At 39.2% G+C, this 51,290-nt stretch overlaps 1 protein-coding gene across 1 annotated transcript; it reads right to left on the bottom strand.

Moving 5' to 3' along the window:
• Positions 1-1,254: 1,254 nt before the first annotated feature.
• On the bottom strand, positions 1,255-34,581 carry kcnk10a (potassium channel, subfamily K, member 10a). The gene is made up of 7 exons (XM_062436968.1): positions 34,527-34,581; positions 29,004-29,389; positions 8,095-8,212; positions 7,624-7,784; positions 6,102-6,294; positions 3,407-3,549; positions 1,255-1,932 (listed from the first exon to the last, which is right to left on the bottom strand). The coding sequence occupies exons 1-7, from the start codon at positions 34,579-34,581 to the stop codon at positions 1,255-1,257; spliced, it is 1,734 nt and encodes a 577-aa protein (XP_062292952.1).
• Positions 34,582-51,290: the final 16,709 nt, after the last annotated feature.

Below are 51,290 nucleotides of genomic sequence, written 5' to 3'. Positions count from 1 at the left end.
TTTTAAGATAGTCTGACATCATCTGAAAGAAACCTGTTGCCTCGCCGCTTTGTCATGCTCCTGTTTGCATCCCAAAGTGCAAATATTTTGTCTGTAAATTTAGCAAAACTGCTAATATGAATGAGTTATTCATCTGGCAGTTGTCAAACAGCTTCAGGTGCATTACCACCACCATTCTGAGATGCATATATGTGGCTAAGTGTAAACAAAAGTGTATTAAAGATTGTATTCAGATAGAAATGTATACCTGAAATCATGGTGTAAATGGGGCCTTGAACATGAACAGCAGACAAACACGCAGCTCTGCTGATACTACATTGTTCATAAATGTTTATCAGCACGTACATTTTGGGCTACATTTAAACAGTACCCGCAGACTCTCACGGACAGTGTTACATGATCTTAGGTCATGCAGATTCTACTGGCAATGCTGACCTGGAGAGTATATGTGCTAAATTTAAGAATAGCAGTCACACTGGCAGGTTGATCAAGTAATACATGGGTGACTCATTGGATAGTGTGATTCAAGCAGACACTCTCTTACTTGTGAATCACAGGTAAGTTCATGGAGTGCAGAGAATACAGAGCTGACCCAAAACTTTAGAGAGGGTTCGTGAGCCACCCACAACTGTTATGTTCATGGTACCTTGACATGTATGCTAACATGAAGCAGGAGGTGTTCAGTGAATGCTACACATCCAGTATGGTTCAGGACTGGTCTTACTGAGTACTGGGTGAGTATTGATTATTAATTATTGAAGCAACAAAGTGGCTTTCAGCAGTTGGAGAGATCTAATGATGTGCCTGCTCCATTACACTTTATTTAGGTTGATAAATATACATGTTTTTGTATATTTGGCGAGAAATAACTCATGTAGATTATGTGTTGCAAGTGCTTTGGTTGAGTACAATGTTATCATAACTCATAGAAACAATGGCTAAAGCTACAAAAACAGACCCATGCTGTCATCCTTCAACCACTTATTAGAAGACAACTTTATTTTAATGTGACTATCATTTGGCATAGCAGAATCACACCCTAACAGGTCTTGCATCCATACAGTGGACAATGATGAAGCCAACACAATGTGAGCCCATCAGATCCATAGGGCACAGTGAATACTATATGTGATCATTACAGTATATAGCACAGAGGGACAGGTGTTGCCCCAGCTTAAGCACACACAGGAAAAAGGGAGACCTAAGGCACTAATGGTGTTTTTTAAAAGCTCCTGCTTTAGGAGCATGGTCTGTCTATGGGCCCATCTCGGTTTGCTGCTCTTTTGTTTCATGTGTTTTCTCGCTCTCATTCTCTTTGGTTTTCTCTGGAATGAACCCATTTTGTTGCTTGCAAGCTTCTACGAACAATGGAAAATCAGACAAGCTAGTGTTGCACTCCTTGTCCTCATTCTCATCTTCTCCATCATCCTTACTCTTCCCTTCATCCATAATGGGTATGCTACAGTCAAAAGTGGGTGTGCTGCAGCCGTAGGCCTCACTGTGAGGCCGCCGAGACTCGTCCGGGATATTCTTCTTCAGGTCCCGATTCCTGTTGCGCTTAGCCAGCTTGGTGACGGAGCCTAGGCGGTTGAAAATGTTGTCCTCGGACGTGGTTTGGTGGTTTGAGTGACGCTCGCACTGTTCGGCCCCCCGCACTCGAAGGTTGTTCAGCTTTGTGTCGATGCTCTCCTGGGAGGAGTTTTTGTAGCTGTTGGTGTCCAGGCTGTTGAACATGGCACGGCGTTCTGGGGAAAGCATATCTAGAGACACGGCACGCTGGTCCAGGCCCAGCTGGCGTCTTTCCATGCTGCGGATGGTGGCAGCTCGCTGCAGCTTGTCATGGACCTCCACACTCATACGCCGACGCGTCTCCCGGAATTCTGCTCGTACGTTAGCTTTCCACTCTGCAGCATGAGCCTTGATCTCTCCAACCTTGGCAAAACACAGTTATTACTTTAATCAGTGTGTGTAAAATACTGCTTCAGCACAAAGATATGGTCCATTTCAAGATATGATGGAGGAACACTGAGTCATCTATAAAGTCACTGTACAACTGATAATAAATTCAAATTTATAAAAAAAGGTGGCTTTCATAATGGTAAAGTGCCTCACACAGTTAGTGCTGAGGCTATCTGCAGATACAAAGACATGTTGTTACTACTTGGATTATTAAGCCACTGGTCAGAACAGGAGAGCATTTCCAAATCAACACACAGCATTTCTGTATCCTAACTGGTTGTGTATCTACGTTACATTATTTCAGTATCAACCCAGGAAGTATGTCTTCAGCCCAGTTCGTAAGGACACATTAATGTTCTCTTAGACCCCATCTCCATCAACATTCAATTTATATTTAGTTTTGTTATCTGGATAAAAATATCTGATTCTAGGCCTTTGCATTTACTCCTACAATTAATACACATTGTCATTATTATCACTCTGCCTGCATTATAATTGGATTGGCAGACTGGTCAACAAACATGGCACATCTCAGGTCAACAGAAGCGATGTGAGATAGTCTCCATGGGTGCTACTACATTCAACATGAGGGTCATGTGACAGAGATAATTGAGGACATTAGTAACTAACAGTAACTAACTACTACTTGCTAACTAACCAATGAGAGCCAGTGGAGAAGCTTGCTAAGATAGGTAGTTTGGCTACACCTGTCAGTCACTCGATCTCCAACACTTTGTAGTGGTCCTTCCAAACTCTTCCGAAGAGATGCTGCTGTATGGGCTCTACTCACTGGACTACTAGGCTCACAGCAGGAAAGTAAGCATGTCTGCTCTTCAAAGAGCTTTGTCTACTGTACAGTCTGTATGGTAATATGGCAAAATACTTATAACACCAGGGATAAATGGTTAAATGTAAAAAAAAAAATTGCTGGGAACTTTGGGGGTTTGATAGTAATCGGGGATTTTGACATATACTTGCTAAATAATTAATCAGCTCACACAAGGGTTTTCTTAGTGACATCTCTGTAAATAGTGCTCTCCCTGTCTAGCCAACGGAATCCAGATGCAAGAAAATCTAAAGAGTTGATGAATAAAATTAATATCTGATTATTACCATGTGCCCTCAGAGAGAAATGTAAGAAACAGCAGCAAGTCCACAGCTAACATTAGGCTGATTATCTGTTACCAAGGTAACAGCAGGTTATGTGTTCTGCTGTAAAACACTTTTGCTGCTTCCACCATTGCTATTTAATGTTGAGAAGCTACAGCCAGGTGTTTTCCGGACAGATTTGCTCATTCATGGGATAAAAATGTTGTACTAAATGATAAGATGTTTTTTGATACTCAACAGTGTCAAAGCACTTCTGTCGGTGTCATTAAAGTATCAAAGTTTGATACAGAGTATATCTAATGAGCAGTCACCCTCCTCTATGCATACAGGAGCATACCTCTTCTTTGGTCTTTTTCGACAGAACCCTCAACCAGTCGCCAATCATGTTCAGCACTGCAGCAAAGTATGCCAGACCCCCCAGGATCCAGAACCACACAAGTGGTCTGTACCACTGACGGTAGTCAATCCTCCGATCTCCCCCTGATTGGAAAACAAGACACCATTGAATAAATGAAAGAAATGTACATCACTTGTATTGCTGCTGGCATCTCCGCCTCAACATTTAAAAGAATGAAGTTGGAGAGAATACACTGCGAGATGAGAGATTGTTTTTTGCTCTGCAGTTGCAGTCAGAAATCATCTTCAATGTGAAGATGCTGTCAGAAAGTTATGGGATAAACAAAGCATGCTTTTCACATTAACTGAATGTCACAACACTATCATCTATCACACATAAACCTGTCCTCCATGGAGACATCATCTAATGAGGATGAAAGAGAATATACACCAGGCCTAAGATCAGCTGGTTTACATAATATAAGCATTGCTATTATGTTGTTATTTAAGCATGAGCTTTGGAATAAACATTGGGCCAAATCTACAAAATAATTGGGGTTTTTGCGGCCATTAAACCGGTTCAAAAAGGACGAAAAAAATAGTGTGTAATTCACAAAGTGTCCACGAAGAGTGAAATTCAACCTGCACTGCCAAGCAATTAGTGTCATGGTGCGCCTCTGCCATGTGCATGTATGTAAATGAGATCAAATTGGCCACTTTCTATGCAAATGAGCATTGTTGCAAAGACCAGCACTAACTGCTACATGCAGTACATGCACTACATGCACTCACTCACTCACTCACTCACTCACTCACTCACTCACTCACTCACTCACTCACTCACTCACTCACTCACTCACTCACTCACTCACTCACTCACTCACTATTCTATTGAATTTGCAACATATGTTCATAGTCATCTGAGGATGAATCTTAAGGCTTTACAACATTCTGATTGCCTATGTCAGGTTTCATTTTTTTCATTAAAACAGAGTATATGAAGTTTTGTGTTAGTTCAGGAAGACACATCACTCATCAGTCAAACCCATTCAAGCTCGATGAGTGGGCAACATGGGCAAAATCCTACATCATTCTTACATCATTACTTTTTATAACTTTTTTTGACTAATCCAGCAAATTGAAAACCTACAAATAAAAAGCTTCACTACACTGATGCAAAAATCTAATGTTACCATAAATCAGTCCTGCTCATTCATTTGTAAACCCACAATGGTCTAATGTAACCAGCGATATTAAAATGGATGGATACCACATTATAAACACTATGGGAAAATCTCTGAGGCAAGCGAATTTATGGAGGCTCACAGTACAGATAATCACATTGCAAAATCCTAATGCTCAGCATCACTGGCTTATTGTGCATCACCTGATACCTAGGTACCTATAAACATATAAATCACACTCATACAATGTGCTGGACAGCCTTTATAAACTGCTTTCATTGTTACTCTGCTGGTCCCTTACACCTACTCCATCCTTTCAGCTAACCCTATCACACCACAACTTCATCACCCCAGGACTTTAGCCCCAGCTAAATTTGTTGCACTGCCCCTTAAAAATAGATGGTGTTGGCAACTTGGTGACGTATTATCTACTTGGACTCTTATTTAGTGTTTGTACTATTCACTCTTATCTCACTGCTGCAGACCGTGTCACTTTAATGCCATGGTTTATACTTAGGAAGAGCAGGGTTATATAGTGGATGGTGTAAAGGCTAATATGAGAGATTTTTGGTCACACTTTAAACTCACATATCTAGCATCTAGCATAAAAGTAAACATATAGAAACATTTAATAAACATTGTTTTGTTCTTTTTTTATATGGACTATTCTAAAAGTGTACTGTACAGTATAAATCAACAACTGCAACTTCTATGAAGATATATTTAATATTATTAAAACAGTGTTAGAGTAAATTGTGGCGGCTGTGGCTCCGGCATTAGAGCGGTCGTCCACCAATTGGAAGATTGGCAGTTCGATTCACGGCTCCTCCAGTCCACATGTCGATGTGTCCTCGGGCAAGATACCCAAAATTGCTCCTGTTGCTGTGCCTACGGTGTACAGATGTGTGTGAATGGTTAGTTTTGTCCTGATGAGGAGGTTGGTACCCTGCGTCGTAGCCCCTGCCATCAGTGTATGAATGTGTGTGAATGGGTGAATGAGACATCTAATGCAAAAGCGCTTTGAGAGGTCATAACGACTAGAATAGCTCTATATAAGTACAGTTCATTTACCATTCACCATTTAAATTGTCATTCCTTATCTGTTCATAAGCATCCAGTTGTGTTACAGTGGTTGACACATACTGTACACATGAATACACTTATATTTTCTACTACATTATAACTAAATTATAAACTCAATCAAAAAGTCAAGTATTACTAACTTTTTTGTATTCCCTTAATAGCAGCACTTTACAGCTTATAATGGGTTCATCAAAAGTTCACCAAACTTCATCTCTGCCGGTGAAGCCACTGATCATAATTCCATTAAAACTGAACTGAAAATGTAATATCTCATTCAGTCCAACACTTTCATATTATTGGGGAAAAAAAGTTTTTTATGTATTTATGTTTTTAGGCTTTATTTATTAGTAAATAATGTGTTAGAAACCAATCTAATCAGTCATTTCTGTTTATTGTTGAATAGTTTTACTATGGAAGATTACTTCTCACCTGCCACATAGTCGCCTATTCCAACAGTTGTCAGAGTAATGACGACAAAATACGTTGACTCCAAAGCCGTCCAGCCTTCAATGTGTTTGAAGATCACAGCTGGAATGGTGACAAACAGGATGCAGCCAGCCAGGATGAAGAGGAGGGTGGAGGCCACACGGATTTTAGTTTGACTGATCTGGTTGTGTTTATTCTGTGAGAGGAAGTTACACACACACACACACACACACACACACACACACACAGCGTTAGCCGTAATTCCTGGTGGTTTGAGCAGAATGCTGATTGTGTTTGGAGTCGTTGGCAGCAACCCACAGAGTGTGAGAGGAGTTTGATGACTCAGTCATAGAGGGGTTATTATCCCATCAGCATGACCACTAATTGTGATGAGCAAAGAATAATCATTTCACTATATGTGGCCATAAAGAGAGAGTAAAGTTGACCTGGAAGTTCATTAGTTCAACAGGGTGCAGTCCCCCCTGCCTTCTGTTGGTACCCCAGACGAAAAAATACTGTGTTCTCTGCTCAGATTGTTTGTGTTTTGAAATATAATAATAATAGCTACTGATTTGGCACTAGTATCAAAATGGATTTATTGGTAGAGGCAGGTGTGAGATGGATTCTCACAGTAGTGTTAATTTTTTTTTGTTAGGGTCAATGACTTTTTTTTGTGTCCATTTTGTCAGAGTCAAAAGTCAAATTTAAAGGGTTAAAATTTGAGAATAAACATATGAATAACTTTCACACATTCTTTTTTTTGTGGACCCAGCATAACATTTCTGCTTTTAATCCATTTTGAGAGAATATATCAGAGGATTGTGGCAAAAATGTCTAAGTGATGTAACCATAAAAACGTTGTACCAAATAATTCAACTTTTAATTCTCAATAAAACACCATATCAACTAGTTTGGCATGATCTTGCATTCTAACTTTTTATATTAAATAAAGGTAATGGAATACACTTGTTCTAAATATTAAAATGAATCTGGGGAATCATGTCAATTTAGGAACCATCACATTTTTAAATGAAGTAATTATTTGTATAAGTCCACTTAAATACACTGTAGGTGGATAAAATATTGAATATGTATTATTCTTTTGTGGTTACACCATTTGACATTTTCAGGAGCATTCAGTCTTACTTTTGGTAAGAAAAATGGTGCAAATTCACTTCAAATGATATAAAACCAACAAAAATACAAAATGTATATTTTTAACAAACCTGATGCTGCTTTTAAAACTATTTCTTTAAGATATTTTGAATTGCTCATTTTGCCAACCCTTATTTGTCACTGACCTGTGAACAACTAAACTAATATGATGTCAGCTCTGCAGGATCACCTAAATAATACACATATTTCACATTTGTGTCTCAGTTTATTGATTATTAATGGGGAATCTGATCTTGTTGTCTATTACTGTCCCTGTATTTTAACATTATTTCCAAAAACAATTATTCATAGAGATACAAAAATATTAACTTGAAAATTAAATTTAAAAATTCATAACTTCGTGACTCACCCGAAACATCTTCTCCACCTTGGCAATGCTTTTGACAAAAATGGTACCAAGCTGGTCCCCAACACCTGCTAGGAGGAATCCAAACAGCGGGATGCCAAATATTGCATACAGGATGCAGAAAATCTTCCCTCCTTCAGTGCTCGGGGCGATGTTACCGTATCCTGGAGGAGATAAAAAGAGACAAAAAGAATATTCTAAAGGTTACTTGAAGCAAACAAAGGCAGATTTAGTTATGCAATGTAATGGGTAAAGAAAATACATATCAGACATTGTTTTTCATTCTGAGCAATGAAATGTCTGTTCCTCCATCAATTCTCATAAGATAACATGCTGTGATGTTATCCTGCTCTTATTTTGAAGTGTGTTTTCTTAACATGTGGCATAACTTCTTTTTTTCAGAAACAGATCAATATGCACTCTTTTAAATGTTATTTACCTGCTCGGTGTTCACTCATGAAATAATCACAGTACCTATGGTTGTGATGACTGTTCCAGCAAAGAAGAAGGCACTTCCCAGATCCCAGTGGCTGGAGTTATAGGAGGTATCACCAACGGGATTCACACCAGCATTCACAGCCTCCACAGAGTGCTGAGCAGAGAAGTAGAGAGAGAGTTATGTGAGAAAATATTGTCTCCAGCATGCTATCACCAACTCTCCCGAGTCGAGGAGCTACTTTACTCTCCTATCTGCCATCTGTTTGCTGATGATGATGTGATGTTCATACCGCTGTAGTTGTTATGGGTGCCACCTTTGTGTGGGTGTGCACAAACAGTGTTAACTGCTATGTACATGATCTGTGATCACACGTACGATGCCAGACTGTAGACTGTATATAACGATAGGAGAAGTGCCATCTTTCCCATTTAGAGCCAGGGCCTTCCAAATAAGGAGTACAGGTTGTTGCATTTTAGAAACATACCCCACTACCTTGAACCCAAGGTAACGTAAGATACTTTAGCTACATTTTGCTAACAGAGCAGGTATCATAATCAAGTGACATCAAATTTAGTGGAATATTGCAATAATAGCCTGTCTTAGTAGGAGTCCCGGTGCCAGGGAGATCAGCAGGTGAACCAAATGTCAATCAACATCCCAAAATGACCACCAGCACACTTATTGACGAGCCCAAACTTAAAGATTGAAATTTTAATAACTGATAGACTTCATATAAGATCTTCTACTAGATAGAAGTTGAGTTTTTTGGAATGGGAGTCATTTGAAGCATCTCGCAGTTGTTGCTGGCACTTTAAGGTACTTCCTCATATGATTCAGCCTCAAGTTATGGTTGTCGCTGCTTGTGCCAGACACATTAGTCACTGCAGCTACACATGGGGGTCAAAACACAACCTTTCATACAGTTTAGCTCAAAGATTTGTAGTCACTGACCTAGTTGCTCTTTTTTTCTAAGGTGTGTGCTTCTGACTGTCTTAAGTGCAGTTGTATATTCAATCCGCTGGGAATACACAGCTGTTCGTAACAGGATTGTTTCTGTAGCTTTTGCAGTCTTGTGTATATAACAGCTGAGCTGACAATAGTTTTTGCCATCAAATAATTAGTAAGTACAAAAGCAATAAAAAACAATAATAGTAAAAAAAATATAGTAAAAAAGTAACATAGTACAAGAGTAATAAGTAAGTTACGTCATGTTGCTTTGAACACTTGAAGCTGCTTATTGCAACCTTCATGTTCAACCACTACCTTTAATGTCACTGTAGCATGACTTTACATGAAGTCAGTTTACTCAGAATGAAATGAAATGTGCTGTGCGGTCATCAGACATGCAACTGTTCAATAATGCATGTTATGGCTTTGAACAGTTTCTACACTAACCGTGACTCACAGTTCCTCGTTCTATAGTTAAACAACCAGCAACCTCAAAGCGTCTTCAAGCTAAAATAATCCTGGCCTGTACTCTTATTATGACGCCTCTCCGCTGTGCCATAAAAATAAACTTGCAAATATATTGATTGTTGCACTGTGTAAGAGGGGTCTAATAACATAATTTGGTTCCATTCTGTGTCAGACTGTATAATACTATGGGGCATATGATATTGTGCAATCTGAAATGTTGTCAGTTTGCATCAGCCATCAGTCATGTGCACTGTCCTTGTGTTTTGACAATGCTGGTACTTCTGTGCAATGAAAAACCTCAAAAGAAGCACAGAAACAGTCTGAATATGTACTTACACCTTCAGGATGGAGGTATGCATGCCCAGGATGTGGACAAGAAGAGGCATCACATCCTTTGTTCCATGCAACATTCAGCTGCTTAACAAGCTTTGATTTCACGGTCTGAGTTTGGCCCTTTCTTGAACTTGCACTTCTTTCATCAATTTCCCCAAACTATGCTTTATGTGATGTTTTTACGATACATTTTATGTAGTATTATGTGCTGAGATCTATGATTGTTGGTGATTTTTTTGGATATTCTTTCATGCTCTGTGCAAAGTTAATTTCCCTAGGGACAATAAAGGTTTCATTCATTCATGAATAAGAAAGCGGCATGGCCCTGGGAAACCAGGGAATGACATGAAATGCCGATTCTGCAAAGTGACTTTTGAGGTAAAATGTTTTACAGCAGAAACATTATGCTAAATCAGGGGTTTTCAAAGTCTGAGACTGTGGGGCCTCCCCTCAGACAACCTGTTTCACTCAATTCCTGGATGCCTATGTTATCATGACTATGTTATTTGATCCCATAGACACTCAACAATTGATCTAAGACTGATATTGTTGTTTGACCTAACTTAAGACTAGAACAAATACATAAGGTCTATCTGAAGACTCTAGGAAAGTGGGAAAAGGGTAACATTCCCCAAAACTACTGTATCTCTGAACTACCTCTAACCAAATCACACATATTCAGGCTATTCTATGTGATCTCCTTCTGCTAACTTCATCAAGCCTCCCCTCAAACTGTTTGGAGCCCCCCTGGGGAGGCCTGCCTCTCTGCTAAATCATTATTCTGCATCATTTCATGATGTGTTCCGACTGGTTGATTTATAGACGTGACACTTGTCTCAGTATGTTCTATCTATACCAAAGATTTCAGCATCTCTAGTTTCTCAATTTTCCTCTGTGAGAGACCCACTGTTCAGGGGCTTAAAGATCAGCTTACCCAAAAGATTGCTGAATTTAACTCCATCATATCTTCCTACACCTGCTCGCCATAAATCAGGCTTCAAAGAAAGTGACACAAACACATGTACCAATATTTCACTCTGAATGAAATACTAGTATTATCTGTGCCAGGCATAAACCTGCAGGGGGACATGTGTTTAGTTATGTGTGTCAGAGGAGTAGTAGTAGGAGGACTCAAATATAGGACAAAAGCAGCCAGTATAATCTGAAAAATGTCTGTTTAATAAAGTCAGGTGTGCAGGCACAGCAAAACGGAACATAGAACAAAACAAGACTGAACAAACAGAACAGAGGTTCCAACAAAACTCCACTGAAACCCAGGACTGAAACCGGATGCAGGTGGAACAAGAGAACACAAAACATTTATGACTGTATACTCAAGGACTTCTTGTGGTTGTGATGATTAAAGATTTTACTGTCTACAACTGATCCAAAACGCTGCTGCCCGGTTATTAGCAAGGTCCAAGAAACGAGACCACATCACCCCCATCCTTGCGTCCTTACACTGGCTTCGTGTTCATTCAGAATTCTCCTGATTGTCTATAAATTTCCCTCCATGGTCTCGCCCCCACATATATTTCAGAACTTCTCACCCCTTACACCAACAGACCCCTCATATCCAGCATGTTGGCAGTGCCCTGTTCATGGAATAAAAAGGCTGGGAGCCTTTTCTATAGCGGACCCTTGGCTCTGGAACAGTCTCCCAGAGGCCATCAGACAGGGTGTAAATACTTTTAAGGTGCATCTAAAGATTCTCTGGATTTTAACTGTGTTTAATCTGGTTTATGTGTTATCTGATTTTTTTGGGTTTTAACTAATTTCATGCCTGCCTTTGGGAAGCACTTTGGTGCCAAATCTGTTTTAAAAGTGCTTTATAAATAAAATAAACTTGGAACCTGAAACTTAATCATTTTTGAACACCTGTTTGACGCTGCAATTTGTTATGAGCCTGTTGTAAAGCTTAGATTTTGGTCTTTTCAACAGTCCTCGCCATTTTACAATATGGAAAATGGTAAATGAACTGTACTTATATAGTTTTTCTAGTCTTCTTGACCACTCAAAGCGCTTTTACACCACATGTCACATTCATCCATTCACACACATCCATACACTGATGACATGGGTTACCACAGAGGGGGTCAAGCTGCTCTTCAGGAGGGAAACTAACCATTCACACACATTCACACACCATTGTCACATCCATAGAGAGACATTTGGGGTTAAGTATCTTGCCCAAGGACACATTGACATGTGAACTGGAGGAGCCAGGGATCGAACCACTGACAACCACTCTACTCCTGAGCCACAGCCGCCATGTTATATGCGTTACTATATAACAAAAGGCATTTCCAGAAAATGGCAAAGCCAGAAACAAGGATTAATAGTCTGTTGGCTTGCTTGACTCAAAAGCTGACACACATAGTAAAGTTTGGTCTCATCTTGAACCAGAGCATCTGCTGAATAATTTTATATGCAATATGTTTTGATCTATAAGATGAATAAATCCCTGTTTCTGTTATCTTCGCCACCGTCTTGACTGTACCAGTGTTTCCCTTATATTCATTCTGCAGTGGTGCTGCTGCAGTATTATGAGCGTTGGTGCTAAAACTTCACACAATCAATATCAATGAGCTTCTAATGATGACTATATGCACTATAGCACCGTGTGTTACAATGTTAAGTAGTGCATCAAACCCCAAGATCCTTCTCCTCATTCTTCAAAGGACATCAATATGAAAGGTACTATTCTAAAAGTAGTGTAGCTCCTTCAGGCTGCAAGTAATGTGTGTGTAGTGAGTGTGTGCTTGAGCTAGTGGATTGCATGAGTGGCAGAAGAAAAAGAAAAAGATGAAAAAGGTTAGAAGTAAGTTGTCAATCTGGCAGTAGAAGCTACAGTCTGTCAGTTATTAAATGCTGCTGCTTCTCAAGACCAGGAACTCCCCCTCCCCCCCATATAGACCTGGCAGAGATCTGCACTCCTCTAGTTGCATATGTGATTAGGAAATCTGAATACACTGCATATTAGCTAAACAGCTGTGTCATCATCACTTTGCCAGGTCTGTAACACACTCTCACATCTCAAAGACTAAATACCTCAGACTTCTGTAATCTATCACCCTGTGTTTTCTGTTACATAACACTGTGGCTGATTCTCTGCAGTGTGTGCCTCCTTACAGTGGATGAGTTTGGCTGAGGTGCAGGGTAAGGGCACGGAGACCGGGCAGGCATCACACTCAGCGCCAGTCTGCTCTGCAAGAGCCTATCCTGGCAGATGGAGTCTGAGTGTAATAAGCCACACTCGGGGTGTGACAGATAGCTGTGTGGACGGCTGAAGGGCAAAGACACAAGGACTGATCCGCCTCATCCACAGAGAGTACAACTCCAATGGAAAGTTAAAGTTTGTCACATACTTCAGTCAGTAATGTGAAACTTTTTCAGAGTAAATGTCCTAAAATAGCACTGTTAGAAATGATCTGATTATGGTACATTTCACTGCTGGAACAGTAAATTATGACATTATACTGAAATCAAACAAACTTCCTCTTGACTGCATAGAAAGTAACAATGAAAGTTACTATAGAAACCTCTGTTACAAACTGAGAGTGCAGAGATTGTAAGATGCAGGTGTTTACCACACTATGAAGGTCTAATATACTGTATGATAGTAATGTGTTGCATCATAAAAAATCAATATGTACATATTCCTAATTCATTAAATACAGCAGTTGGGTCAGTGGTCTGACACTTCAAACTATGATAAAAATAGACAAGAGAGAGGTAGAATAATATTAAAATGAAATATACATTTTGAAATCTATTCATAGAATGGAATAGTAAAGTAAGTTTTAAAAATGTGATATAAAACTCAAAATGATATATTAACTGTACAAAGGAATTATGGACTGTGCTATGGACACAGAAATAAAGTGTATGAACATATGAAGGTGACACGAGCAACAATTAGGGATTCAATTCAGGGATTTAATGAGGGGTATAAAATGTAAAGTGTAGTTTGATAGCCCCATTCATCCTGTTTATATGGCCATGGTGCATGACAGAGTAAAAGTCTTCTCTTCTGTTTCACAACAGCAACATTCATCCAGTCTTGCTTCTATCTTTAAGTGAACTTCTCCTCTAACTTCAATTAAAATCTGTGACACAGATAGAGATATGAACTTCTTCAATAAACACAGCCTTTCTGTCTTTCTGAATTAAATATTATATCAGCTGATGACATTAGTTCCTTCTGTATTGGACAGTGTGCTGATCATATGTTTTCATGTATTGTTTGACATGAATGAACATCTGTGTAACCACCAGTGGCAAACAACTGTACATCACTGACATTTGGTATGGACCAATACAATGAAAAGTGCATTTTAATGCTTTTAAACTTTTTTTTGTAATCTTAACATGGCTTCAAGGCGATGTCTGTTATCCACAAACAGCAGGAACTATCATTATTCACTGCTCTGTATCCGTAGCAATTTGTCTGGGCTTGATGACCCAGCTGTTTGTTGGCTTTCCCTCAAGTCAAACTCACTCAACATTTTTTTTTTATTCTTAGCTGTGCAAGTGATGTGTTTTTGGATGGATTGTCATGAAATTGCACACAAACATTCATATTCCCCACAGGATGATCCCCTGATGTTTCATCTAGCGCCATCATCTGGTCCAATTTTTTGTTTGTCCAATACCATTTGTTTATATGTTTCTGGCCACATACCTGCAAAACCCCATCAGCCTCTGCTAAACTTTGTGTCAATGCCAATTTGTTAATTAGTTAACATGTCACCAAATGTTAATAAGCTGAACTATGAGGTTGTTGATATCAAATATTATTCTTTCTCCATATCAGCATGTTATCATTATGAGCACAACAACTACCACACCAGCTTTGGGCTCTTTGTGGAGGTGCAATAACCAGCAGAAGCAGCACTTGGACAGTTTGGTATTTTCCTGATCTTGAAACTGGTTCAGCTCGTCTCTGTGTTATTTTGGTGCAAAGTGGCAAAGTGCATTTTTAGAATAAGTTGTGCTTATTGCTTCAAATGCATTACAGCGAAAATTCTGCGGTATCACTTCAGTTATGATATGATGTAACTGATTACAGTATGACGACATGATTTCCCCAAGAAGCGTCTTCATCTGTTGAGCCGTTCACTGTTTCAGTACTACGAGACAAATGATGTGACTGGCTGAGAGAGTATTTAACAATCACTACCATCCTCTGATCAATATTCACCTTCACCAAGCCTTTCTGCTCTTTGCACTGCAGTACATACATGGCAGTTATTCCATTAGCACCCCTTGAAAACCCTCAAAAGGGACAGACTGCACCAAAACATATGTTACTGTTTCCCCATGAGCTGTGCAGATCAAGAGAGTGATTTGGAGGCAAAACCTCAGCACAGAGTTTGGCGCGTCATCTCTTCTCACAAATAGATCAAAAGAAAGCGAGGCCTGGAAATGTCACCAGATGAAGCTGTCACCTGCTTCCTCCAGGAACAGACAGAGAGGCCTTAGGTGATGCTCATCTGGTCGTGGATCTTTGACTGTGGCAGTGGCCTACCTGTCTTATGGCTAAACCTCTGGGCTGAGATGATGGAGCAGCTGGTTCTTTTCTGAGCTGTGCTTATCAGCTGTCCTTTTTTCCCCCCTGCTACCATGAAATCACTTTCATGTTCCATCTGAGCACGATTCTGCAGTTCTCTGGGTAAAAAGGTAGAGAGTACACAGCTTAGGCTCCTGCAGTGTTGGACGCTACTAGTAACATCTCTGTGTAGAAGCTGCAGATATTCCATATTTACATGTTTGTGTACAGTATGTTTTTATAGTGTGACATTTCCTGCCAAAAGAAAAACTCCTTTTGGGTTAAGAACCATTTTTCCACCATAGAGCCCGACCAATATATCAGTCAGCCAATACTGGCCAACAGGTATCGGCGTATATGTTGTCAGATATGTGCTTCCTTTTCCTTAATTCAATTGAAATATATATCCACATATGGTATTTTTAGTTATTTAGTTAGTTTTAGTTATTTATCATTATTAAATTACCAGTGTAGTTTACTGTTTCAGTGCACTGATTTCATTTTATACAATTAGGTTTATTGTCAAACTGTAAAATGTCATACCTTCATTACATATCTTTGTCACAAGGGTTTGACAACTACATTTAAGGGATCAATGCAAAATATTTATGTTTATGTATATATTTTTATATATAAACTTATCGGTTGACATATCAGTATCAGACGTTTTTTACTGCTTAATATCATTAACGGTATTGGCTCTAAAAGTCCAGTATTGGTCGGGCCCTAGTCCACAAGCAGGGCATAATTTTTTTCTGAATGAAGAATCCATTTACAATAACATTACTGAAAAAAAAAATTGTAATGCACAAAAGTCTAAAAAGTGTAGTCATTGTACCTTTTAATGATCTTTTTTCCATCAAGGAAGCAGATATTTTAACCCTTTTTGTTCTAAAAGTTATGATTTTGAATGGTTTTGTCAAATATGTTTCAGAGGAAATGTAATTCCTGCCTGGATATGTTCACTAGCTACTCTTGTACACAATTCTACTCTTCAGAAAGTCCACACAGAAGTTGTAGCAAGATGATGGATGGTGGATTACAAAGAGCTTCCTTCCTGCCCACTGCAATGCAGTCTAAGCAGCTTCAGTCTCCAGCCTGGGATTCATATTATTAGTCATATCATAGTATGCAGACTCCATATTTTTGGTTTCTTACAGTACAGGTGGAATCTTTCCCAAACTAATCCCCTGAACTCTCACAACCAACACCCACTGTGTATGAAGTTACAGGTGCAGCTGTGTGGGGTGTTAATGAAGGTGTAGATCAGTGGTCTGCAACCCTGCTCCTGGAGAGCTACTGCGGTTCATGTTTTAGGTATCTTCCCACTCCAGCACACCTGATTGCAATAATGAACTCATTATCAAGCCTTGTGACAAGCTTCGGCTGCTTGATAACGAGTTCATTATTAGAATCAGATGTGTTAGAGTGGGGAGATACCTGTAGGGCAGAAGCTCTCCAGGAGCAGGGTTGGAGATCACTGATGTAGATAAAGCGCTACATTAATGAGACACTCAACACTTTACACCTCGAGAAGGAAACTGTGCTGTAAATATCAACTGTGTTGTGTGTTAGGTGTTTTTAACGTTGAGTTGAGGAAATCATGTTGTCTGGATGAAGCTTACTACAATAAACTTCAGAGGTGGACAAAATAATGAGATCTTAAATATTTAACAGCAAAATCCTAGGTGCCTAGGTGTCATTACAGCCCTGTTTCTTCCCTTAATGACAGAAAAAGTTTCCAAAGTAAAAGTACTCATTGCGCACAACACCACAGCTGCCAGTAGGCTACCTCCAACTCCACCTTCTACAACTAGGATTAAGACTCAAACCATACACCACTCACTCACTCACTGTTAAAAAAGACTGATGCTGCACATGTACAACAGTATGCATGAGTGCATACTATACTATGATTTACTATGTAAATCCCAGGAGCATTGCACATTGCAATTTTCTGCATATTGCATGTTTATTTTTTATCTGTATGAGGTTATATGCTACTTTTTTTATTGTATTGCTGTGTCAATTTGAGTTTCTTGCAAGGGGGATCAATAAAGCCACATCTTATCTTATATGCATGGTCCCATTTAGTTTTATATTCATCATATTGTTGGAATATTAACACTGAGTAACTGATGTCTGTTATCTACATTGTTGCCTTGTACTCCATGTACCCAAAGAAAGGGCAATGCTAGCAGATCTGGTACTGACAGGTTCTCTGACACACCAGGAATAGACCCAAATGCATGACTCACAGATCCTTCAGTTCTTCGAAAAATCAGAGTCTTGAAAATCTGAGTAGGCAGGTTCGGTACACAGACAGTCAGGGGAGGCAAACAGAACATAAAGGGTGAGGCAAAGGTCGAATCAAAAATCAGACAAGGAGGCTATCACTGAGAATACAAAGGCTAGAACACTTGCAACAAAGGGCTAAGATGAAGTGACACAGGGAGCAGAGAGCACACTAAAGGGACACGCATTAGGGGATAATGACAGTGACTGTAATGGCAAAGACAAGAGCAGGAAGTGGATCTGAAATGAGACACCACAGTAAAACAGGAAATGCTGAACTAAATAATGGGTAAAAACAATAATGTGCGAGAAATCCCCAACCAAGTAGTTTCCGTTTCCATTAAGGTGAAATTTAGGAGACTGGAACCTCCTCTCACTCAATCCTCTCAGCCATTGCAGAGTAGGACCTTGATAGGAGCCACCGGACTATGTAATCATTCTGCAACAGTTTCAATCGTTGTGTAATTGTTGTGCGGCAGTTTTGACCGTGATGTCACCAATGCGACAAACCAAAAGCATAACAACTCAACTAAGAAAACAACAACTAGGAGGTCAATATGGAAGGAGCTGAGATGGTTGCTGCATTTCTGTTTGCTGTGTTCGTGTACATGGGTTATTTTGGTGATTTCTGTTGACGTCACATCCCGCTTTGAGTATACCCAATCAGAACTGAGTCAACCTCAACCCCCTCCAGGCACAGTGTACATACCCTGAGGCAGGGACCTCATTTTGCCCCCGTAAAAGTTCCAGGAGATTGTCTTTCAGGGGAGGTTCCTGCTATGGAGACACGCGCCAATGGTCATGGCCCCATAAAATTACCTTTAAGTTCCTGCAGTGGAAGCAACCCTATAGAGTCAAACATGATGGACTGGAAGTGCACAAAGTGATAGACAACCTTCCCTCAAGACCCACAGATTGCGGCAATTATTAAACTATAATCTTGAAAACACATAAATATGTTTTGGGCTTCTTACAAGCTCTTTTCCTCTAAGTCATGCAGGATCCTCATCCCCTGTAAACACCATCCCTCACAAAACACCATTCTAAATCCATGAAATCCATGTTTTGGTAAGAATTAATGGTAGCACCATCTCCACACACCTCCCTCGTGCATTTTTCTACTCCAATGCTCTACAACATTTAGCATATTTATATCCAAACACCAGTGCCTACAGTGCTTGGAGTGAATATCGTTCAGGATAGAAATCCTAGAATAGAAAAGCATTCGATTTAGAAACCTTGTGTAACAACAGCTCACATTGTGTTACGCAGGAACACACACAGCATTCCACTTGTGTCTCTCTGTTGTTATTGCCTGCAGCGTGAAAGCAGCTAATAGTCACCACAACAGTGAGTCAGAAGGATTTGGCTGGAGGTTGCATCACATCAGCATCTATTGTAAACCTTTGTAATAAAGGCTGATAAGCAGGTCTCAAGAGAATATAACCTGAATTAATTCATCAACTTCATTACTTGGAACTTTTATGGACTCAGAGGAAAATGGACTGTGACCCTTTTTTTAAAGTCCATTAGCCCTTTCCAACCACAGGAACCTTTCCAGTAACATTTTATGAACTCAAGAACTTCCATGCATAGTGGTCCATCATTAATTAAACAAATAGTTTCTTCATATAAATACCTGGGTGATAGAAGCCACCCTATCATGGACTCATAATGGAGAATTTATTTGTTAGAAGATAAAGCAGCACTTTAGTTTCTCAGCTGTTTTGGAGCCAGATTATGCTCTAGTTCAGCAGTTTATCTTTGAAATGTATAACTAAAAAATCTAATCCAAATTTGTTTGAGGATTATTGTCCAACCTGTGGCACACTCCTCTTTAAGTAGCTCACAATACGAGCAGCTCAGACTGGCTAATAGTGTCTCTTCTGACTCTCATGTTTTAAACAGAGAATACCAACTTGAGGGGCCTCAAACAGGCGATTTTGTGGAGTTTGCGTATTCTCCTCGTGCCTGTGTGGGTTCTCCAGCTTCCAAAAACATGAAGCTTAGGTTAATTGGTGACTATAAATTTCCCGTGGGTGTGAATGTGAGAGTGAATGGTTGTCTGTCTACTATATGTTAGACCTGTGATGGGAACCTGTCCAGGTGTGTACAGCTGGGATTGGCTCCAGTCCCCTCTCAACCCTCTGTAGTCGTATGGAAAATGAATTAATTTAAATGCACCAGGATGAAGAATTATTTTACACATCAGTCTATCCTGTTGCTTAACCAAGTGAGGGTGCTGCTGATTGAAATCTAAATCCAGATTTGATGTGTCAAGTATGAATATTATGACTGTTTAATGTGAGATGTACATCTATGAAAAATGTCATAATTGTAACTGTGTGATTAATATGTCCGCTTAATCAACCTCTTAAAAGGAGCTGCCCAATGACCAGTACCAGGACGTGGTGGGTTTCTAATAGTTCAGTAATATCATTACAATATAAATAAATAATGACAAAATACTTTAGTAAAGCTGTTTGATCCTTAATCTGATGTTATTGCAGTCATAATTTTGATGTATCATGTTGTAAATGGTCCCAACATACCGTAAAATAAGACACAACAGGGTTTGCACTGAATGCATCTCATGAATAAAAAATGAAATGCCAGTTTTGATTAGAAATAGAATGGTTGCACAGGATCAATAAGGCCCAGTTATTAGTCATTTCCCACATAAACAGTCAGGATACAGAGTCTGATGTGTGTAGAAGTGTGTGTGATTTATACAAGGTAAACACAGTAGACAGCTGTGCATGATGGCACGGAGACCCACTCAAATCGGAGGCTGATTTATCGAAATATTTGTCCTGCTACCTTACATACTGCAGGGATTTAACCCTTTGCACTCAAGGGAGGCAGGTTACATCAAAATATGTACCCTTTAATCTCAATATCATTACGTTCTTAAACCAGAACCCCAAAAACATACTGTGACAGTCAGCAGAAGCTATAGATCTGTTATGGATCAGAATCAGTAAATCCACTTTTAACAACACAAAGGGCTTTTTTCTACTGGTCCGAGTGCTCGTGCTTTTAGAGACCGTGTCTGCTGCTGTAACCACTGCTGGACCAAAGAATGAATAAATAATTAATAGCCAGAAGCTTTTAAGACCTGAAGACTTTAACCTTGTTCGCTAAAATGTGTGCAATTACAACTGTGTATATCAGCTGCACTGTGCGCAAACCCAAGGATAGACAGCAACTAAAATTGCTCTTTGTAAATGTGCATAGAGAGTGCACAGAGAATCCTGAGATCAGTATGTACAGAAAAAAAACACAACCTCTGTACTGCAGCACTGCGCAGCCTCTAACGGACATTCGAGATGTCTACTAGTCTTCTGTGGAAGCCTTTAAAGTAAGTGTGAAGCTGCTTATTTGAACATCTTTTCAAACATTACATGAGAATGTGATGTAGCAGCATCACAGGTCCCAGCATGATCATATGAAGTCAGTGAGCCTTAGCAGCTGCACCGCCTGTGTCTCTGCAGGCTGCAGCTCATTCTACTGCACATCTTTTCCAGAGTAGGAATTGATCTGATACCTTATCGCTCGCTCTCGTTTTAGCCAATTTCCCTACTTTACCCTAAACAAGATTAATGACCAGCTCAGGGTTTGCTTTAAGGAAGCCCCTCTAAACATGCTTCTAACTACTGTATGTGTACAGATGCAGCATCCTGTGCACGTGTATGAAATGATAGGGGTAATGAAAAGAAAGAAGAAAACTGAGTCAGTTAAATGACATTAGAGGTGTTGCACCATAAATCAAAAATTCATGTGGCATCAGGTTTTCATTCAAACCAAGCAGGAGCACACCAGGCTCTTTATGGAGTAGTTTGGACATGCCTGCTGTAGAGGAAGCTGCAGGCTCAGGACCACATTTCTCAGACCCTAGTTTATTGGGACAGTGCCATTTAGCCAATTGGATGACCGCAAAAGTGCAAACAAGGCAGTATTCGATATACTACTATCTGTCTTACAATTCAACATGGTTTCAAAGAGTTGCATGTTTGGTGATGGTAATAAGCATGATTAGCTCTTTATCAGGTAAAATAAAGATGGATTCATATGCTGTAGCCTTTGTGGTTAGTAGATCTCCAACATATATTTTGAAAGATTGGAAAGATACACAAGGAGTACTATGAGGCAGATTTTATAGTACTGTGCAAAAGCCTTAGGCCACCATTAGATTTGTTGTTTTAGCAATGCTATAATGACCATATAGAATTATTTCTCAGTCTCTTTATTAGAATTCAAACAGAAAATACAGGAAATGTGTATGCTGTATTAAAAAAACAGCTTCTACAGGTTAAAGTGGCCGGTATTTAGTGTGACCTCCCCTTACACTTGAGAAACAGCAGGGACCTGGTTCTCTCAAACCTAAATGAAATTCAACTTAATTAATAATAATGTTTAATAATTAATGTAAAATTCTGTGTACATATTTCCTGTCATTTCTGTTTGTATGGTAGTGGTGGCCTATGACTTTTGCACAGTACTGTATATGTGTGTGTGTGTGCATATCTAGAAACATTTAGTCAATTCTAATCCTGTTCTGAATCCATTTAAAAAAAAATAAAGAATACATTTATTTTTTTTAATCATTTTTTGGGCTTTATTGCCTTTATTGGACAGTTGGTGGCAGAGAGGCCAACAGGGAACAAGGGGAGAGAGAAAGGGGTAAGACATGCAACAAAGGTCCCTTCCCGGATTCAAACTAGGGACATTGCAATGGGGACATTGGACACTTGACTATCAGGGTGCTCCAAGAGTACCTAAAAAACAAAAAAAAAAAAAAAAAAAAAAAAAGCTTCTTTAGAAACAAAAAATCTACCAATAAAACTATCAATAAAGAGTATAGGATAAGAGATAAAAGAGGTGGTATTGATAAAATCCCATCGTTTCAAGCTGTTACATCACTGATTTCCCATTGTGGCATATGTGAGAGGAGGGATTTACTATGCAGCTCTGGGTTTATTTGTATCTCTTGTGTAGCTACAGTTGGACGTGTTAGGCAGTGAAATAGCACTGGCACCGATCCATAGCAGCTTTTTCAGGCTCAGCTGCAGCGGCTGTGCTTTCCATTATCCTGTCCATTATCATACAGAGTTTCACTGCTGCTGAGGTCAATAACCATCCAAGCCAAACAACCGGTGTTACTACGATGCTTTACGAGTGGCAGCGAGCATTGTGCCGTGAAAAGCCCTGGTGTTAGCAAAAGTCAGAGTGCTGCGGCACAAGTCAAATTAAGATCCGTTTATTGGATGGGATTTTTCATGCCAAGCCTTGATTCATGTGCTATGGCATTAATCATCAATGTGTGCTCTGTGGTAGTTTGTCGAAATGTTTCCAAGTAATTTCCTCAAATGATATATGAGAGGATTAGAGGAGGGTTACCTATACTTAATCAGTCTTATTCATATACTTCTTAGCAGATTTCTGGGTGATTATTTGTGATGCTACTACCTTACAGTTTGCAGGAGGTTAACAAAACATTTTATATATCTATTGTTGTGTTCTGATTTTGTGTCCACTGTTCTCAGACTGTTTTCCTGTAGCTAAATCTGGCCACTGCTGAAGAGGTGATACATCTATAAGCAGGGGTGGATTTAATGATGATTTGGTGGGCCCTGGGCAAACTCAGTCATGGGGGGCCTCCTTTATGCCTTATTTTCATCGTTTGTTTAATTGAAAATGTTAACTTTAAAAACTTTAAACTATTAATACAATATCAATGCCATACTAAATGCTATATTTGTAGTAACAGAAACTTATTTTAACTTTTAGGTTTTTCTGTCTGTCTGTCTGTCTATCTACTTTGATGACAAAATACTTAAAAGTCATCACATATATTGACATAGATTTTCATTTCAGAATAGAAAATCAATTGAGTCAAAGGTACAAAGATTTAGCAACCGGCCTTGTAAATTCTACATAATGTTTGATAAATGTCTGACAATATATCAGACCTAGACTTTGATTTGATTCCTCTTATTATAAGTAGTTAAAGCTGCTGCTGATTCACTGCATATATCTTGTTTATTGCTCTCTACCCACCAAAGTGCCCAGAATATTTGGCCCCGAATGGTTAATCCAAATGCCAGAGTCACACACATTCATACTCTGATGGCAAAGGCTGCCATGCATAGTGCCACCCTGCTCATCGGGAGGTTGTCTAAAGCGCATTCATTCGAGATGGAGCTGGTCAACCCAAAGTGAAGAACATGGCAGGAGACCAGGATGTCTGACGCAGGAACATTTATTGAGGTTCAATCGAGAGGAACAGTGTTACAGTACAAGTGAAAACAATGTGCAATGTCTTTCAATTCTGCTGTTTACGTCCAAATAGGGTTACTCTTCACACTTATATGTCTCTGTTGGTTATTCAACTATAAACAAGACACTATGCTGATTCACTTTAACTAAAGTAACATGGCTGTACACAGATCACTTGCTATCCATTTTAAGAGGAGACCACTATGACCATCTGCTCAAAGCACAACTAATCTCCAGCTATATCAAGACAGATGCTTACCCCAGCCAACCTCAGTAGACAGAGAGTTAAACCACTCTGAAAGCCACAGCCATTTCTACAGTGGAATGGAAGTATGCGGTTGCATTAAATGGGAATATCAAATGAGGCTTTTCCCCAGAATTGAGAATTTTAAAAATATATAACACAGATTCCATAATTCAGTGCTAAAAGTTGACTGACTGAGGTGGTGCAGTGGTGTAGTGGTTAGTGCTGTGGCCTCACAGTAAGACGGTTCTGGGTTCAAACCCACCAGCCACCTGAGGCCCTTCTGTGCTAGTTTTCTCTGGGTTCTCAGGCTTCTTCTCACAGACCAAAAACATGCGGGTGAGGTTGATGAATTGTTATCGTTATATTATTATTCCTAGCCTCACCAAACGTTGTGGTAAGGAAGACAAACATGTTGTCAGTATGACTGAACTATTAAAAGTTTGTACTGCATGCATATTGATTTTCTGTAAGGCCATAGATTTGTAAAAAAGTGTGAAATTCCTAAATGAGAGTGACATTGAGGGTATTATAAACCCACTTTTGCACCCGTATGGTATCAAACATCATTTTTTCATTATGTTTTCATTAATTTTGGGCATTAAGCTATGAATAAAACAAGGCTTGGTAGCACTTTTTGGTCATTTTCTTAGGACCAACATGTATGTGGAAACAGCTTAATGTATGGTCATTTAGTGTACACAGTGCCAAAGCCCTTCCATGTTCCCATCATAGATGAATACACATAGTTACCTCTAGGTCGTCTCTCATTATCTGCACTTATGTGAGTCTGTAGGCTCATTTTACTGCAGGTCGTTAATGCAAGCCATATTCTTTACTATCAGATCATACAGCTTTTAACATGGACATTGTAAAATTGCATGTATAAAAACACGCAACCTTTTATGTAGAAACACATTAAGATACTCCCAATGGAGCTTGATTGGGCCATTTAGGATACCACTTATTCCTCCTCATATGGGAGGTTTTATCACAATATTTCACTTATTTTTAACATCCAGAGACACAATTCCCATCTCAAATGCCGTCTATTCCAATGAACACACTGAAAACATCACTGACCTTTATTTGTTACTTTTTATGACAAGAATATCGCTATCTGTATCAAAGCCTCTAAATGCTCTATAAAGTTCAGATTATGGGAAACCCTAGATTTCAGGCTAATAGACTCATATTTGACTAAAGTTCAATTCACGTCATCTCAGCTGAATAAGAAACCTTCTAATCTTGCAGTCACACAGACAAATGTAATATGAAGAAAGGGTGTATAGCTCTCTTTAGCAGAAATGATTAAATTAGTTTTGATATTCAAATTCCAGATATCTCCCTCTCGGATATTACAACTTGGAGGTTGACTGCCTTTTCTTACTTTGCTCGTAATTAAGGTTTGAAAATGATGATGTCAATGAAGCAAAAAGCCTGTGACTCACTCTTTTGGAAGTCACAATGGCAGTTATGCTAGGTTGAACACTCCCACTGCACTACTTGAAACACATGCTATGGTCTGTTTTCAATACTTTTGTCCCTCAACATGTGTGGCAATATGAGATAAACCCTTGTAAAACCAAAATATTCATCAGACATTCAGCCTACCTCTTTAAATGTTCAACTTCTAACAATATGAAAATCCAGCGAAAAAAGGCATTAAGTGAGTCACAACCTTTTTCTTGGAACTTTAAATAGTCTTGAGGTCTGTCACGGTAGATACAAGAGGCAACAGAAATCTATATTCGGTCTAATCAATTATGAAACTGATGAGGACATTCATTAGGAGATCCTCAAGTCTTCATACCTTACGCTCACAATTATTATTAATTAAGGTTTAAGCTACAAAATAAGCTTTAAAATCCATCACTGTTGCAGGCTGGGAGGGAACAGAGAACCATTTGCTTTGTTGTGGTTGCAGTTATATGTATCTATAATGGTCCAGCCATGTCTGAATAGAGGACTAGAGCCATCATAAAACATTTACATAACCTATAACTCTGAATGGCAGAAAGCCATTACTGTAAAAGATAGAAGCAAGCCATGTTAGATCTGGAAGAGGTTTACTGTGTGAATCCATAAAAAGATGCAAAAAGAAGGATCACAGTAACCTGGAGGACAGGAAGTTCTATCAGTGGGATATTACATAAATATTGTTCTTTTTTCTTTTTTTTAACTGATGATTACAAAGCTATGACTCATTGAACATACAACCGAATAGCTTTTTTTTTCTACAGTGACAATCCTGAATAGACGATGAGACGGTAAGCCCCTGGGTGAGGCTTTAATTCAACACACGTTTGCGCTGACAACGAGTAATAATGTCTGTCATTTGACATCACCGCAGGGGGGCACCTGGTGGCAACAGCCAGAACCTGAAGGATGTCATCCTGGCATGTATACTAAAGGACAGAGCACCCAGGTTATTATCAATCAGACAGAACACTACGATGCATGGGCTGCAGTGACAGACACCCACAGGGAAACGGAGTGGCAGCCCCCACACAACACTCGACACTGTACTCAAGGACTTTTCAATGACTTTTGACTTTGACTCCACCAAGACTTTGTAAAATGCTGCTACAGTGTATATTTTACACTCTGTTTTCTTAATATAGGTAAAAAAATATCCAGCAATAAAAGCACCATAAAGGTTATAATCTGATCTGAGCTTAGTGCTGAATGTTAGAAAGATTAAACACCAAAACATTCACAGATCTAAAAGTTCAAGTTCACATCTAAAAGTATGAATGCAGGTATTAAATACATGACTTATCTATATGCACAACATACAGAAATAACCTGCAAAGGTGACAGGGTAAGACTTGTTTTTCTAGTTGCTTTTACCAAGTCTTAATTCTACTTATTTTAAACGTATCACTCAATATACAGCTCAACTGAAAAACAAAAAATGAAGAAATTCTCACAAGCAAACAGCCAGACCTCATGCGCACTCGTTCGCAAATCACACAAGATCAACAGGTGACTGAACAACAACTCGATTAAAAATTGGACGTCCTCCTTTGCATCATTTTATGTGTTTTGGCCAATAATAGATAGCATGAAAAAAAGCACATTAAATTGATATTAGAGATTCCACCATAACCCAAGGATTGCACCAGGGCGGTTTTCCTCCATCCTACTTCCCCACTGGAAGCATTTACCAGCCCGAAAATAGCCCTGAGCAAGCCATCTGCCTTTTAAATGAAGCTGTTGTGTTAATACAGTGATTACGGCAGCCCAATCAAATCCAAAGGAGTGTCTTTAGGCTACTGTAATAACTGCAGTAGCAGCACAACTGCCTGAATTTGTTAACTTGCTCAAATTTAGTTAATTTGGTCATTTTCCTTAATTTTTGTGCTAAGCATTTCAATAGTCTCTTTATTTGTCTGTGTTATTTGTGTTTGTTGCTGAAATACGATTGGGAGTCTGCACAGGTTGTTTTATTTTGACATTTGACCAAATGCTCTGTGCTGTTTCTGTGTCTGACTTCATGTCCAGCTTGATCTGCTCTGTGGAGCTTAATGCGACTTTGAAGCCGCTTCCTTTGAATATAGACTCGGAGCACAGTGGAGCAGAAAGTCGTTTCTGAAACATGGATGGTGGGGTCACAATCATTGAGTAGAGTGGCAGCGATCAGCTCCGGAGGCTGTGTCGGAGCCCAAACACTGCACATCCACGCCTGGTGAAAGCAGGCCTTAAGTAGGACAGCAGGAGCCTGTCCTCTTCTGCTCTCCTCTCATCGATTTACACACACTGCCCTTTCCCTTCTTACCTGCCCTGCAGGTGTTGCTGTTGTTGCTGTTGAAGCATTTTTTCCAAAGAGAGAAAAAATATTATAGAGTTACTCTTTTTTTATATTTTGATCTTCCTCTGGACCAACCTCCTCTTCCTCTATGGACGAATCTCCTCTGTTTCTTAATGACAACTAGCTAGTGTCAAACTAGTGATGTATTTAATCTGATCACCATTAAACTAAGTAAAGTAAAAAACCTTTTTATGGTGCAACTGAGTTTAGATAATAAAAGTATACATCTCCACTTTGTAAACACTGTATGGTAAAATAAGACTAACTTACAAAACAGCTGCTGCATCTGGCAGGTTTGAACTACCTACGGTTACAGCTACATAACATTATCATTATTATTTACTTATCTAACTTAATTATTCATTTAACATGTCAGGTAAAAAATATGCAGTACATTGAGTTTAAAAGTGAAAACATAACATTAAATAGTATGTTTTTTGTTTAATTAACAGACAAAAACCCAAAGAGATTCAATGTCTAATGATATAAAACAGAAAAACAAGTAAATCCTCACATTTGAGGAGCTGGAAACAGAGAATATGTTATGATATGATTGATAAATGGCAAATAATTCAATGCCCATTATTCATATTGTTACTGGTTTTCTTCCAATTGACAAATCTCTAAACTAATCATGTCAGTCCTAGTCTCAACACTGTTGTAGTTTAAGCCTACCACTCACATGAAGTTATCTCAGTGAAATGCTATCGTCAGATTCATATAACTTCAATTTATGTGAATAACATAACCAAAAGTTATGTGAATCTGAAGTTCAACTTTACAGTTTCAAGGATTTATGTTAGCCCTTCAGACATCTACAGTTGTGTATGTACTAGACAGTTTAGTGTGGTTGTATTCAGTTTCAGAGTGGCTGGCAGAGTCTGGAGTATGTGTAGAGCTTGAATGGCATCAGATCGATATGAAGCTCAGGTTTCAGTAGACCTGAGGCCCCACTGGGGACCACAGCCAGGGCTGAAGTCAAGCTGGAGTATCGACCAGCGGCTAGTCTTACCTTGATGAGAGCCTCTAGCTCATACGGGGACACGCATGGGTGTTTCTGCAGGAAGGCTGCCTTCTCGGCCGTGATGGTGATCTTCTGGTTGTTTTCAAAGGGCTGCTCCAACGCCTGGAACACCAGGCCCCCCGCCACCAGATAAGCCACAACCACCACAAACACTGCCAGCACAGTCTTCAGTTTCATCATGGTGAAGGGGGCTGAGCCGTCGACCACTGCCTCCATGCTGACCACCATACTGGCGGGGCGGGTGGCCACAGAGAGGCGCGGCACAGAGCAGCCCATGGGGTTCTGCATGGTGGCCACACTGGCCTGCACCAGGCTGGACTGAAGCATGCCTGACTGCACTTTCTTGGGGGGGACCAGGTTGGTCTGGACTGCCACTGAAACAAAACACAAATAAATAACGGTGTTATGTATCTGAAGAGAAGAAACACCACCACTGTAAGCGTACAACAAAAAAGGAAAATTAAATGTGGACTCTTCAACATTAGATCTCTGTCATCTAAGCTGTAATAAACAATCTAATGTCACATTAACATATTGATTTATTTTGTCTTACTGAAACCTGGCAGTGTCATGAAGACTATGACAGCCTAAATGAATCCACTCCCGTAGTCATATTAATAATTACATTCCTCAAGACGCCAGCTAAGGAGTAGCAGCTCCATATTATCAGCCAATACATAGATATTTTTTACTCCCTAATATCAGTATTGGCATTGGCCAGAAAAATCCAGAAAAAACTACGGAAATAAATCTTGTGACATTGCAGAAGCTTATCGAAACAATGCCACAGCGAATGCGTACCGTAATCATTGTAACCGCTAAAGGCGGTCCAACGAAATATTAGAGTGTGTGACATTTTTTTTGGTGGCAACTTTTTTTTTGGCCAGGCAGTGTATTTAGACTGTTTTTGCCAATTGACCCACCTGAACTGACTTCAACGATTTCTTCATCGAAACCATCAACCTCTCTCTTAGACCCCATCCCAACTAGGGTAATTAAGGAAGTTTTACCCTTAGTTAGCATTTCTTTACTAGATGTGATCAATCTGTCTTTAGTAATAGGTTATGTAACACAGTCCTTTTGAAGTAGCTGTGATTAAACCCCTTCTTAAAAAGCCTACTCTTGATTTAAGCATTTTGCCAACTTGCAACAGAGACGGCACTGGTGAAAGTTACAAATGACCTCCTAATTGCATTGGCCAAAGTATTTCTCGTACTACAGTTAGATCTAAGTGCTGCATTTGATACCATTGACCATCACATCATATTACAGAGACTGGGATATGTAATTTGCATTAAATGAACTGCATTAAGCTGGTTTCAGTCTTATCAGATTGATTCCAGTTTGTACATGTTAATGATGAATCCTCCATGCATGCACATGGAGTTCCTCAAGATTCTATTGTTGGAGCAATACTGTTCAGCTTATACTTGCTTCCTTTAGGTATTAACATTAAGTAACACTCTATACATTTCCATTTTTATGCAAATGATATCCAGTGAAGCCAAATGAAACCAATCCAAACCAAACCAACCTAAGCATATCGTAAGGACATAAAGACCTGGATGACCTGCAATTTTCTGCGACTAAACTCAGAAAAAACTGAAATGATTGTGCTTGGCCCTAATCACCTAAGGAACACATTATCTAATGATATAGTTACTCTGGATGGAATTACTCTGGCCTTCAGCACCAATATAAGGAATCTTTGTTCATTTAACTCCCGCATAAAACAAATTTCAAGGATTGCCTATTTTCACCTACGTAACATTGCCAAATACTGCACATCAACTAGTGTATGCATTTATTATTTATGGGCTGGAATATTACAATTCATTATTATCAGGCTGCCTAGCAAGTCTCAAAAGACTCTCCAGCTGGTCCAACAGCAGCATGTGTACTGACAAAAATAGGAAAAGAGATCATATTTCATCCATTTTAGCTTTGTTGCATTGGCTTCCTGTAAAATCCAGAATAGAATTTAAAATCCTTCTCCTCACCTAAAAAACCCTTAATGGTGAGGACCATCATATATTAAAGAGCTCTTAGTACCCTACTGCCCCACTAGAACACTGTGTTCTCAGAGTACAGGCTTACTTGTGGTTCCTAGAGCCCCTAAAAGTAGCATCAAACTATCACTCTCTTCCAGTTATAGTCTGAGAGGCACTGTGCATCTACAGAGTCCACATCACTGCAGACTCTGTGTTGCTGTGGTCCTGCTTAACTCCCATGCCCATTATGATTAATATCAATCATATTTCTATTATTATTATTCTATTTATTGTTATTATTGCTGCTGTTTTCTTTTTCTCTCTCCTTACTTTTTCAACCCAGCCTGTCAAGCCAGATGGTTGCCCACCTACAGCCTGATTCTGTTTGAGGTTTCTTGCCGTTAAAGGGGAGTTTGTCCTTGTCATTGTTGCCAAGTTCCTTCTCATGGGGGACCGTTGGGTCACTGTAAATTAAAGAGTACAGTCTACATCTGCTCTGTGTGAAAAGGGCCCCGACATAACCTCTGTTGTGATTTGGTGCAATATAAATAAAACTGACTTGACTTGACTTTCCCGATTAAGTGATGTCTCCTGCTGGTGAGCACTCTGATATGCAACAGGTAAACAGCATGAATGACTTTTAATATGAGCACTGGCAAGGACAATTGGTTTTGCTTTCAAAATGTCTGCTAATACCTCTATGAAAAAAGTGCTGGAGGAGGAAGAGAAGTCAGAAAGTAAGAAACTCCTCAGGTCAAATACATTATAGTCCATATGGTGACTGTAAAGAAATCAGAATCAAAGACAAAGGCTGAATTCTTTCTAAACGCCATGATACACTGGGGTAAACACAGACTCAGAAGCCATAAAAGAAAGAAAAATGACTATTACACTCATTCCATTTTATCCCCAGAAGCCATTTTTCCACATGATGCATATGTGCCTATTTGAAGGGATACAAAGGAGGACTGACGTACCTTCAGGGCAGATAGGCAGGCTACTATTAGTAAAGGCTCTCTGATATGAGATTTTCTAAAAGCAGACACATCTTTCTGTAACCATTTTCCTTTACTCTTTATCTTATATAATCATTCTCCTTATGGCGAGTTTTACTCAGCATGTAAAAACAGATTTATAATGTTTATAATGATGGGTAGTGGTGATGTAATCAGGGCCATATCGGCTTCTAGACTTCACATTTATAGCTGAAAGCCTGCTTTACAAACTGGAGGTGGCATTTTTAAATGTGTGGGGGTTTACCCAGGACGGAGGGTTAAATGGGTTGCGTTATGAGAAAGGTAGGATGCAGTGTTTTTGGAAGTCAAAACACCTGTACCCACTGGAAGACTTTACATCGGCCATGCCTTAACTTAAATCCTCATGGGTTGGTGCTGGTCTGAAAAGCTATATGTGCATGTGATGTGTTCACTGTGTGCTGGCTGTGATCAGAGCAGCTCTACACTATAACACAAATAAAGATGGAATGTTGTGACATGAAGTTAAATGCTAAAAAATCATATCAATCATACATTTTGCATTAAGTTTATTTTACTTATCATTTTTGTTAATTTTGTAAATTTAATCCAAATTAATTCAGATTAAGATGTTGTGATTGTAACTCAAATCAGTGTTTGTGTCCGGTGAAGAAAAGTAGAGATGATCTGATCTTGACACGCACGACAGTTCTGGACCATTTAATTTAATTTCTATGTCAGAGAAAACTGTAAACACTAGAATATTGATGGAATCACTCATACATGTAATATGAGAACAATCTTTCCATACGAGTGCTTCTTGCTCTTAATAACATACATGTATTTCAAATTCTAAACAAGCTGTCATGCCTTCAAAGATATCCAACAAGGAGATTTTTGGAGAAATATCAAAAAAAAAAAAAAGAAGAAGCATAAAACACAGATTGTTTCAGCCGGAAGAATCTAGAGATTAAATGATTTGGTCGAGAAACTGATGAACAGAAAATTATTGATTATAAGTATTTTATAATCATTTTAATTTTTAAAGACAAATTACTGACTAGTTTCAGCTTTTCAATGTGGTAATAAATGTAACGTTTAGGTTGTGGACTGCTGAGTGGACAAAAGAAGCAACATGATTTTCTGAAGACAATTTTTGGGGCATTTTATAGACAAATGGATCAATAAGCTGAAAATAGAGTCCATTCTTGACCCTAGAGTTAGTAATTTAACAAGAAAATCTTACCTCAAGATCTTCTTACTAGCTTTCTCTAGAGCTTTCAACTTCATATCACAATCATCATCAGTACATGAGGTTGCTGATGCAGTGGATGAATGATTACCAGCGTAGAAGTGAAATAGCTTAAGATGACTGTGAGATGTAGATGAAAGCTCTGGTAAAAGAACAGCTTCATCTGGTTTCACCTCTTGACACAACCTGTTGCTAAATGTCACATCAACTATATGTTAGAGAAACACAGGAAAGCTGTTGATGGTGGTTGGAGTGTTGATTACCTCTGAGTGTGATAGATAACAAAAGAAGAAGATTTGTACATTTCATCATCTATTCAGTAAATAATGTTATGTAACAGTGGTTTTGGGGAATCGTGACCGCTGTGCCACATCTCACCGACACTGAGCACACTTGTGAAAACCAATGGAATTCGACTGCTTTGATTTATACAACCAATCAGCTGCAATGTGTTGAGGAATGGCTTTCCATACACTGTTCACATGCAGGTGCACTGATAAACGGACAGCATGCCTCACAAATCATATATATTGATGGTGTGTGACAATCACTTAGAAATGAAAGGAAGCTGTCATATCTCTCTAGAAGGTTGTGTGCTGAACAGATAAATCACCTATTCAGGCTGTAACAGCTGGACAAATGTTCTGATGCTGTGTAAGGACGTGACACACATGCAGGATTTGGTGGGATCTACCCATCAGTGGATGAGGTAATGTTTCAAGCAAGACCCTGTGTAAATTTCTCCACACTGCATCACACTGGAGCTTTTCTTGACTGGCAGTTATGTCACATTTTCCTACTTAGAATAATTAACTCATCTCTAACTGAATCTCTTCCTTTCCTCCCTCTCTGACTCATTCCTTCGCAGATATCAACACATGTCTCCCCTCCTGTTTTGAGATGCAACAGTGAAGCGAAGAAGCAGCTGCAGTATTTTCCCTTACTAAACTTCAGCATGCAGCAGCAGCCTCTACTGCTGTATTTCTCTCTGGAAAGTCATATTCTGGTCACCATGAATCTTTAATTGACAAAGCCAACTGGGGCTGAATGGTAAAAAAACAACCAGAGTGGGCTGCAGGTTGTGGAGACCAGATAAAGGCAGTAAAAGACTATAAACATGAACCAGCCTCACAGACTGCAGTCATTTTAAACAGCTTGTAATGAGGTGAACTTCTCACGAACTTTCCCCAATTTGGGAATATGGGGGAAAATTAAGTTTGAATCTTTTTTTTCCACTTAAAACACCATGCAATCAAAAATAATAATTTAAAAAAAGACTAATTGGCAGTCTAACCTGGTGGAGGGTTCACGCTCCCTGGTTTTCTTGGATTCTCAGTCGGAAATTTCATCTTGATTCTCTTTGCTCCTGGTGCTGCTGTTGGGGGAAATAGATATCTTCAATCTCTCGGCGTCCTTTCGGTCGATTCCGTCGACTTTAACCGAGAGAGGATGGAGAACGGCAGGGAGTAAAAACACATCATGCGCGGCGTTTCGGTTCTGCTTTAGTGACTGAGAGGCAGGTTGGTTGGTTGGTTGGATGGATGCAGCTCCTCTTCTTCTCTTCATCCACGGCGATCCTCAGGAGCGCACACCCACTGTTCACTGCATCACCGTCTGCATTATATTATTATAGTGGCAAAACACCATCTAGACGCCCGCAGCAGGGAGACGATGCTCCTTTGAGGAATGTAACGATTACATTGTGATGTTTTGGGGTTGTTTTTGTCCTTCTTCCTACAATGTGTTTACGTCAGGATGCAGCGGGACTCTGCACTGCGAGTTGTCAGCACACACCTCGCACCGATGCAAAGCTGTTTATGGTGCGTTGTGGCTGTCTCTCCATGCTGTGGCGCACCGGCGTGCCAAGCGGCTGCGTAGCCTACCGCAAGACACGACGTCAGTTACTGAACGATAACAGTTTGCCTGGAGGAGAGGAGGAGAGAAGAGAAAGAGAGGGGGGGAGAGGGAGAGGGGGGAAAATGTATAAAGGCAAACGGGGAGGAGAAAAATGTAAGAGGTGATCAATAAAGAGAAGAGCTGAAGGTTAGTGGAGGGGAGAGGAAAATGAGAAAGGAGACAGATAGAAAGGAAAGGGGTGTAATGAATAGGAAGACAGGGGAGGCACAGAAGAGGAGAGGACATGCGAAAAGAGGGATGAAATGAAAGGGGAGGGGGAAATGAGAGAAGGAAAGGGATGATGGAAAAGGGGGGTATAGAAAAAAGGGTGGTTAGGGATAGGGGAAGAATATGTATGGAGAGAAAAGGGCAATAAAGGAAAGAGGTGGTGGAAAGTGGAGAGGAGAAAAAGAAGAAAACAAGAAAAGGGGCACAACAGGAGATGGAAATGAGGTGTAGAGGAGGGAAGCTGGGTGGAAAGAGAAAGAGAGTGGAGGGCAGAAAGAACAGAATAAAAGGAGGTGTATGGGGATATGAGAGTGGATATGGGATAAAGAGGACTAGAGAATGAAAGGAAGAGGGTCAGAGGAGAAATGTTTTACTTTTACTCTGGCAAAAAGAATCTTTTAAATGGACATGAGCGGCTAAATGCAGCAAACATCAATCATTGTGGCATCATTCAGCCTATTGGCATTACACCAGTAGAAGAGGTGTCCAATTGGGTTAATACTTTAACCAGTACTGTGTGATGGAAGCAACCAGTTTAAGAGGAGATGATACAGACACATAAAGAGAACCAACTATTTTGTTCCATAATACTGTTTTTGGACTTTACAGCTCTTCTGTTTTTCATTGTTTTACATCATTATTATTAAAAAGGATTGTCAGCAATACTTACGTGTGTTAAAATGACTCAAACTATATCTTGAATTTAAAAATTTGCTTTAGTAAAATGATGGAAATGTACTTATGTAATTGTAATTATTGTTGCAATTGCTTTATTGATGTATCAATACCTTACTCATTATGGGTATTATGTAAGGTAAGACACTGGTGAATAGTATTTGGTGTTTTGCATGATGAGACTGAAAATGTAAGACCAGTGGACAGTGTGCACTTAGGTTTTGTATTGCAGTTATAGCACCATCTTGTGGGGTATCTTAGTCATGACAAGGTCGTCAATGCTGTAGGGAGAGATCGTGACGCTGCTGCAGCTTGAAGCCCCGTCCAGCTCACTCAACATAAAGACAAACCCAGACCTGAGGTATAAAAATATTGTGAATTAACATACTATGGCATTCAAAGTAACCAGATATCCTGTGTCAAGCATTTTTCTCTCCATCAGCCCTACAGATAAACCAAAAATACTACTGTAGCCTATGTTATTAGTTATTTGACCACATACAACGAACTCAGTTTCCATTGTGTGTGTACAACAAGTGCAAATCCATGAGAGACTGTCTGAAAGTGTGACTTTTATTTTTTTCTTCAATTGTAGCCATTTAGAACAACTATAAACACCTCTACTTTTGACAGAGTTCAGTGAGTGAAGAGTAAAGACCTAGCTTGTTCAAATCCAGCACTTTCTTGTTGTACCCTGTGCCTTAACAAAGAACCAATGTCTCAGAATGACAGAATAGTGTTAGTAGCAAAGGTATCAGTGTGACATGTTCAGTGAGGGGACAAAAGCAGTGGGTGGATTTGGTTTCACTTTAGTAGTGAGGGTACCACAACCCTAATACAATCTCATCTTAATGCTATTGCTCCACCATCCTCTTCACCTTCCAGCCTTTTCCTGGAGAATCCTGGAGAATAGTAAGTTGCATTACATGAAACTTGTGTTACATGGAATGCAAAAAAATATCATGTTTTTGAAGTCAAAGTGTGTAAATGTGAATTTAATTCTCTCATCTCTCTTCTCAGTAGTGTCTGAAAAATTAAAATAAGATTAGACTGATTTGATGGACTTTATTGCTCTCCTACACATAGCACAAGACACTGAAGAAGAAGAAAAAAACATACAATATACAGTAGTGCAGGTAGCAGCAGATACTAGAGATTTAATAAAAACAAGTGTTCGCTGAGGCAGTCATTCTGTATTCCGTGCCTGTATGGCATAGGGATTATAAGACTTCTTGTATATGTTCCGGATGGCCCTTGGGACCCTGAATGGACAGCCAGATGGGAGCAGTTTAAACCCTGAGTGCCGTGGGTGTGAGGTATCTGCAGTTATATGTTTAGCTTTCCTGTGAACAGCACTGTGAAATATATTGCAGAGTTGTTTTTGGGACTTCCCAATCACCTTCCCTGCAATGTCAACAATTTTGTAGAGCTGTTGCTGTAACAAGCTGTTATGTTAAATGATGAGATGCTTTCAACCTGGCTCCCGAATGCCATTTCAAGTGTTGAATAACGCCAAAACTCCCCAGCTTCCTAATTAAAAATAGTAGTTCTTTAAAAATGCTCTCTGAGTTCTCATTAAAAGTTAGGATCTGATTAATGATTGTATCAAAGTACTTAAAATGTTGTACCTCATCTACAGGATGGTTATTGAATATGACAGGGAGTATGTTACTTGTTCCCCTAAGAAGGAAAGAACCAGCATGCTGGGCTCCCATTAAAGAAAGTGTGTCTGAAGAACAGGATTTTCAATTAAGCATCTTTTCATGAAGTTTAACATTTTAAACTTCGCAGTATAATCAGTAAGATTTTAATTTTGTACCAAATTGTTGAGGCTCATTTGTCTGTGCTGGGCTATTAGTCGACTCATTACCACTATCTAGTGGTCAGATAGTAGGACTGCATTATGTGATTTTCTGTGGCAGGTTAGATGTCCCGTGATCAAATGTACACAGGCATTCATTATTTATTTAGATGTTTACTATACAGACCTAACTCAACATGGAAGATAGATCAGCTTATATTACTCTGTGTTATATACAGTAAATACTGTTGTCTGAACAGTACAAATTCTTGGTAGTTTAACTTGCTTTGGACCCCCGGGGCATTAACTACTGGGCCCCTATAACTTCTCTGATCCCCCATATGTCTGTATATTCTCTACACATGTTCTGAGCTAGAATACTACATTTTGTGTGGTAGTCTGATTAGACACAAACAAATATAAGAATATGTATGTAAATATAGTACCAGCTAAAATAATGGCTAACCCTTCCTTTTACAGTCCCCTAATTGAAGTCTTTACCTGGTAAATACATGGTAAATTATAGCATTTATTGGGTATTTACCATTGGTAAATAAGCAGGGACATACAGAGAAAGTACAGCTGAGAAACCGCCATTATTACCATCAACTCAACTGAGTACCATATAGCTGTAACCAGTTAAAGTTAGTCATAACTCAGATATAATTGCATACATAGGAAGTAGGCAACCAATTCTTAGAAACATGTCTGCTTGACTCAGTCTTTTCAGAATATCGGGTGCCAACCCCAAAAAATCTAAGTAAACAAATAGAGATGTCAGCACTCACAAATAACTGTATATCATAAGTTTAATGGTACACAGCAGCATAAACAAACAGATGTGTTTTAGCCCCAGGGTTTCCTCAGCAATGCAACACTAGTTATGATATACAGTCATTTGTGAGAGCTGACATCTCTATTTTATTACCATGTTCTCACCATATCCTTTGTAATAGATGATTCCATTCTCCATGCAGTTAACATGAACTTGTACCATAGGTTCTGCAATATTACTAAGTAAAACATGACAATCAAGCCTTGTTTGTTTCTATGGTATTACCAGGCTCACACCATATCCTTTGTAACTATTTTTTTCCCTTTTTATGCAATAAACACAAACTTTTACCATGTGTATTCTGCAACGTTAGTAAGACATTACACTATATAGAGTAAGTAAACTGAAACTTTATTGTGACAGAAAGCAATGTTTAATCCCTTTGACTGTGAAAACTATGACGGTATGCTATGGGAGATTGAGGTCTTGAGGAATCAACTACTAGCCTTTGGTTTACAAGACCCCTGTGTCTTGTGGCATTTCGCTGGATCACCAGAAGACATTTGATTTTACACCAGGTAAGACAGATAAACTACAAGCAGTGCAGTAATCCAGCTCCCTATGACTGATTTTTAAAAAGAAAATCATATTAGCTACAGAAATGGCTGGTTATAGCTGGCTGCCAGAGGAGGAGAGACTGTGCAAATAAAACTATATATATCCTAGATTTGAACAGACATGCCTAAACTCCCCCATTTACTGGGACAAATCAGATAGGATGTGCTTGCAGCAAAATTCGTCTCTTCGTGCCATGACTTGAGAACAACCACTGGAAACTCAGGTGAAAATACAAAATCAATAATTATTGTAGCCAGGTGGTATATTTGCTCAGCTGGTATAGCTATCAAAGTTGTTTAAATATTAATATGTGTATTCCTAATATGTGTGACATTGTTTAAATCAAAGTAAGATGTGAGGCAGATTGTAAGTGGACTGTCACAATTCAATTTGCTATTGCTGATTTTGGTCACAAGGTGTCAGCATTGAGTTATAATAATATGATTGTGTCTTGGCTGAGTGCATCTTGGTCTTTCTTACTGTTTATGTACATACAACTTCAACTTGGAGATTTGCTGAGTGGACAGTGCAGTGACGCTGTCGTGTAAAGTAGTAGGTACATGCATATCTGATGGTTTAATAACGAGTTCATTATTAGAATCAGGTGTGTTACAGTGGGGCCATACCTAAAACATGTAAGGCAGTAGCTCTCCAGGAGCAGGGTTGGAGACCACTGCTCTAGAGGGCCACAAGGGGGAAATTGGTTCCTATAGATGAGTTCATCTTGTTTCTGAACTACACAACTGGATACAGCCAGAGGAAGCTTGGCCATCATTTTAACATCCACTGCACAACTGTCAGCAGAATCATTAAACCATGGGACAACCTCCTCTGTGCATGCTTGAATCTGTGTGCATCTTCGTCCCTGCTACTTCAGATGAAGTGTTTTCTTCATAGTCCCACTGAACCTGTAAGGCTGTGATAGGCATGGCACCACACGGTGCTCCAACATTTGTGGGGGTAGGTTCCCTAACTCCACCTCTAAATGTAGATCCCTCATGGTTTTTCTCGCAGCTAAACATGGCAAGACAGTGACACTGTGCTTTCTATTTACCTAATTAGGCCATGTGTCACTACAGTGAGCAGTGAGGCAGCAGCTTCACCCTGTGGGCCTGCTGTTCATACACTGGCACCTCAGTTACATCTGAAATTGTCCCACTGGTATCAGCAGGGACTTAGACTCACTAGGCAGCTCCTTCAATGAAAAATATATCAGAGTTGAGAACAAAGACATACTGGAGTTTTTAAATTTTATTTCTTTTTCTATTTCTAATCCATTCTGGTACCTAAAAATGGTTTTACACTCCTACATTATAATGACTGTGTGAGAAATCTCAGGTATTTATGTTTTATAATTCTGTTATAGATGTGTTCACCTCATAATGTCAGTACTTACAATTATAGTCAGAACAGGTAAGGATCAGATTGAGTATCACTGATGTCAAATAGAAAAGTTAACCCTATGTAACCTTCTCTCTCTATCTGTCTACCCCAATGACTGCATGAACATTCCAACACACAATGACAAAGCCAAGAAACAGGACTACACCGACTTCTTCGGGCAGTGTAATGTTATTGAAGAGTTTACTGCATCTTTGAGAGTGTACCTACTTTTTTTCTATTCCTGTTCTTTATTCCTCATCTGAGGATAAAGTTTCATTGTTCATTGCTATCAGATGTGAAAATCACTGTGCTGCTATGGTCTTCTAAAATAAAGTCTGATATTAATGTGAAAAGGCTGTGTTTACCAAGTTGGCTGTTTGCCTATGACCAGATCAGTCAAGAAGGGCATGGTCTATTTTTAACCTAATCACAACATATGTCAACATTTAAAATTGTAACAGACCATTTGTTGATCATCCTTTTACTTTGTCACACACCTGGATTTTAAGCTACCACAGAAACAGCTACTGCAGTCGAGTGAAACCACATATTTGTAAGCAAAACAAACTTCTGCTCGTTGGACTTAAATTGAATGCTGTTGTTGACAGCTTCTCTACTATTTCCACCTCCCGAGATGGACTGTGTAAGATGCCTTTGCCTCGTGCTGATAATCAGCCCCATTTGAAGAAACTCTAGCTGAGCCTTGCAGGGGCAAAACTGACATAAGAGACAAGGACTTTGAAAACACAACTCCCTATCATGATTGGCCTGCTATGCAGGCATGGCAGAAGCAGGGCACAAGGACTAATAATACATCCACAATACTTTGCTCAAAGCCATGGAAAAAAATAAAAAGATGTGATACAGTATAGAATCCTGAGTATGTAGGATTTTCCACCACTGTCTGAGATCAAGGAATTAACATAAAGCCAGTCAGGTCAGCCAGCTGCTCTATCGCCTCCTGTTGCTGGTCCTGGCTCTGACCCGTGCACCACTATTGGAGCTGCTGCTGCTGCCAATGCTGTAACTGGTTTTGATCTGGGAACTGCAGTTGTGCCTGCAGCTGACAAAGCTCCTCTTGCTCCTATTCCTGCCGCTGTTGCCGTCACTATTCCTGTTGCTGCCACATTGTCTGAAGAACTTAACAGCATTAAAGCAGAACAGAGGACCTTGGAAAACGAGATCCACGAGTTCCTGGAGCTACAGACACAACTAAATCCCAGAGTGGCCACATGGCCATTAATAGAGGAAAATAAAAACAGCCTTAGGTTACTTTTCAGCACTTTGGCCAGGCCGACAAAGAGTCATAACTCTATTGATCCATGTATTCCTATAGCTCTCAGTTGTTATCACTTTATGAGTTTTTTATGATAAAATTCTATAAGAGACAAAATTCATCACCTCAATAGGCACCAGTTTATCCACAAACACAGAAACCTTAGAAAATAGCAATAAAACCATATTGAGATTGATATTTTCTCCATTCGACCGTACTGAACTTACTTCATCGATTTGTTTTCATCTAATACCATCAACCTGTCTCTTAGACCTGATCCCAACTTGGCTGCTTAAGGAAGTCTTTCCCTCATTTAGCAGTTATTTACTAGATATGATCAATCTGTAATTAGTAACAGGTTATGTACCAAAGTCGCTGTAATTAAACCTCTTTAAAAATCACTATCTTCATTGAGGCATTTTAGCCAACTATAGACCTATATCTAACTTCCCCTTTCTCTCTAAGATCCTTGAGAAAGCAGTCGCCAATCAGTTGTGTTGCCTTCTACATGGCAATAGTCTAGAATTAGTAGTTTTAGAATTTTCAGTCTGGATTTAGAGCCCATCATACTACAGAGACAGCACTGGTGAAAGTTACAAACCACCTAATTGCATCAGACAAAAGACTTCTCTCTGTACTTGTCCTGTTAGATCTTAATGCTGCATTTGATACCATTGACCATCACATCCTATTACAGAGACTGGAACATTTAATTGGCATTAAAAGAACCACACTAAGCTGGTTTAAATCCTATTTATCTTCTAGGTTGGATTATTGCAATTCATTCTGCCCCAACAAGCTTCTAAAGACTCTCCAGCTGGTCCAAAATGCAGCAGCATTTGTACTGACAATAACTAAGAAAAGAGATCACATTTCTCCCATTTTAGCTTTGCTGCACTGGCTTCCTGTAAAATAGAATTTAAAATCCCTCTCCTCACCTACAAAGCCCTTAATGGTCAGGCACCATTTTATCTTAAAGAGCTCGTGGTACACCTTGGACTAGCCCCTAGTTGCTGTATGTTGTGGTAGGCCTAGATTGCTGGGGGAATTTCCCATGATGCACAGACTTCCTCTCTCCTCCTTTCCCTCTCCATCTGTACGCATTCATACCGCATTAATGCATGTTACTAACTTCTAACATCTTCCCCAGAGTTTTGTGCTTTCTCATCTCACAGGTGATCATCGGTTGTGGTCCTTGATCCTTTTTAAGAGAATGTGATATATGACACAAACATGCAATAAACATTCAAGTTCAATAAACGTCATTGTATGTCACATATAAACAGAAATTCCTCTTTGGTACTAAAATACAGAGGTAGACACATACAATAACAAAATAGAAGAGATGAAGGACATTTTAAAGGTGTTCCTCTTTGCAAATGGAACCTTGTAGTGACAGCCTGATGGCAGTAGCTAGAAGAAATGGTGGAGGGAATGAAACATTTCAACATATATCTTGGTCCATCCATCATCAGGTCCAGGGTGTGAAATGCCCAAACAGAATGTTGAAAGGAGCCTGCTGTTCCACAGAGTCAGAATTTCCCATACAGCTTGGCTTCTTGTCCCATCAGATGTCTTTTATATCATATATCCAGTAGATGGTGCTGTTTAGCTGTACAGCCTGGAAATGTTGGTTACCAGCTGAGCCAGCAGGAGGCATCTCCTCTCTACACTGGAGTTTCAGTCACACAATACAGCCATCCCATTAAGATGCAAAGCAGAGGTCGCGTTGTGATGGCACAAAATTTATGCCCAGCTCTGTGCCAGGGGCTGCAAAATGATTGTGAGCTTTTAAGTATGTTGCTTTGAGCCAATGACATTTACTGCTCCTGTCTTTAACAGTATGATTGACCAGTCCTTTTACTTTTATATATGTTCATTGTGGTGTCATCCTAAGTCAATGAATTGTTTCAAATGACCTGCTTTGTCAATAAAAGAACAATTTTACAACGTGATGTAAGTGTGTCTAATAAAGTTTTAAAGAGCAGTTTTGATTTAGTGTAATTAGAGCTTCATTTTGAACTGACCCAGTCGACATTAACAACCCGTTAATAATGTAACACCTACGCTTCAAAACATTTTTCTAACAAGGATAAAAAAAAGGGCATCTGAAGCTTACAGATAGAGCAAGACAATAACACAGGGTGAATGTATACAGTATATATGCACACCATGGGCTGTGGCACAGAAGTGGTCACTGAGCCAAAGTCTTTGTTCAGAATTAACAATTAAAATCCTCCAAAGGAGACATAATGAGCTAGCTGGCTTCTGTCCACAATGCCCAAGGGAATGAAAAAAAGCATACACACACACACACTCCAGTGCTTTGAATGGTTAATGACCAACCAGATCTTTAGTGACAGTACAGGGCAGGGCCCAAAAGTAATGAAAGACAAGGACTTAGTGTTTTTTGTTTTTTTATTTGTTTGTAATTTATATTATGAGAACTGGACTGGAGGCAATATATGAGTAATATTAAGGAATGATATAAGGACGCAGAGATGATGAATCCTCTATGTGGAATGCAGTTCTCTCAGGCATGCAGCAATAAAGCCGATTTTTCTTCATTGGGCTGCTTTCATGCCTTGAACAAAAAGCAAAAACATACAGTGAACAAATTAGCGTGAATTATACATAAAGTCTTCACATTATGAAATTTCAGAGGCAGAACAGCACAAAGTGAAGACTGCAGCATCTTCATCCGTTGGACATTTTCTAGAGTATAGATTCTATAGGCTATCACATTTTTAAAATGCAAATGTATCACTGAACACAAGAGTGAATCATCCTTAGTGTAACTTAATCGTAATTACAAAAACATCTAAAAGGTGGATTATATTAGGTTGGCCTCAATAGGCAGCTCTTGTTAGATTCCAAACAACACAAAACACTAACAGAGCTGTAAAGAGGTCAAAATACTGTAGCAAAAAAGAATGAAATAATTTGGACAGAAAGGCTGGATCATTAAAGAGGAACAGATTAGCAACATCTGATGGTCTTATACAGTAGAGTAGGGTGCTAAAAGATGTGTCGGCATGAATAAAGCCAAGCCATAATTATGACACACTTACTCAAAATACAACCCCAAATAAGACTTTTAACCATGTAAATTATATATATACATATAACTTCATAGTTTTACCCAGATTTGTCAGCTGATTGTGATTAAATGTTTTGTATAAAGAAATGTAGTTAAAATGAACACTCGGGACCAGAATCAAAAATCTGCATCAAACAAAGCAAGTGTAGTGTCCTTTGCTTTCCAACATGAAAGTAAAGCTTTATTTAGCTTTATTTAGCTTTATTTATATTTATAAGTAAGATTTTATAGTAGTTTTTGTAGTATGCATTTTTTTCAACAATAACCTCTTTATATTTGTAGTTTGCCTTTTTATATAGTACATATTTTGCTCAGGATTCCATTTGCGTCTCAACACATAAGGAATACACGGAAAACAATGTATGCATGTTAGACATGATGCAGAAAACAACAACAACAATTAATTATATCTTTAGTGTCACCATTTCTGCTTTTGTCTTCCTTATTGAGACAATATGACATGATGAATCCTGTCAACTCACTATTTGTTTGGTGTTCTGTCAACAGATACATTTCTGTTGATCTCTGCAAGGGGTTAAAACTGATATCTCAACCCAACCTGTATGCCTTTAAGGGGAGGGGGAGAGGGGAGGGGAGAACATTTATAATTGGCTTTAAAAATGAATTGTGGTTCAGAAATATTGTGTAGAGACTAATTATAAGGGGTCAGAATATGAACACTGTGTAATGGTTAAAATGCCAGTTGCCTGAACCTCGTTGACCACCAAATTTGAAATCCAAGCCTGACACTGTTTTTCATGTGTAACTAACTGCTACAACACGGTGTGCTTTCTCTCTTTCCACATGGAAATATATATCCTACTTGCAACTCAGAAAAATAGGTCAAACAATTGTCAGAAAGAGAAGTACAAATTACACGTGAAAGTGAAAAAACCCAAACATGAGTTGGTTTGAAACTATACACAACAACCTGTAGTTGGGGTAGGGAATTAAGGCATGTTTGCTGTTTGATGAATGCGTTGTTTCCCAGTTCCTTTGGAATTACGTTGGACGTTGGACATTCAGCAACCCAGGATTTACATCCAAACCAATGTTTATTACCAATGCAGGAAGAAGTTGGTGTGGAGGTCAGGGCGATGGATGGATCACCCATTTCAGAAAGACAATATTAAAAAAATGTTGCCATTGAATGTATTCCATTTTACTGAATCACCCCTACCAACATTCTTGTCTTGTGTGAGGGTTGCATTTCCACCAGAACTCTGGAACCTCTTACTAAAGCTGTTTTCAAAGGTGTTTTGTTTAGTCCAGTTGAATGGGACTCTTGGTCCTTGGTACAATCAGTTTGGGCATCTGAATGCAGCAGCAGCGCCAAGTCCCATTCACCTCTTGTTAGAAACTAATTCTGTAGCAGTTCATTTATCATGAGAACATGATCCAACCTTGATCTGGCTGACCACAGACATACAGTACTACATACAGTACTACTGGTAGCTAGCTGGAGAATGAATAAAGATCTGACCTGCAAACAAAGGATGTTGCATTCTTGATATTTGGGCAGATATAAGCTTCTTCAGGACCCACTGGTGTTCCCATCCCAGACACATCAGCCCAATAAGAGGACAGAATGTTGTCACTTGACTTTTAGTGACGCATTTTGATTCATTGGATCAAACCAAGAAGAAACACAGCAAGTTTACCAACTCCTTGACTGATAGGAACCTGAGTAAACCAATTATGTACCAGAATATCTTGCCATTGCCAACAGTAACCACAGGAGTGGCCAAATCAGGTCATAAAATATAAAGGATTAGAACTTTAAATCTAAAAAATATCTGTCCGCTTTATAAAAAAAAACAACAACAACCAGTTGGGCAGCGCTACAGGGAAGCTAAACTATACATGTTTCTGTGAAATCCGATCAGTCCATTATGCACCACTTAATGTAATCTGCAGGCCTGTGAAGTGACCATTATTCCTCAGCTCTGAATGTTTCTGTAGCCTCTGATAGGTAAGAGGAGTGAAAAGGCAGCGCTGTCTGTGATCTTTTGTTCAGGCGGCTCCCAGCTCTCACTGAGCCCAGCGTGAGGTGTGGTTAGTGATAGGTAGCCCAGTGACTCATGGGGTTTTGTGGTCAACGCCGCTGTTCCGCCCTGGGTAAACCGTGTGGGTTTGTTGTGGTGACCGCGTTTATTGCTCTCCGGCTGATAAACTTGACCAAGCAAACAGGCCGAGGTTTGTCCAAGTTTTTGATCGCAGCACTGACTAAAACGACTGTAACGTGGCTCTTGAGGGTGTGAGTTTGTGTGTGTGTATATGTGTGTGTGACTCTTGTCCAATTTTTAAGATGTTAAATCATATTCAATTAGACAGGTAATTTTTCCTACCACCATGTACTAGATAAGGCTTTTGAATGAATATGAGGTGATATTCTCCCTCGTCCAGTGTTGCAGATTGGATGGCGCTCCCGTGCTTTCTGTGGCTGACTGCTACAGGGTGATTAATGTGTTCATTTCCCATTATTAAAGACTAGAGCAGCGCTGCAGGCTACAGATATAGGGCCTCGTCATAAATCTTAGCCAAATGAACAGTCAAATAATCGCTCATCGGAAATGAAATCTGGGCTCATTAATACTGACACCCAGACTGGGGGAAGAGTACACACACACACACACACACGCACGCACGCACGCACACACACACACACACACACACACACACACACACACACACATGCACACACGCACACACACACTGACACATATACATACACAAGTCTGGGGCATCTCATTCTCATGCAGCCACACACCCGCATGAATACACACACACATACAAATGCACACAGAATGAGGACTTGAGGGGGCTCTGGTCTGGTCTGCCACCTTGGCGCACCACTCAACAATGACAGGCTAATCATTAGAGGAGAACACACACAGGCTCATTGTGTGTCTTCTCTCATGTCTCAGCTCCCACACAGTAAGCAGTGACCCATCGGTGCAAGACAAAGCAATCACAGGCTACGAGTGGAGCAGTAAATAATAACCTCTGCACATCGTTTGACTTCACACCTCCTCTCACTCCCTTCACAGTCTTTCCAATGGATTTTTACTGATGGATTTATTGCTCACAGTGTACAAATAGGAGTTTATTTTTTTTCTCTATTCCCTGTCTGGTTTTAATCTCAGCATGGGGTAATGAATATGAATAATCCCAGTTTTACACTTTTGAAGAAATATAAATTGTAAGATTATTACCTAAAAAAAAGCAAACTTAAAGTGGAAACCGGTCACTGATTTTGATTCCAAATAATAAAAGTTGAGACTTGACCTCAATATAATTGTATGGGTTTAAAGAGGCACTCCACACTTTTATAGTTACAGGTGAATTTACCCATTATGAGGAGTCTGTAAAAACAGTTTATTTTATTTGTTTTATTATTTATTTTATTATCAAAATCTAAGTTCAGCTGTTTTTCATGGATACTGACATGATTTATAAGAGAGATCATTTCTTATAAAGAAGATTTATCTCTCATTGTAAAATCTTAAAGGTGTGACTTCAGATGTAACCTCCTTTGTAATCAACATTTTCATCAGTAACTGTAACAGATTACATTTACATTTATCTTGTCATTAAATGACGTAACGCTGTTACATGCACCGTACTGCAAAGCACGTTTTACATCTGAACCTCCACCTCACATTTCGTATCATTAATACTTCAGACCAACTTTACAATCATCTGACCTCCTCCCATTATAAACACAACCATGGCAGCAGTCTCTATGTAGCAGTGCCTGTCGCTCCACCACTATGATCCAGACTGAAAAATCTCAACAAGCACTGAATGGATTGTGCAGACATTCGTGGTACTCAGAAGATCAATCCTCATGACTTTTCTTCTTGTAATTCAGAGTAAAATACCTGGATAACTATTGTCATGAAATGTGCAGATGATTTATTCTCATGACTTTGATCCATTGATTTTTCAGCATATTGTCATTTTCAGGATAGATTTGAATGAAGTTTTGTTTAGACATTCATGGTCCCCAGACAATGAATTGTAATCACTCTGATCCTTTAGCACAGTGGTCTCCAACCCTGCTCCTGGAGAGCTACTGCCCTGCATGTTTTAGGTATCTCCTCACTCTAACACACCTGATTCCAATAATCAACTCGTTATCAAGCCCTTTGACGAGCCTCAGCTGCTTGATAACGAGTTAGAGTGAGGAGATACCTAAAACATGCAGGGCAGTAGCTCTCCAGGAGCAGGGTTGGAGCATGTATGGTTACAATTTTCATTTGAACCCCCTAAACTATGTGGTGAACAGTTCCAGCCCTCCATCTAGACTAAAACAAATGGTGCTTTTTAAAAACTCTCCAAAGTTGATTTTATCAGATGACATTGTGATCATAAAAGAACGTTTTCTATCAGCACTACAGTGCAGACGCTTGGTATTGACTGCTGGTTAATGTTCAGTTACTGTGAGAAGATGAGGAAGACTTGGGAGGACATTGAAAAATGGATGTCAGGAGTTGGTAATATCAAAGTTGCATTCTCATTCTCTCTCAATGTTTATTCTCTTTCAAAATATTGGGAAAGAAAGACGGTAAATTCTTTTTTCATCTTTATAAGAAATATAGTATATATAGTTTAGGAAAAATACAGAAGCACCAACAATTCAAAAATGGGAAATATGAATGAAATATTGTTTGAACATTGAAAGGACGGTGTTGGAAGATATATAGAAATATTTGGCTTTGTAGAGTGAGATGAGTTGCAGAATCATGAATCACAAATCATCAACATCTATATTTATTTATGTATTGCTGTTTGTTGTCTTAATTAGCTCTGTCTTATTGTCTATATGTGTGTGTCTGTGTGCGTGTGCCTGCAATTGAACGTCTGCATATGTGAGTAATTGTGATTCTCTGTATTTGATGATTTAGGGATTTATGTATAACGTGTGTGTAAATAATTGGGTGCGTGAGGATAATAATGAATGTGGTTGTATGGAAGTTGGTGGTCAAGCAATTTAAACAGATCAAATTTATGTCATTTAATTTTTAGAAGGAATTACAAATATTTTGAAAGGTTATATGTTTTGTTTCCTTGCACTCTTCAATAAAAGAAATTATGGGGGAAAAAAATTATTTCAAATTTAATTTAATATTTAAATGAATATATATATATATGTAAACTTGAATTAGGAAAAATCATTGACTACGCGTAAAATGCTGTCTATATATCTTTAAAAAAATATCTGCACATATCGGACGGCATAAACACCGATACCGATATATCTGTAATAGATCAATATCAGCTGATAATATCATTTGAACGATATATCAGTCGGGCTCTACATTTCACTTCTCCCATTCAGTGCCAAATATATGGAAAACATTATTTTACATAAGATATATTTAAAAAATGTAAGAAAATGATATCATGTAACAGGTTTTGCATAGCTGTACTGATTCTGGAGTCAAATCACAGCAGACACACACATGTGCTGCCCATGTTTTTTTCTCAGATCCACCACTGTAGACGCCGAGGTGTAGAGTAAGTAGTCTAATGACTAATAGCATGCAGAGGATTGATTATCAGAATGATTAATGTTGAGTACGGGCTGCATTAGCTGTTAGATTTATAAGATGAAGGAGTGATTTATGATTTATGGAAATGATGAAGGTTCCCTTACTTCAAAAGCTCAACAATCACTGGCTTAAACTCTGTGAGAAGGATGCACATGTAGTGTAGGTGGAGGCACACATCTTAACAGAGTGATGACCATCAGCCTGTGTCAGCAGAGGGAACAGTGGATGATTGTCAGGCAGAGAGAAGCTGAGGGGGACGCCTCAGGAAATTGAGTTGATGTGATGCTGAGTTTGATAAATCATGATGAGAGGAACAGTGGCACATCTTCAGCAGCTTTCATGTTCACGTTGCAGGTTTAGTTATCCAAACGGACTAATTAACTAACATCTAGCCAGAGTCTTCAAGACATAAGACACCAATGAACACCATAATCAGACATCAGCTCTCTGACTGGGTTGGGCATACAGACCCCCAGACCCCTCAGTAGGACAATGGGATACTGTTGACCTGTTAAGATTGAATGTAACTTGAAACTGGTCCATCTGTGGTTCTCAAGGGTCTGTTTCATAAATTCATTTGTGAGGACTGTAAATGGTCCCAGAGTCCCGCTTCACAAATCATTGTCTCTTGCAAACTACAGGTCAATTTTCAAGTCCTATAGTCCTTTTCTGTGCTCATACATGGTGGAAAGTAACAAAGTACATTTACTCAAGTACTTTACTTAAGTACACTTTTGAGGTACTTGTA

Source organism: Scomber scombrus, chromosome 17 (genome assembly GCF_963691925.1).
Source record: "Scomber scombrus chromosome 17, fScoSco1.1, whole genome shotgun sequence".
Classification (NCBI taxonomy): Eukaryota; Metazoa; Chordata; class Actinopteri; order Scombriformes; family Scombridae; genus Scomber; species Scomber scombrus.
This window is presented reverse-complemented; position numbering and strand designations above follow the sequence as displayed.

What these genes read in the sequence shown, in the direction of transcription:
- kcnk10a (XM_062436968.1), bottom strand. Translation starts at nt 34,581, where the DNA reads ATGAAATTTCCGACTGAGAATCCAAGAAAACCAGGGAGCGTGAACCCT. An exon ending in AGGTGGAGAAGATGTTTCGG is followed by an intron (nt 6,295 to 7,623) that starts GTGAGTCACGAA and finishes TTCCTCTCACAG; the next exon opens with AATAAACACAACCAGATCAG. An exon ending in CGAAAAAGACCAAAGAAGAG is followed by an intron (nt 1,933 to 3,406) that starts GTATGCTCCTGT and finishes TGTTTTGCCAAG; the next exon opens with GTTGGAGAGATCAAGGCTCA.